The 69,880-nt window shown below is 51.8% G+C and overlaps 2 protein-coding genes across 7 annotated transcripts in view; one reads left to right on the top strand and one right to left on the bottom strand.

The window, feature by feature from the left end:
- Window positions 1–15,176, top strand: part of LOC112863515 (DNA dC->dU-editing enzyme APOBEC-3H) — a 21,318-nt gene extending 6,142 nt beyond the window's left edge. The window contains exons 1-8 of one of the 5 annotated variants that reach the window (XM_086712246.1): window positions 948–1,143; window positions 4,358–4,514; window positions 6,306–6,585; window positions 6,816–6,927; window positions 12,793–13,099; window positions 13,760–14,027; window positions 14,259–14,374; window positions 14,908–15,176. In XM_086712246.1, coding sequence (XP_086568372.1) covers window positions 1,118–1,143; window positions 4,358–4,514; window positions 6,306–6,585; window positions 6,816–6,927; window positions 12,793–13,099; window positions 13,760–14,027; window positions 14,259–14,374; window positions 14,908–14,955 — 1,314 coding nt within the window. In that variant the 5' untranslated portion in view covers window positions 948–1,117 and the 3' untranslated portion in view covers window positions 14,956–15,176. Of the gene's footprint in view, window positions 1–947; window positions 1,144–4,357; window positions 4,515–6,305; window positions 6,586–6,815; window positions 7,152–9,926; window positions 10,089–11,917; window positions 12,056–12,792; window positions 13,100–13,759; window positions 14,028–14,258; window positions 14,375–14,907 lie in introns of those variants that run through there. The other 4 variants (XM_086712243.1, XM_086712245.1, XM_086712244.1 and 1 more) reach the window with 4 other exon arrangements.
- Window positions 15,177–30,602: 15,426 nt separating this feature from the next.
- On the bottom strand, window positions 30,603–53,627 carry CBX7 (chromobox 7). 2 transcript variants are annotated; one of them, XM_086712240.1, is made up of 6 exons: window positions 53,322–53,627; window positions 51,106–51,149; window positions 43,937–44,002; window positions 39,863–39,929; window positions 36,896–37,247; window positions 30,603–36,545 (listed from the first exon to the last, which is right to left on the bottom strand). In XM_086712240.1, the coding sequence occupies exons 1-6, from the start codon at window positions 53,388–53,390 to the stop codon at window positions 36,391–36,393; spliced, it is 753 nt and encodes a 250-aa protein (XP_086568366.1). In that variant the 5' UTR covers window positions 53,391–53,627; the 3' UTR covers window positions 30,603–36,390. The 2 variants fall into 2 exon arrangements, with proteins under 2 accessions (XP_086568366.1, XP_086568368.1); XM_086712242.1 differs by having other exon boundaries at window positions 36,896–36,968; window positions 53,322–53,625.
- Between the last annotated feature and the right edge of the window lie 16,253 nt (window positions 53,628–69,880).

Below are 69,880 nucleotides of genomic sequence, written 5' to 3'. Positions count from 1 at the left end.
TCACTCTCTTGGAAGGGCCCGGTTCATTCTGGAATCTTCCATTGGCTGGAAACTCTGGACACTGAAAGAGATGGGAGTGGAGGGGACGCCATTCCCGGGAATCCTCCAACTCTTGCCCACGCTCTTGTTACCCTCCCCCCTTGGGGCCATCCCAGGGCCGGTGGGCAGAATGAGGTGGTGTGGGGGCACCAGCCGGAAGAAGCTCTTTGGGGATCGCATGCGCGTGCGGTCTGGCCTGGGGTGACAGGTGTCTGCTCCAAGGCCTCCTCTTCCTGTCTAGGAGTCAACTTTCCCGGTTGCTCTTTGTTTCTCCATCTGGGGTCCTGGTGGACACGTGGCGAGGCAAGCACACAGCTCACCGGATGCACGCTTCAAGCCCAGATCCCTGATCCCTGACCTGGGAGGCCTTTAGGGGCAGCAAGGGCCCTCCCCTTTGCCCCCCACCCACTCCTATCCATGGAATAATGAGGAAGCAGGAGGAGCCAGGCCAGGCCCCCTGGAAGGCATTCCAGCTCGGCCATTGCTTTGCTGAGTGGCTCCAGAGAGTACCTTAGCCTCTCCGTGCTGGGACCTCATCTAAGATGGGAAGGCAGTGATCGGCCCCTCCCAAAGCTCTTGGGGGCTGTGGTAGAGGATGTGCTCAACACACCTGCCTTCTCCTGGAATGCGGATGAAGATCTGCAGGGCTGAGCCCTGGCCCTCCCTTTGCAGACACCCAGCGTCCTGCTGGGGGACTGAATGGCTCCTAAGGGTCACACAGTGGTGGACAGGAGAGGGCTCATGCCACTCAGAGAGCCCGCCCCTCCCCAGCCACCGGCTTCTGTCCTGCTCTCTCCAGCCAGTGTGTGTCCCAACCCCCTGTGGCAAAGTACTTTCTCTTTCCCTTTTCATTAACCTGGGTCCTGCTGCCCAATGGGGCCCATCTCCTTCTGAGGGAGGCTGTGCCCAGGGCGGGGGAAGGCCTCGGGAGAGGTGGCTCTGAGCCTGAGGAAGTGCAACCATCTGAGGGCCCTCCCACCCCTGGGGCCAAGGCAGGAAGGAGGTGGGGCTTCTGAGGAGGCAGCCTGGGAGGTCACTGTCACACTGGGGCTTTCCCAAACCAAGGCTGGAGAGAGGAATGGAGCCCTGGCGCCCCAGCCCAAGGTACCCCTGCTCTCTGCTTGCTCTGTCCTGCTGGGCCCCCTTTTGCAGCCCCTCCTTCTGACGGCCCTGCAGCGTGTGTCTCTGTCCTTGGCCTCCTCCTCCCCGCGGTCCCCCTTCCCTTCTCTCCCTCTCTGGGCTCCTTCTCTGCAGGACCCACTCCCAACTGGATCCTCACCCTGTTCCCGGGATGTTCCCGGGATGCTCCCGGGATTGCTTCTGAACGCACCCCTCCCGCCTCCCCCCCCCCCAGCCCTGTGCCTCCCCCCCAGGCCAGCCTCTGGGTCTGAAAGTCTGTTGGGCATGTCTGGCCCTGCCTGTGCTGGGTGATGCCCACTTTCAGAGGCTTCCGGAAGTTCCTGTGCTCTGTTAAATGCTTCGCATCTAACCACAGGGTGGTCGAAGCAGTTGCTGGATTTCCTTTCAAGCACTTGAATCGATTTTCTCTCATATTTATGATGTGGTTTGAAGTGTAGGGGTTCAGAGTCGATGGCCAAGAAAACTCTTGAGACGTCTTGGGTGCAAAAACAGTGGTTTTATTATTTTTTAAATTTGTTTTCAGTAAAAAAAATTTTTTTAATGTTTATTTATTTTTTGGGAGACAGAGACAGAATGTGAACGGGGGAGGAGCAGAGAGTGAGCCACAGAGTCTGAAGCAGGCTCCAGGCTCTGAGCTCTTAACACAGAGCCTTATGCAGGGCTCGAACCCATGAACTGCGAGATCATGACCTGAGCCGAAGTCGGATGCTTAACTGAGTGAGCGATCCAGGTGCCCCCAAAAAGGTGGTTTTATTAAAGCATGGGGACAGGACTCATGGGCAGGAAGAGCCACACTGGGGTTCTGAAGAGTGAATGATTATATACTTACAGGTTGGGAGGGGGTTAGGGACAGCATAAGTCCCTAAGTTATTTTGGAAACAAGGTTTCCAGGACTTTGAGGATCTAGCTGCTGTTAGGACAAGGTCATTTATTACTGTTCAGTAAAACTCAGTCATGAGACCCTTCACATGTATATCGGTCGGCCATATGTCTGGAGGATGATTGCCAACATACGTCTTGGGGGGTAGAGATAAAGGAGGTTCCCCAAGGAATTTGTATATGTTAAAGTAGACTTAGCAGGTCCTAGGGGTTGGGATAATGTTTAGCTAAGATTCCCTTTGGCCCTTAGCAAAGTGTCATCATTGAGGCAGCTGAGCTCCTAGAGGAAGGTCACTCTGCCTGTGCCAAGGACTTCTAAATGGGCCATCGGCAGTAGGAAATTGAAATTTTTTCTTCTGCCTTTGTTTCCCACATCATTTACAATACAATAAGCACAGTGTGAGGATAGCTCTCCGAGGCAAGAAGAGAAGTCATCTATTGCAAAGCTCTCTCCACCACAGACGAGTACAGTAAAACCTTGGTTTGTGAACATAATTTGTTCCGGGAACGTGCTTGTAATCCAAAGCACTTGTATGTCAAAGCGAATTTCCCCATAAGAAATGATGGAAACTCAGGGCGCCTAGGTGGCTCAGTCGGTTGAGCGTCCAACTTTGGCTCAGGTCATGATCTCGCAGTTTGTGGGTTCGGGCCCGGCGTCGGGCTCTGTGCTGATGGCTCAGAGCCTGGAGCCTGCTTCGGATTCTGTGTCTCCCTCTCTCTCTGCCCCCTCCCCCCTGCTCACGCTCTGTCTCTCTCTGTCTCAAAAATAAATACAACATTTTAAAAATTTTGTTTAAAAAAGAAATGATGGAAACTCAGATGATTCATTCCACAACCCCAAATATTCATATAAAAATGATTACAAAGCTGTAATAGAATACAAAATAATAAGGAGAATACAAAAGAGAAAGAAAAAGAAACAAATTAACCTGCACTTACCTTTGAAAACCTTCGTGGCTGGAGCGAGGGAGACAAGAAAGAGGAGGGTTATTGGTAGGACAACTTTCACTATTACTAATGGATGTTGACTATAGTACAGTATTAATAAACTCTTGTCATAGACTGTATTTAATGCAACTGGCGATAAGGCAGCAGAGGAAAGGGTCTATATCCGCAGGCAGCCTCACCTGGAATGAAGCAAAGCATTCCTAAGCTTACTCTTATCTGGAAAAGCAAAGGACTGTCCATAGGAACTTTGAAGAGACAAAAAACACATTAGTGCCAGTTGTGGGCACCTTCCAACGTTCTGAAAAATCACCGATTTCTGCCAAACACACCTGCCTGAGACCGAGCATCCGAGCATGGGAGATGAACACCCACCATCCTGCAGCCAGAGAGAGAGAGACAGAGAGACAGAGAGAGAGAAGAACCATTGGCTCAGTTGTGATCATGTGACCCTTGGCATCGCGAACTACTCATATTGAAAGACATCACTCCTTTATCAAGTTAAACTTTATGAAAAATGTTTGCTCGTCTTGCAGAACACTTGCAGAACAGGTTACTCGCCATCCAAGGTTTTAGTGTAAATGCAGACTGTTCTCAACCTTACCCACAACCTAGGGGAGAGAGCTTCATGCTTCACGTTTGTAACTACCACCGGCATGCATCCGGAAAGAAGATGCCTTGGCTGAAAGGAATGTGCCTATTTAAAAGGAAGTAGAAAAAAAGACACATTTAAGACTGCATATGCTGCTGCAGCAGCCATGTAAGGTCCCTGCTGGAAATAACCTGTCTGGACAGGTGCCCCAGCTCCATCACTTACTAGCCGTGGACTTGGCTAGGCTGCTTCACCTGCCAGAGCCCCTGCTCCTGTCCCTCTAAAGTGTGGGTGTGACTCCCCCAGGATCTGGGAAGGAGTCAGTGAGTTCAGATATTTGAGGCACTTGGAACAGTAGCCTGAGCCTCCGAACTTAAGCATTAACCTGATACTTAAAAAGAAAAAACAAACAGGTGAAAAATCAGGAATGAATTGAACTGAGGTCTTCAAAAAGCTGTTCTTTTGGGGTAGAGAAGTTTCTCTTTCTCTTTGCTGTTTTTCTAATGGGTTGGGGGTAGGGCGGGCAGGAAAACAGGAGTATGTGTGCTACTGGAAGGAGCAGGGCCCAGGGGGCCCTAGAGGTGGGGTCCCTGTCCCTACTGTCCCTGGAGGCACGTCCCCCTTCCAGCCTGGAAAGGCAGCAGCACTGCGTAGGGCTCAGGAGGGCTGGAGGGAGCCACCGTGCCCAGGGCAGGCCACCCACCAGGGACAACTCCAGAGGGCACTTTCTGCATTTTCTGTTTTCTCTTTTTTTGCCCCCAGAAACCCAATGGACAGGATAGATCCTAACACCTTCCGTTTCCACTTTCCAAACCTGCTCTATGCTTCTGGGCGGAAACTCTGTTATCTCTGCTTCCAAGTGGAGAGAGAAGACTACTTCTCGTGTAATGACAGCGACTGGGGAGTTTTTCGGAACAAGGTACGCACCCCCCCCCTCCTCCCCGGGGCCCTATCAGGCAGGAGAAGAGTCAGGGGGCAGTGAGAAGAAGAATGTTATAAGTAAGATGCCAGATGGGGGCTCTTAGTGGTGGATGCTCCTTCCCACAACATTGTCCTAAGTCATGGACCCAATGAGCTCCCTGCTTGACCCTCTGAGAACCTGATACGGGATGGCATTTGACCCATCCAATGAGCCTCGTTCAGAGAGTCTGCTGGCATTCCGGCCATCTTCAAATCTTGTCCTGGACCTTGGCCTCTGGCAGTCTTGGATGAAAGAGCATCTTTTGAAAGTCAGGGCCTGTTGGACACCATTGCCTTCTCTGCCCTGGTAATGGCTCCGTTGGTAGAGCCGTCCCCTGGCCACACGGCTGACTCCTCCGTTCCCAGGCCCTCTGATCTCTCAGAGGACAGCCCACACCCCTCGTCCTGCCTACCCCTGGCCTGCTCCCAGCCACAGCCTCGATGACCCTGGAAGGAGGTCACGGCACCAGTGACCAGCATCAGCAGTTGCTACAGCCAAGCCACCACCCTGCAGCCCTATCCCCTAACCACTGCCACTCCTGAGACAGGTCCCACCACACCCCTGCCCTCTCCCCTCCCCTGATACTGCAGACTTTGCAGAGCCTGTTTCCAGGAGAGAACCATGATGGGCTGGGTCAGGGGTATGCTTCAGCAGTACTAACAGGTGAAAGGTCGTTTCACCTGTTCTAGTACCCGGTTTTCAAAGAGCTGAAGGCAATTTATGATATTAGTATTGATAATGTATTAGGCAATATATCTAAGAGATTCTTTCAAATTGTAATGAATATAAAAGTTCTTCGTGAGGTCATTTACATTCTTTTTTACTACGTTGTTGAAATGAGATGTGTATTTACACTTGCCCCCCATCTCAGTTCACACGAGCCACAGGTCAAGTGGTCTGAAGATGTGTGCAGCTAGCGGTTCCCCTGTGGGGCAGCATGGCTGTGTGACCCTCCCCAGGTGCCATCACTCAGGGAACCAGCCTAGACCCAAAAGGGCCTGGCTGAGGGCAGAATGGATGGATGGATGGATGGTTGGATGGATGGATGGTTGGATGGATGGATGGATGGATGGATGGATGGATGCATGAGTGTGTGGATGGATGGATGGATGGATGGATGGATGGATGGATGGATTGGTGGTTGGATGGGTGGATGGACAGATGGATGGATGGATGGATGGATGGATGGATAGATTGGTGGTTGGGTGGGTGGATGGACAGATGGATTGGTGAATGGACAGATGGATGGATAGATTGGTGGGTGGGTAGGTGGATGGATGGATGGATGGATGGTTGGATGGATGGATGTTGGATGGTTGGATGGATGGATGGTTGGATGGATAGATGGATGGATGTTGGATGGTTGGATGGATGGATGGTTGGATGGATGGATGGATGGATGTTGGATGGTTGGATGGATGGATGGTTGCATGGATGGATGGATGGATGGTTGCATGGATGGATGGTTGGATGGATGGTTGGATGGACGGTTGGGTGGTTGGATGGATGGATAAATGGATGGAAGGAGAATAGATGTTAGAATTGATGCATGGTGGATAACTATGGGAAGGGATGGCTCAAAAAAAAAAAAAAGACAGGGCAGGGAGAGATGGAAAGCAGTGATAAATCAATGAACGACATACCCCTGAGGCTCCTGCCCCTTTACTCCTCCTCCCACGGCACCCAGTCCTGCCACTCTGTCTGCTCTGCCAGCCAAGAGTGTCCCCTTCTCTTCTCTACTTCTCCCAGGTCCATCCCTGGGCTCGATGCCATGCAGAACAGTGCTTCCTCTCTTGGTTCCGTGACCAGTATCCATACCGTGATGAGTATTACAATGTCACCTGGTTCTTATCCTGGAGCCCCTGCCCCACCTGTGCAGAGGAGGTGGTTGAGTTCCTGGAGGAGTACAGGAACTTGACGCTGAGCATCTTCACCTCCCGCCTCTACTACTTCTGGGACCCAAATTACCAGCAGGGGCTTCGCAAGCTATGGGAAGCAGGGGTCCAGCTGGACATCATGTCCTGTGATGGTGAGAGCAGAGGGGAGCTGGGGACCCAGACTGTGAGAGAGAGTAGTACCGAGCCAGGGGTGGGGGAGGATCTAGAATGTCCCCAGGGCGAGTGAGTGGGAGGAAACTGAGGCAAGACTGGTGGCACTTGGCAGGGAAGAGACTAGGCCCTGAGGAGGGGGGCACAGAAGGGTCAGGAGGAGAAGGCCTCCCAGGACCCACATGACTGCTCTCTTCCCTCTTTATCTCAGATTTTGAATACTGTTGGGACAACTTTGTGGACCACAAGAGAATGCGCTTCCAGAGACGGAATCTGTTAAAAGATTATGATTTCCTGGCTGCAGAGCTTCAAGAAATCCTTAGGTGAGGGCGTCCTCAGCCCCCCTGCAGCTGCTGTTCCTTGCATCTCACACCACCGCACCTCCCTCCCCAGCGCCTCAGGTCCCCGCCCCACCCCACCCCCACTTCCTCCTGCGCATCCTCCCTCCTCCCTCAAGGCCTCCTTCTCCCCCATGAGGGAGCCCCCAGCCTGGTTCCTCCCATCTCACCACATTCACCTTCTTGTTAATAAACTGAATGTAAATGGGCTTGAGTATGTCTAGCTGTGAAAATTGGAAGATGTGAGTAACATCCTTACCGGGGATGTGACTTATCAGAGAACCAGGGTCCTTGAGGACAGTGACCGCATTCCTCTGCTAGGGCTTCCAGAACAAAACCCCACAGACTGAGGGACGTCACGGCAGGTGTTCGTTTCCTCACAGCGTGGACACTGGAAGCCCGAGATCAAGGTGTCCCTGGGTCAGGCTCCTCCTAGGGCCTCTCTCCTTGACCAGAAGAGGGCCACCTTCTTGCTCTGCCCTGGCATGGTCTGTCCTCTGTGCTCACTGTGGGGAGCCCCTGGTGCTCCTCTGTGTGTCCCAGTTTCCCTTCTCATAACAACATCCGGCAGATTGGATCAGGCCCATCCTAAGGGCCTCCTTTTAACAACCATCTCTTTAAAGCCTGTGCCTCAAATGTAGTCACATTCTGAGGCACCAGGGGTTGGGACTTTAGCAGTTGGATTTGGGGGACACACGATTCAGCTTCTTGGAGCTAAGAGGGTGGGAAAGAGCAGGATCCTTGTTCTGTGTACCTGTCTCCTGAGTTCTGCCTGACCTGCCACCCCCCCCGCCCCGTCTCACCTGTTTCCATTCCAGCCCTTGCTGCCCTGGACCCCCCACTGCCTGTCACCGGGTCACTGCCACACTCATCCCGGCTCCCTTGTCCCTTCTCCTCTTTCCCACATGGCTGCCAGAAGGAAAGTTCTGGACAGGTTGCAGCCTGGGGATGAGGACAGAGAGTGAGCAAGAAATTAGTTATTAAGTAAACATTTAAATAAGTGTGTTTTATTTTTTTTAAACATAGGATTGGGAATGGGAGGACTTTTCCATAAAGCAGAATAAAAAGTGGTAGGTGGCTGAGAGTCAAGTTGGGGACACAGGGAAACAAGCAGAAGCATTAGAGACAATAAAGCAGAAACAGAAACAGAAACAGAAACAGAGGGAACACCTGGTCCTTCGACCGCCGAGCTGACTACCGCGTGAACTTTGGAAAGTCAGTGGCGGTGCCCCACGGGGTGGCCTGGACCAGGGCACGGTGAAAAGGAGAAGAGATCAGCCTGAGATGCTGGGATTCTGGGCAGACAAAAGCCAGGAAGGAAAAGCAGCAGGGCAGGTGTGCGGTTGGTCACATCCAGAAAATCACTGTGGAGATCCTCTTGGGTCCCACACGGACCTGTTGTTTCTTCCTCTGACCTTGGCCCCATTACGTGTGCATAACGGTGGCCCCCGACACTTGTCTCTACACTCCCTTCCCTGTCTGCCCTGCTGCCTGGAGCGGAGGGCACGGTGCAGAAGAGTTCTGGCTGTCCAGTCAGTCTGTCCCGCTGGTCTCCCTGTCCACGCGTCCTCCAAGCTGGGAGGCACCGGGGGCCACACCCGTGGACCACACGCCTCTCCACTGTCCCGGTCATGCAAACGGGCCCCCGTGGCCAGCTCACAATATCTGCTCCTTCTGGAGAAAAGAACAAGGCAGGAGGCCCATCTTAGAGATCCACAGGGGCCTCCGGGAGGTCTCCTCCAAGAGGCACTGTCGCGCTCTGGCACACCCCCCTTCTCTGCCCATCTCCGAGGGCTAGCGGGAGTTCTCCAGGCCAGAGCTGCAGGAGTGCTGTCACGAGGGAAAGGCGAGAAGGGCTTTGAGCCTTGCTGCCCACCCTTAGTGCTTCTCGGGCCAGAGGCCGTGTAGCTGTCAACTTGAGCCACAGCTGAGTGTGCAGATCCGATCACTCTCTTGGAAGGGCCCGGTTCATTCTGGAATCTTCCATTGGCTGGAAACTCTGGACACTGAAAGAGATGGGAGTGGAGGGGACGCCATTCCCGGGAATCCTCCAACTCTTGCCCACGCTCTTGTTACCCTCCCCCCTTGGGGCCATCCCAGGGCCGGTGGGCAGAATGAGGTGGTGTGGGGGCACCAGCCGGAAGAAGCTCTTTGGGGATCGCATGCGCGTGCGGTCTGGCCTGGGGTGACAGGTGTCTGCTCCAAGGCCTCCTCTTCCTGTCTAGGAGTCAACTTTCCCGGTTGCTCTTTGTTTCTCCATCTGGGGTCCTGGTGGACACGTGGCGAGGCAAGCACACAGCTCACCGGATGCACGCTTCAAGCCCAGATCCCTGATCCCTGACCTGGGAGGCCTTTAGGGGCAGCAAGGGCCCTCCCCTTTGCCCCCCACCCACTCCTATCCATGGAATAATGAGGAAGCAGGAGGAGCCAGGCCAGGCCCCCTGGAAGGCATTCCAGCTCGGCCATTGCTTTGCTGAGTGGCTCCAGAGAGTACCTTAGCCTCTCCGTGCTGGGACCTCATCTAAGATGGGAGGGCAGTGATCGGCCCCTCCCAAAGCTCTTGGGGGCTGTGGTAGAGGATGTGCTCAACACACCTGCCTTCTCCTGGAATGCGGATGAAGATCTGCAGGGCTGAGCCCTGGCCCTCCCTTTGCAGACACCCAGCGTCCTGCTGGGGGACTGAATGGCTCCTAAGGGTCACACAGTGGTGGACAGGAGAGGGCTCATGCCACTCAGAGAGCCCGCCCCTCCCCAGCCACCGGCTTCTGTCCTGCTCTCTCCAGCCAGTGTGTGTCCCAACCCCCTGTGGCAAAGTACTTTCTCTTTCCCTTTTCATTAACCTGGGTCCTGCTGCCCAATGGGGCCCATCTCCTTCTGAGGGAGGCTGTGCCCAGGGCGGGGGAAGGCCTCGGGAGAGGTGGCTCTGAGCCTGAGGAAGTGCAACCATCTGAGGGCCCTCCCACCCCTGGGGCCAAGGCAGGAAGGAGGTGGGGCTTCTGAGGAGGCAGCCTGGGAGGTCACTGTCACACTGGGGCTCTCCTAAAGCAAAGCCGGTGAGAGGAATGGAGCCCTGGTGCCCCAGATAAAGGCAGGGCTGCGACAAATCAGCTGAGGAGGGACAGCTGCACAGGGCCCGTCAGGGGCAGGTAAGTCAGGAGCAAAGAAGGTGGGTGGGAGCCCAGAGAAGCAACACCAACCTGGGGCCTTCCATCCCTGCTGTGTCAGGCAGGAAGGGGCTGGGTCCACCCTCAGACTAATCTGGGAGGACCCTCACAGGTAAGGGGCTTTCCCAAGGCCAAGGGCAGCCTTGTGAGAGAGAACTGATGCTGGAGAGCCCAAAGCCCAAGGCAGGATAGGACAAGCCTGCCCCCGAGTCTGGCACTCGGCTGCAGGAAGCAGGTCCCACTGCTGGCTTTCCTCTCTGCCCTCGTCCTGCCCCAGCCCTCGGTCCTCTCCTTCTCTGACACCTCATCCGCAGGGTCTGCTCCTGCCTCTGGTCTGTGGGCACCGCCAGGCCGATGTCCCACCACTACCACCCCCCTCCCCGCCTCCAGCGGCCCCTCTGCCTCCCATCCCATGGGGGTGGCCATGGGTCTTTCTAAAGTGCTTTGTTTAGGCTTCGTTACAGACTTTCCATTCAAGGATGATTGAGACAATTGTTGGAGTCAGCTATAAAAGCTTATTCATACATTTTATTCTAAAGACTTGCACAATTTGGCCAAGAATCCTCTCGTGTCTGTAACCACCCTGAGCAAGAGTTCATCTGCCGGATGCTCAGGAAACCAATGAGACACTGACACTGGGCTTCTGCAGGGAAGAGAGGCTCGCTAAGAGTGTGGCGCCACCCAGGACAACAGGGGGCGCATGTTCCAGAGTCCTGAACTCCCCTAGGGTCTGCAAGGGCTTACGGGCAAAAATTAAGGGTCAGGGGTCCAGGGCCGTGGGTTCTTCTGATTGATCAGGGGTTAGGGAAACGTCAAGACTGATTAGCTTGGCTTTCTGGCACCCACCAGTCTGGTTTCATCCAGATTGCGGTCCAGGTCTGAGGACCATCTCGGCAACGTGCATCAGCGATGCTGTCTTTGTTGGCAGAAGCAGCCCAACGCCTCCTGACCGTGACGACCTTGCAGGCTATTTCACTGTTGTTCCCTGGGTAGCATTCATCATCTTAAGCAAAGCACAGTCTTAAGTTTCCTCTCGGTGTTTGTCCCGTATCTCTAACCGTGGGCGTCGCGCCTTTCTGCAGACTTCATTCTGTGGATGGTTTCGTTTCTGTTCTGTGGACGCAACACTCATTTGCAAGACAAGAAGATAAACTGTTTCCCATGAACTCGCTACCAGCTGTGAAAAACTAAATTAGTCCTGAAATGTTTCTTACAAGTTGTTTCTATCGTCCCTGAATTTTAGCCGTTCAAGGTCAAGCTTCAACATTTATGCTGTTACCATAGTGCACTTGTCCAAAACTTGAAGTGTTTCTGCCTTGAGCGTCTGGGTTTGCCAGGGACTGGGGGAGTTTCCCAGAACGTGGGAACTTCAGTGCTAAAATCAGGAAGCGAAGCCCCGGGCCAGTCAGCTGTCCTAAGTGTGCTATGAATGGGGGTTTTCAACCCAATCCTCATGGTGAGGGCAGCTGGGGTCTCTACCTGAGAGTACCAAGCTTCCGGTGAGGTCGCTGAGGGGTGATCCAAAGCCACGAGGCAGACATGGCTTCTTCAATGACAGTCATCCAAATCCACCTGAAGCTTTACGAATGCCCATAAGAGACATCAGAGATGGGTTTCCATTGATGAAATTGGTGGCTCTGTTCATCAGCAGATCAGAGGACAGAAATGGCTTGGTTGGTGGAATCGGTGGTCTTTCAAAGAGTTGGCCGGAAATCTGGGGAAGGCATTTCTGGCCTTGCAAGGAACACGGAACGGACCCCATAGTCTGTGCCCTGAGCAAGGACACCCGCGGCTTGATTCCTGTGTCCAGTTCCAAGTGTCTGTGGTCACCTGAGCCAGACTCCGTGGTCACCCAGGTCGCGTTGCCTTTGGCTGGAGTGTCCGGAAGGAAAGCGGCTGGGGCTCCATCAAGCTCCCCCAGTTTCTTCAGACCGTTCGGTGTCTGCTTGGTCAGTAACGTCCACACGCAGTGGGGCTCTGCCAGATGGAGATTCGCGCGCCTGTCCCAGGCAGGCAGGCAGGCAGGCAGGCTCCCGGGTCTGTCCACCTGCCTCTGTCTGTGCAGAGCCAACAGCATTTATCAAAAAGAATCCGTGCACGTACGCCCACATGAGCCACGTCACTTTGCGCTGTGACATTAAATGAAAACGCAAAAAGCAAGATACGGGACGGAAACGTCTATAGAGTGTAATCACCGCTGGGGGGAGGAAAAGCTGTGTGAGTCCTGTGGCCAAAGTTGCCATCACAGCTCTCCCTCGGTGACAGCAGGTTTTCCTGTGCACCAGCCTCTCTGGGCTCTGTACTGACAAAGCTGTGATTCCCACGCCTAGGCAAAGAGCACGGAGTTAGAAGTGCCAGTGCACCCCCTCCCGCCCCAGAGAGAAGGGATCTGCACTGGACGTGTCAGGGTTGAGACGCCTGTGGGGCCTGAGCAGAGGGGTCTGGGGCACAGGACAAGATGGGTGAGCCAAAGAAGCACACGTGACGCTGGTTCTGGGGGCGGGGTCCCCAACCCAGCTCAAGGCGTCCTGCCTGCTAAGGCCTCCAGGGTGGGTGGGTGACGATGGGCGCTCCACCAGACTGGAGGTGGGGCCGTGTGTCGCCGGGGCGGGGGGGGGGGGGGGGGGGGGGGGGGGGCGGCGGGCACTCACTCACTCACTTCACCCTCTTCCTTTTCTCTCCCCAGTCCCGGCCAACAAAGAAAAAGAGACTGGCCCTTCCCTCCCCGCCCAGGGGCCCAAGTAGACCCAAGGAGTTGGGTTCAGGAGGTGACAGAGCCTGGGATAAACACCAGAAGACACTCTCTGCACCTTTTGGTTTCCTTCCTCTTGCCCAGACCCGCAATGAATCCACTACAGGAAGACATATTCTGCCGTCAGTTTGGCAACCAGCACCGGGTCCCAAAGCCCTACTACCGGAGGAAAACCTACTTGTGCTACCAGCTGAAGCTGCCCGAAGGCACCCTAATTGACAAAGACTGCCTTCGAAACAAGGTGCCGAGCGGGCTGTCTGGACACAGGGCAGGCTTAGCCGAGTCTCCGTTAGCCCCGCTCCCCAGGAACTCTCCACAGTTTTCCTGTCCCCGGGCCTCTGCAGAAGCCGTTCCCTCCAGCAGAATGCTCTCCCTGCCCCTCTTTGAGAATTTAATATTTACTTGCCTTCTGGATCTCAGCTCAGTCGCCGTTTCTGAGAAGCCAAGAGGTCCTCCAAGGACGGAGCGCTCGACCCCACCTGCGAGAACCCCCTCGTATCCCTGCCCTCTGCTTTGCTGCCCGCCTTCCCGCCTGCCCTGTCCCGCCTCCCTCCCATTCTGACCCGCTCCTCGCTCCTCTGGACTCCCCCCCACCCTGCATTCAAACATCTCCAGATGTCCAAAAGGCGAGGTCTGCAGAGCATTTGAGACCGTGTTGTAGGGGTGTCTGTGGCCGAGGGGGGGGTGCTGCTGGGTCTGATTCAGATCAAGCCGCGGGTGCTTTGGGGGTACTCAATTAATGGGTAAGAGAAGGAGGGAAGGAAGGAAGGAAGGAAGGTTCTTTCCCTGTCCCAGGTGAGTTCACAGAGCAGAGCCTGTCATCCCCAATGGCACCCACAGCGTGTGACCTCTGGCCTCTGCCTTGTAACCAACCCTTCTCTCTGTCTGGGACACTCCCTAGAAAAAGCGCCATGCAGAAATGTGCTTTATTGACAAGATCAAGTCACTGACGCGGGACACATCCCAGAGATTCGAAATCATCTGCTATATCACATGGAGCCCCTGCCCCTTCTGTGCCAAGGAACTGGTTGCGTTTGTCAAAGACAACCCCCACCTCAGCCTGCGGATCTTTGCCTCCCGCCTGTACGTCCACTGGCGCTGGAAGTATCAGCAGGGGCTGAGACACCTGCACGCATCCGGGATCCCAGTGGCTGTCATGAGCCTCCCAGGTGGGGAGAGGGCACAGCTGTCAGGGGATGGGAGGGTTTGCGGTTCCAAGAGGGAAAAGCCACTGCGGGGGGTGGGTGGGGAGGCTGGACCGAAGCGGGGTGCCCCAGCTGAGGCCCAAGATGTGATGCCGCCCGGAAGGGAAAAGGAAGGAGGAGCCCCTGGCTCTGCAGGCTGCAGGCAGGCTGCTCCCCTGTCCTGGGACCTCACTGCCTTCTCCTCCTCCATCTCAGAGTTTGAGGACTGCTGGAGGAATTTTGTGGACCACAAGGACAGGTCGTTCCAGCCCTGGCACAACCTGGACCAATACAGTAAAAGCATAAAACGTAGGCTCGGGAAGATCCTGATGGTGAGAAGCTGTCCCTGCTGCAGGCACCTGGCCTCCCTCCCCCTGGGACTCCCCTTCCCAGCTCACCGCCCCCTTCTCTCTGTCCTTGCTCTCTGTCCTCAGTGCCCCTCCACACCTTTCTCTTTTCTTGAGACACCCTTCCCCCCAGTAGGGGCTCCCAGGCTCCCACTTCCTTCCTTAGCTCCCTTTTCTTAGGATCTTGGGGCACCTGGGTGGCTCAGTTGGTTAAACGTCCGACTTTTGATTTGGGCTCAGGTCACGATCTCAGTTTGTGAGTTCCAGTCCCGCGTCCGGCTCTGCACTGGCAGCAAGGATCCTGCTTGAGATTCTCTCTCTCTGCCCCTTTCCCCCACCCGCCCCCAATATAAAGAAACATTAAAAATTTAAAAAAAAAGGATCTCATCAGCTTTCCGTTTCCCTCAAGGCCTCCTTGGCCTCTTTGACCAGGCTCCTCTGGTCCCCTCTCCCTCTCTTGCCCCCTGCACTGCTTGTTGCCAGTGACACTTTAAACTGTTCTCTTTCTCTCTCAACAGCCCCTGAATGATTTAAGGAATGACTTCAGAAATTTGAAACTTGAATGACCATCAACCCTCCCCCCGCCACCCACCCTGTTCCTGCAGCATCTCAATGCTTCATAAACTGCTGACTCTTAGGAGCAAGTTGTGAGCTCCACGTGCACACCGGACCCTCCTCCCCGAGTCCAGGAAACCTTTCTTTTCCCCTTCATTCTTCTGTTTTCTTGTATAAGTGGGTATATATTTTTGTAATTGAAAAAATAAAGATGATTTTCAAGTCTGTAAAACTTGGGTTACTTTCTGAAAGGGAAATCAGGGCTTTCCTTCGTAAAAAATGAGCTTAAAGGATTTTCATTTTATGGCACCAAGAAAAAAAAATGTGTTTGGGAATTTGCTCTTGTAGTCTAGAATAGCTGGATCATTTCGTCGCCCGAATATGCTCTGTTCTTTCTCAGTATCTACTATGTATCTAAACAAATAGGGTAAAACTGTTGAACGCACACAGTTGCTCATAGACTTGATTGGGGAGGGGGGAAGAAAACCACTTGGAATAGTGTTATTTGGTGTTCTTAGCTGAAGAAATAGGCACCGACTCTGGCTGATTAAAGTAGAAAAGAAAGATTTGTTAAAAAGATGTTGGGTGATTCCTTGAAACTCTAGGAAAGAGGGAGAGCTAGATTTGGAGGCTCCCAAGCCAGGAAGGAGCCCCCACACTGTGCTGCAGAGCTGGTCTAATGAAGGTGGCGTTGCCAATGGCTGCGTGCTCCGCTCACCCCAGCCGTGCCTGGAAGCCGGATGCTGACACAGAACGGCCTGCCTTAGCTGCCTCCACTAGGGACAGCCCTGCCCAGGATGGAGAGAAGGAAAGAAGAAACAAGTGACAATAAATAATGAACACAGCAGAAGATGAAAAAAGTAAAATCGAGTGTGTAACACTAAATACGAACAGAATAAATTCTTCCATGCTGCTCCCAAGAGGCACTCTTTAAAAAAAAAAAAAAAAAAAAAAGGAAACAGAGATGGAAAATAAAAGGAATGAACAAAGAGAGCAGGCAAATAAAAAAAAAAAGCAATATTGGCAATATCACACAAGGTATACATTAATGGATCGAACAGGTTAAAGGACTTAATTAACATAATGATATAAAGGAACAATGAAAGAATAAAATAATAATCAAGAGGCGGAGTTAAGATGGCAGAGAAGTAGGGGGACCGCGATTTCCCTCCTCCTTCAAACAGAGCTGTATTGAGGTCAGATCACTTGGAACACCCAGGAAATCAATCTGCAGTGGCAGAAGGATCTCCACGTTGGAAGGAGACAGCTTGGCGGGATCAAGGTGCGGTGCATGTATGTGAATTGGGGGAGATAAAACGGAGTAGGCACAGAGGGGAGGGAACCCGTTCCGTGGACAGACAAAAGGAAGAGAAAGGCAGAGAGGAACTGTGAAATTGAGGTACTGAGTTAGCAGAAGAGGAAAACCTCTCCGGACCATGGACGGGGAAAGAGAAATACAGAGGAACTGGTTTCTATTTTGCAAACAGCCTTAGGAGCTGAAACTTGGAGGTTCCAAAGTGTGGGACTTTCTTCAAAGTGATGCCGCCGCCGTGTGCACCCACTGTGGGGGAGCCGACCTCCAGCCGGTAGCGATCTGGGGGTGCACTGGGAGACAACAGTCCCCTCCCTCGAGCACTGTGGGAAGAGGGTCTATTGCCACCCCCCCCCCCCCCCGCCGTCCCACAAAAGCAAAAGACTCTGCAGACACCAGCCAAAGGCCTTTGTCGGCTGGGCAGAGTGGCACTACCCCAGAACTGGGTCCACACAGTGCAGGATCCTTTAAGACAGCGGGTTTTAGATCCCAGCTGAGCACCTAGGAGGCACAGGACACCTTACAGCAGGACAAATGGCCCCACCCGCTACTCTCTGAGGGCCGCTGGAACAGCATGGTTGGAGACACCCATCCTGGGGAGGGGAGATTGGGGTGTTTCCATTTTTCTCCCCATCACCAACACGATGGGTCTTCCAGGAGTAAATCAGCAGCCCCCAGTGGAGGCAGGACCCGTCTATACCAAACATCACCCCTCTGTGCCTGGTAACTGCTTATCTACACTGACCACACTCCAGACCAGCACAGCTACTGGTCCCCAGGCACCACCAGACAACTGTTTTTGCTTGTTTCTTTTCTTTTCTGTTCTTTTCTTTTTCTTTCTACCCTCTTCTTTTCTCCTTTTGCAATCAAGCTATAGTATCTGATTTGTTTTTAGTCAATTCTTATTATATATATATGACACACACATACACACACGTAATTGTTTGCTTGTTTGATCAGGCATTTTTGTTCTATTCTTTTTACACCTTTTCTATTTCTTCTTCTTCTTTATTTTCCTTTCTCTTTCTCTGGATTTAGTCTTATAGTTTTTTGATTCTCTGGTCTTCAGGGGAAAAGCTCTCCGTTTTTCCCCATTGAGGATGATATCATCTGTGGGCCTTTCATATATGGCTTTTATGATGTTAAGGTATGTTCTTTCTATCCCATCTTTCTTGAGGGTTTTTAACAAGAAAGGATGCTGTATTTTGTCCAATGCTGTTTCTACACCTATTGACAGGATCATATGGTTCTTATCTTTTCTTCTATTAATGTGGTATATCACGTTGATTGATTTGTGAATAGGGAACCAGCCTTGAATTCCAGGAATGAATCCCACTTGATTATTGTGAATAATTCTTTTAATGTACTGTTGAATTCAATATGCTCGTATCTTTTTGAGAATTTTTGCATCCATGTTCATCAGGAATATTGGCCTGTAATTCTTTTAGTGGGGTCTTTGTCTGGTTTTGGAATCAAGGTAATGCTGGCTTCACTGAATGAGTTTGGAAGCTTTCCTTCCGTTTCTACTTTTTGTAACAGTTTGAGAAGAATAGGTATTAACTCTGCTTTAAATGTCTGATAGAATCCCTGCTAGGAAGCCATCTGGCCCAGAACTCATTTTTTGGGAGATTTTTGATAACCGATTCAACTTCTTTGCTGGTTATGAATCTGCTTAAATTTTCTATTTCTTCCCATTTGAGTTTTGGGAGTGTGTGAGTGTCCAGGAATTTGTCCATCTCTCCCAGATTGTCCAGTTTGTTGGTATATAGTTTTTCTTAATATTGTCTTACAATTGTTTGTATTTCTGTGATGTTGGTTGTGATCTCTCTTCTTTCATTCATGATTTTATCTATTTGGGCCCTCTCTCTTTTCTTTTTGAGAAGTTTGGTTAGGGGTTATCAATTTTGTTTATTCTTTCAAAAAAACACAGTACTTTCATTGATTTGTTCTACTGGGCTTTTTTGATTCTATATCATTTATTTCTGCTCTAATCTTTATTATTTCCCTTCTTCTACTGGCGTTGGGCTTTATTTGCTGCCCAAACCTAGCTCCTTTAAGAGTAAGGTTCAGTTGTGTACTTGGGACTTTTCTTGCTTCTTGAGATAGGCCTGAATTAAAATGCATTTTCCCCTTGGGACTGCCTTTGCTGCATCCCAAAGGGTTCGGACTGTCGTGTTTTCATTTTCATTTGCTTTCATGTATTTGCTAATTTCTTATTTAATTTTCTGGTCGACCCATTCATTCTTTAGTAGGATGTTCTTTAACCTCCATGTATTTGGGGGCTTTCCAAATTTTTTCTTGTGGTTGATTTCAAGTTTCATAGCGCTGTGATCCGAAAATATGCACGGTATGATCTCAATCCCTTTATGTTTGTTGAGGGCTGTTTTGTGACCCAGTATGTGATCTATTTTGGGGAATGTCCCATGTGCACTCAAGAAGAATGTGTATTCTGCTGCTTTAGGATGGAATGTTTTAAATATATCTGGTAAGTCCACCTCATCCAATGTGTCATTCAGAGGCATTGTTTCCTAATTGGTTTTCTGCCTAGATGATCTGTCCCCTACAATTATGGTATTATTATCCAAAAGTATTAATTGATTTATATATTTGGGTTCTTTCATGTTGGGGGCATAAATATTTACAATTGTTAGCTCTTCTTGGTGGATAGACCCCTTAATTATGATATAATGCCCTTGTTCATCTCTTGTTACAGTCTTTGTTTTAAAGTCTAGTTTGTCTGATATAAGTATGGCTACTCCGGCTTTCTTTTGATGTCTATTAGCATAATAGATGGTTCTCCATCCCCTCACTTTCCATCTGCAGGTATCCTGTGATCTATTTTTTTTTTAATTTTTATTTATTTATTTTTATTATTAACTTGTTTTATTTTTTATTTTTTAAAATTTACATCCAAATTAGTTAGCATCTAGTGCAACAATCATTTCGGGAGTAGATTCCTTAGTGCCCCTTACCCATTTAGCCCATCCCCCCTCCCACAACCCCTCCAGTAACCCTCAGTTTGTTCTCCATATTTATGAGTCTCTTCTGTTTTGTCCCCCTCCCTGTTTTTGTATTATTTTTGCTTCCCTTGCCTTATGTTCATCTGTTTTGTCTCTTAAAGTCCTCATAGGAGTGAAGTCATATGATTTTTGTCTTTCTCTGACTGACTAATTTCACTTAGCATAGTACCCTCCAGTTCCATCCATGTAGTTGCAAATGGCAAGATTTCATTTTGATTGCCAAGTAATACTCCATTGTATATATACATACACCACATTGTCTTTATCCATTCATCCATCGATGGACATTTGGGCTCTTTCCATACTTTGGCTATTGTTGATAGTGCTGCTATAAACATGGGGGTGCATGTGTCCCTTCGAAACAGCACACCTATATCCCTTGGATAAATGCCTAGTATTGAAATTTCTGGGTCATAGGGTAGTTCTATTTTTAGTTTTTTGAGGAACCTCCATACTGTTTCCCAGAGGGGCTGCACCAGTTTGCATTCCCACCAACAATGCAAAAGGGATCCTCTTTCTCCACATCCTCACCAACATCTTTTGTTGCCTGAGTTGTTAATGTTAGCCATTCTGAGAGGTGTAAGGTGATATCATTGTGGTTTTGATTTGTATTTCCCCGATGATGGGTGATGTGGAGCATTTTTTCATGTGTCGGTTGGCCATCTGGATGTCTTCTTTGGAGAAGTGTCTATTCATGTGTTTTGCCCATTTCTTCAATGGATTATTTGTTTTTTGGGTGTTGGGTTTGATAAGTTCTTTATAGATTTTGGATACTAATCCTTTATCTGATATGTCATTTGCAAATATTTTCTCCCATTCCATCGGTTGCCTTTTAGTTTTGCTGATTGTTTCCTTCACTGTGCAGAAGCTTTTTATTTCGATGAGGTACCAGTAGTTCATTTTTGCTTTTGTTTCCGTTGCCTCTGGAGATGTGTTGAGTAAGAAGTGGCTGCGGCTAAGATCAAAGAGGTTTTTTTCCTGTGCAGGTATCCTGTGGTTTTAAAATGAGTCTCTTACAGGCAGCATATAGATGAATCTTGTTTTTTTTTTTTGTTTTGTTTTGTTTTTTTAATCCATTCTGATGCCCTATGTCTTTTGACTGGGGCTTTTAGTCCATTTACATTCAGAGTGATTACTGAAAGATATGAATTTAGCGCCATTGTGTTATCTGTAGACTTCGTGTTTGTTGTGATGTCTCTGGTCCTTTGTAGTCTTTGCTGCTTTCCACTTACAGAGTCCCCCTTAGGATCTCCTGCAGGTTTGGTTTTGTGGTCATAAACTCCTTTAGTTTCTGTCCTGTGCCTCCTAAGTGTTTGCATCATGACTGGCCTGTATCTGTCATGTAACCCTATTGCCCTTTGCCACATGTTAGCCTCTCTTGAAGCTAGGAGTGCCTTGTGTCCCACTTATGACCAAACATAAGAAAATGTCTACTAGGAGAGCTTTTTGGTTTTGTTTTTGCTTTAGAAAGACATTTCAGGCAAGTAGGGTTTCACTGCACTGTCCCTCCCTTGTTTTTCCTATGAGTGGGAGAGAACACGTGATGACTGGAACTGTGGCAATTATTTTGCAACCATAAGATGATAATGCCCATGAGGAAACAGAGCCAACATATTGAGGATGGTGAAGCAAAAAGCTAGAAAAAATATGAGTTTTTGATAACATTGTTAAGCCACTGGAGGTAGAAACATCTACCTCCAATCTCCCTTTAAGTAAGATAATAAATGTCTGCATTATTCAAGTGATTGTGAGTCAGATATTTTGTTACTTGTAGCTGAATGTGCCCTAACTGATGTAACTTCAAACCCAAATCTAGAGAACACAGCAAAAGTTATACTCAGAGGGGCACCTGGCTGGCTCAGTCCATAGGTAGAGCATGAGTTTTGATCTTAGGGTCATGAGTTTGAGACCCACATTGGGGGATAGAGTTTACCTAAAAAAAAAAAAAAATGATTTAGGGGCTTGGCTTAGGGGCTGTTTATAAAACATGGCTTAAAAAAAAAGTTAGGGGCACCTGTAGGCTCAGTTGGTTGAGCATCCGACTTTGGCTCAGGTCATGATCTTGCAGCTTGTGGGTTCAAGCCCTGCATTGGGCTCTGTGCTGGCAGCTCAGAGCCTGGAGCCTCCTTCAGACTCTGCGTGCTCTCTCTGCCCCTTCCTTGCTCATGCTCTGTCTCTCTCGCCCTCTCAAAAATAAACATTAAAAAATTTTTTTTAATTAAGAAAAAATTTTCGAAAAGAAATTAGAAAAATGAAAGGAACCAAAAATTGGAAATTAATAAAGATCAAAGTTGAAATTAATTAGAAAATTTTAGATGGTAGGAAAAACAAATAAATTAAAAAATCTATTCCTTGAAAAGATTAGTGAAGTAAATAAATCCAGCAAGAACCTGACGGAAGAAAAAAGACAGCAAAATATACAAAAATAAAGTATGAGAAAGAAAATATAACCTTGATACAGAAAAGACTAGAAGAATTACAAAAGAATATTTCATGTGAATTGATAGAAATGAATTTGAAAACCTTGAGGAAATGAATAATTTCCTGGCAAAACATAAATTAATAAAACTGACCCAAGAAGAAATCGAAGACTTGGATAAACCTATTCTCATGGAGGAAATTGGAAACATAATTAAAGGTCTACCACTAAGAAAGAAAGAAAGAAAGAAAGAAAGAAAGAAAGAAAGAAAGAAGAAAGAAGAAAGAAAAAGAAAGAAAGAGCAAAAAAACCCCACCAGGACCAATTGTATTCACAAATCTTTTTTTAATTTTTTTAATGTTGTTATTTATTTTTGAGACAGAGAGAGACAGAGCATGAGCAGGGGAGGGGGAGAGAGAGAGGGAGACACAGAATCAGAAGCAAGCTCCAGGCTCTGAGCTGTCAGCACAGACCCTGACGCGGGGCTTGAACTCATGGAGTGTGAGATCATGACCTGAGCTGAAGTCAGACACTCAACTGACTGAGCCACTCAGGCGCCCCAGAAATCTTTGTATCATACATCTAAAGAATATATAATTTCAGTGTTACTAAGAGATTAAAAGTTATAGAAAAATATGGAAAATTTCTCCCAACTCCTGTTGTAAAGAAATAGCCTTAATACATAAACTGATAAAGATAGCACCCAAAACAGAGAACATTAAGTTCTATAAGTCAATATCACTTATGAATATAGATGCAAAAATTATAAATAAAATATTTACAAATAGAATCAACAATGTATGAGGAGAACAATATATTACGACCAAGTAAGATTTACTCCAAAAATGCAAGTATAGTTACACACAGGAAATAGATCAACGTGATCCATTATATGACTGATTAAAGAAGAAAAACCATGTGGTGTCACGTCAATAAATGCTGAACAGAATTTCATAAGATGTGGCCAGCGTTGAAAGATTAAGCAAAAAGAAAAATAAAAAATGCTGAAGTGTAGGAAAAGATTTTCCTGGAAAATGCAGCAATGAATATTATAAATGGTAAAACATTAAAATCATTTCAATTAAATCGGGAATATGACAGGGAGGGCACCTATCACCATTTATTCCACGTTTTCTTGGAGTTCTAATGCATGAAATACGACAAAGAAACTCCATAATTAGTGTAAACACTGGAAAAAAGATATTAACTGTCTTTTGTTGTTGACAATTTGACACCCTCCAAACCCAAGAGACTCCAGTTTGTGGGGAAAAAAGAAAGAGTAAATAAGACAGCTGAACACAACATAAATATATAAAACCTTTTCTCTATATCAACAACAATCATCTAAAAATGGAAAAGGGGAAAGTATTATACTTAGAATAGCAATAAAAAGTATTAAATCCAATTCATACAAAAATCGATTGTACATCTATCCACTAACGAACAATCTGAGAAGGAAATTAAGAAAACAATCCCGTTTAAGGAAAAAGACTAAAATACTTAAGAGTACGTTTCATCTTTTTATCATACATCTAAAGAATATATAATTTCAGTGTTACTAAGAGATTATAAGCAGGCATAAGGCCTGGACATGGCCAGTTTTAAAACACTGCTAAAAGACATTTAAAAAGACACAAATACATTCAAAGATGCCTCATGTTCATGGATTAGAAAACTTAATATGTTAAAATGCCAAAACTACCCAAGGCGACTGACAAATTCAGTGCAGTAACTATCAAAATCTTAAGCTCATTTTTTGCTGGAACAGGAAAAAGTATCCTAAAATTCCAGTGAAATCTTAAGAGACCCCAAATTGCCAAGCAAACTTAGAAAATGCAGAAGTTCTAAGAAAGACGCCAAGTTTCAAAAATAAAGTCTTGATGACAAAGGGAAACGTAACAGTCCCTGATGATGCCACAAATATCACAAATTCATTGTTAAAAAGACCAAGCCTAACAATCGAAGATTTCAGTCTAAATTTCCTTCGTGTGTGCATCTCAGTAAAGAATCAGTCTAGATTCCTCAGTCCTGAAATCTCAATCAGCCTGAAATAATGTTTGACCTGTTATTTAAGACACCAAAGGGTTGGGCGTGTGGGTGGCTCGGTTGGCTAAGTGTCCGACTTTGGCTCAGGTCATGATCTCACGGTTCGTGAGTTTGAGCCCCGTGTCGGGCTCTGTGGTGACAGCTCCGAGCCCGCGGCCAGCTTCCAGTTCTGTGTCTCTGCCTCTCTCTGCCCCTCCCCTGCTTGTGCTGTGTCTCTCAAAAATAAATAAACATCAAAATCTTTTTCAAATGTCTAAAGGATCTAAAAAAATCAATCACACTAGATTTATAATTGCCATTTAAGTTTTAAGGACGTGTAATTAATCACATTAATAATAATGTTTAAATGTTCAAGGAAAATTGATTTCCAGAGTTCTATTTCATAAATTGTCCAATACACTAAGTACCAATACAATTGAGTGCTCCCCTCCGGGCACAAAAACCTACTGGATATTAAAGAACTGTCAAAAATGTACTCGTGAAATCAAGACTGCCTGAAAGTAACTGAAAGCCCCCAACTAGAGGCTGAAACCAGCTGGGAGCAGGGGCCTCTGAGGATGGTCTGTTCACCTCAAAGCTCCAAGGTCTCCTTTCTGTCTTCTACCGTGTGAATGCACCCCCTAGGTTTGTGCAGTATGGGACAGTATATGCAGTATGGGACGCCCTGGGCGGAGGTTTATCTCAAACAGAAAAGTCCAGATATAAGCTGCAGAGGTAGGACGATCTGTCAGCCTGGCTGGGGAAGCGGAGGAGAAAGGGGCAAAGGACCAAGCTGGCTGTCTCTTAGGAAGGGTCCCAGAAGCTGCCATTTGGCCTTTATTGTCACATCCCATTGACCAAGACTTAGTCATTCGGCTACATCCGGCAGCAAGGGAGTCTGGGAAATGTAGCCTTTATTATGTATGGAGGGCCATGTAACTTGCAAAAACTCAGGGGTTATACAGTGACAAAAAGGAGAATAAACGGAGTGGAACAGTTAGTAGTCTGTGCCACAAACATGAGAAAGTATCTAATAAATGTGAAATGTGTATGTGTTGAGTTGGATCGTATTCCCTCCAAGATGCATATCCTTTCCAGAACCTCCGAATGGGACCTTATTTGGAAACGGGGTCTTTGCAGACATAATCATTTAAGATAAGGTCACACTGAAGCAGCATGGGCCTTTAATATGACCAGTGTCCTTATAAGAATTGGAGAGGGGCCTCCTGGGTGGCTTGCTTGGTTAAGCGCCCAACTTCAGCTCAGGTCATGATCTCATGGTTCAGTTCATGAGTTCAAGCTCCCCCATGAGTTCAAGCTCCCCATGAGTTCAAGCTCCTCACTGAGAGCAAAGAGCTCATTTTGGATCCTCTGTCCCCCCCCTCTCTGTCCCTCCCCCACTCGTGCTTTTTCTCTCTCTCTCTCTCAAAAGTAAATAAACATAAAGAAGAAAAAGAAGAAGAAGAAGAAGAAGAAGAAGAAGAAGAAGAAGGAGAAGGAGGAGGAGGAGGAGAATTGGAGAGACTCAGGGGCACCTGGGTGACTCAGTCCTTAAGTTTCTGACCTCGGTTCAGGTCATGATCTCACCACTTGTGAGTTCAAGTCCCATGTCAGGTGAGCTCGAGCTCCACTTCCGGGTGAGCCCCGGTTCTCTCTCTCTTTCTCCCTCCCTCTTTCTCTCTCTCTCCCCTCCCCCCTCTGCCCCTCACTCACTTGCACCCTCTATCTCTAAAAAACAAAACAAGAGACGCAGACAGACTTTCAGGGAGAAGGCCATCAGAAGGGCAAAGGCCCCATGTATAGAAGATGCGAGAAAGATCCTCCCCTAGAGCCTTCAGAGAAAGCACAGCCTGCCTTGATGACAGAATTCCAGCCTCCAGACCGTGAGAGAATTGATTTCCGCTGCTTAAAGCCGCCCAGTTTGTGATCATTTGTCACGGCGCCCTGGAAATGAGTGCAATGTATATATGAATAGGGATCCTATGAACTAACAATCTCCAACTTAAAAATATTCATGTGTGGTTAGTGGGGGGACACTATTCACAACTGTCACGAAAATTGTGACATGCAGAGGAAAAGCCCTAAGACGAAATAGGTACACTTTATGAACATAATTTAAAAACTTGAATAAAGGGCGTAAAAATAGAAGCTACGCGAAGGGAGGAAAAATGCAGTGTCCTTACAGAAAATATTTTACTTTTTTTTTTCTTTTTCTTCTCTAAAGTCACAGGAATCTTAACCAAAGTTTCCCTTTGAATTTTTTTCCCCCATAATTGGCCATATCGGTTTTCATCTCAGCATGAGAAGAGAAAATCTTCAAGAATAGCCAAGAGAATTCTGGAAAAGAATAACAATGTGGGGGGGGGGGGGAAGGAGAGGAATTGCCCTGCAAAGTATTTTTAAAACCTTAAAAATATTGAAGATTAAACATACCCTAAAGCTAGAGTAGCTAAACGAGTTACAAGGGCTCCCACCAGCCAAATCTGAGAAATTTTGAGCATTCAGGTAAATAACAGTACAGCGAACGACAGCCCGTTGAATGAAATAGGAAGCCATGAATCCATACTCATAAATACATAACTACTTTGCAAATGTGGGGAGGGATCTTAACCGAATGATCCAAGCGGATGCCGGGAGCGGTGGGACAAACGGACACCGGGTGCTCTGTGCCAGGGTACCCTGAGAAGAACACAGCATCACTTTGGTCATGTCCCTGTGGAAGATGCATGAGGACCGGAACCTAATCATGAGGACGCATCCGATGAGCCCCAGTCCGGGGCCGCAGACTCTACAGAGCGCTCACCCGTTATCATCGGTGGGTCGTATAGCACCCCTAGCGGTGGGGAGCTGGGGAGGGAGGTTGGGTAAGTCGTGGCTTCCACTCCTCGCGATTGAATGAAGCTTCTGTCAGCAGCAAGATGAGTAGGGTGTTGGTGGGCAGGCGCGATGGGCTGGAATGTGTCCCCTGCAAAATTCCTGTGCTCAAGTCTGAACCGCCCGGACCTCAGGACGTGACTGCATTTGGAGACAGAGCCTTTAAAGAGATTAGGTTAGGGGCACCTGGGTGGCCCAGTCGGTTACGCTTCTGCCTCTTGATCTGGGCTCAGGTCGTGATCTCACGGTTCGTGAGATTGAACCCACGTCAGGCTCCACGTTGACAGCGAGGTGTCTGTTTGGGACTCTCTCTCTCTCTCTCTCTCTCTCTTTCTCCCTCTTTCCCTGCCCCTCCCCTGCCTGCACCCTCTTCTTCTCTCTCTCTCTCTCAAAATAAATAAATAAACTTTAAAAAAAATAAAATAAAGAGATTCAGTGATGTCATATGGGTGAACCCTAATCCAGTATGACTGGTGTCCTTATAAGAGGAGGAGATCAGGGCACAGACACGCACAGAAGGAAGGAGAGGGCAGGAGAGATCAGACTTCCAGGAAAGCGCTTCAGAGCTCAGGGCTGTTAGGATCACACCAGGCTCAGACACCGTCCTATGCCACCTAAGCAGGAAGGCCCTGTCGTGCGGTGTGGGGAGGGGGCTGGGAGGTGGGGCTTGCAGCCCCCAGTCCGGGGACCTGGCTGTCTCTTCCCCTTTCCAAAGTTGGGAGCCTTTGCAAAGCCAGGGCGGCCTCCCTCTCCTTTCCCCCACCACCAGCCCGCCTCTCCTTGACCGTAGCTGGCCCTCCCCGAAGCCTCCCCTGGGCCGGACCCTCCCTTCCTCCAGACCAGCGTCCAACCTCTGCCCCTTTCTACCCCCCAGCTCCACTGCCCCCCCCCCTTTCCTCCCCCTGGCCTTAAATCCTCCCTCTCTTGCCTCGCTTTTCTCTCCCACCTCTTTCTTCCTCCTCCCTCCCTTCAAACTTCTTCCTCAGCCTTCAGCGAAGCAGGTGGCGGTGGCGGGGACTTGACAGATGGCAGGGAGCTCTCTCAAGGCCACACCCGGGAGAAGCCGGCAAGGGCCTTCTAGGAGGGCGGAGGGCATCAGACCCAGAGCCCCGCCAGCCTCCGTCCCAGAGTCACAAGGGGAAAAGCGGAGGCTCTCAAGTGTGGCCCGGGGATCCTCTCAGGGATCTGCAAGGTCCAGAGGTTTTCCTAATATTGCTTGAGATCAAGTCTGGCTGAGGCGGCCCGTGGGCGCTTTTTACACTGTGGCCTCTGCTTTGGGATAGGTTGGAGCTTTTTCACCTTAAAAGTTTTAAACCTGAGGCGCCTGGGTGGCTCAGTTGGTTAAGCGTCTGACTCTTGATTTCGGCTCAGGTCATGATCTCACCTGAGTTTGTGAGTTCGAGCCCCGCATCGGGCTCTGTGCCGACAGCAAGGAGCCTGCTTGGGATTTGCTCTCTCTCTCTCTCTATCTTTCTCTCTCTCTCTCTCAATAAATACGTAATCATTTTTTTAAAAGTTTTAAAACTAAGAGACTCCTTCAAACATGTTCATCTCCCCAAGCTTCAGCGCGGCATGTGGACTGCTTTTGGGACCTCTCTACACACAGACACCTTCAACTCAGAATGAAAAACGTGCCTCTCTCTTCTACTGCACACGTTTCTGGGCTCAACTCAGTCCTCTCGCCCGCATTTCTGATTTTACCTCCGGCTGGGTGGACGCCCCCTGCCTGGGGGGCTCCTCTGACCCTGGGTGGAAACTCCCTTGCCCTCTGCACAGCTCGGAAGTACAAAGGAGTCGACGCCCCTTGACATTGAGGGATAGAGGCCTGTGAGTGAGCAGGCCTGTGTGGGTCCTTCCGTAGGAGAACTGGAGGGAGAATCTGGAGGCTTCTCAGAAAGCTCAGGCGGAATCAAGCCCCCGTTTCCTACAGCATCAACCTCAATGACCCCCCGTCCTCACTCTTGCTTCCTAGGACCACCTCCCAAATACGGTGCCTGCACGCTAGCCTCATCTCAGACTCCATTCTCACGGACGCGGTAGTGGTTCCCTGGGGCCTCCGTAACAAAGGGAGACCAGGCGGCTCAAACACCAGAAATTTATTTGCTCAACGTTCTGGAGGCTGAAGTCTGAGGCCAAGGTGTTTGGCAAGGTTGGTTCCCTGAGGCTGTGAGGGAAGGGTCTGTGCCAGGTCTCTGTCATTGGCTTGTAGACGGCCTTCCCCTCAGCGTGTCCTTCACATCGTCTTCCCTCTATCTCTGTCTCTGGGCCCCACATTTCCCCTTTGCCTAAGGGCATCAGTCACATCAGACTAGGGCCCATCCTGTGGCCTCATTTTCACTTAACTATCTCTGTAAAGAACCTGTTTCCAAATTAAGTCGTATCCTGAAGTACCTGAGGTTAGGGCTCTAATACATGAATTTAGGGAGGCAGGGGGAGGCGGGGACACAAGTGAACCCGTAACAGGTGAGGGTGCTGGGATAGCGAGGGCTCTAGTCTTTGAATGGTGGCATTGGAGAAAGAAAATGGCGGCCTCAGACCAGCCACTGTCAACTCTGGTTATGCTGTGAAAGCTCTTGTAAGTTTTTTGTTTGGGAAAATAGTTATTTTTCATTTATATATATATATATATACATGTCATATAAAAATATGATATATATATAGACATATATATAGACATATATATATAGCATATATATATAGACGGTCTATATGTCTATATATATATGTCTATATATATATGTCTATATATGTGTCTATATATATGTCTATATATATTTTTTTTCATGTTTTATGACATATATTCATATTTATGACAGCGTTTAAAGAGCCCCTGATCTCCCAAAGCCCTGGGGTACGTCTTGCTGACCATCAGGCCCGATATTTAGCTACAGGAGGTGCAGACAAGGCTGGGCACATTGCCTTGGCAGGCCTCTTACTGGGGACCCTGACAGGGAAGGAACAGAACCCTAAGCCCCGGGATGGAAACATTTGGGATAAGGTGTCTGAGAAACTTGACCGCCAGAGTCTCCTGACCCCTCAGGCTGGCATCGGAAGCCCGTCACCCTGACTGGGGAAGGGCAGACCCCTCGCTTGGTGACCGCGTGAAGGCCTCACCTGAGGCAGATACCCCTCCAGATTACACTCTTCCTTCTCAAGGTTCCCCTCTGCCTCCTTTCCTTATCCCGGCGTGGACCAAGCAGGGAAACACGCTCCCTCCCCAGGAGGAAATTGTCAACTCGCTCCCAGGAGCCGGGGCAGCCGCGGACACAGCGGAGCAGGAATGCGCAACGCGGGGCTGGACTGGAGGGTTTGAGACTTAGTGGTGCGTATAAACCGTACAGGAGAAGATGTCGGCGTGAGAGCGTCCCCAGGCCGCAGGATCTCCCCAGCCGACAAGGACACCTGGTGACAGCGCCGGGGCACGGCCAAGGTGGCCCCGCGAAGCCTGGCCCTGACGGCCTACTGTGGGATGGAGATGCTGTCGGGAGGGACCTGAATCCCCATCTTGGTGTTTAACTGCTGCCAGCTTTTAAGCCTACATCTGGGCAAAAGATTCAAACCCGGCCGGTACCGGGAAGCTTGGCCCCGGCCCGCCCTCCCAACAGCGAGAAAACCCGGGCCACTCTCCTCTCAGGTCATTCTGGGCCCGCCTGAGAGACACCCCGCCCCCACTCTCCCCAGAGATCTCAATTATGCATGTAATCGGTAGTTCCACACCCTTCTGGTGTGTGTGTGTGTGTGTGTGTGTGTGTGTGTGTGTGGCATGAATCTCAACATCTGAACCAAATTTGGGAGGGGGGGTGGGTGGGGCTCATTTGCCTCTACAGGTGACCGCAACAGGTGCTAAAACCCGCCTGGGCATAGTTGCCAGGGAGGGGTCGGAAGGCTCGGGTTGGTGGAAATTTGGGGGTGGATTTCTGACATCTGACCCTGCTCTCCCCTGAAGGGGGCACATGGTGACGGCCCGTCACCACAACGTGATGACTGGAGAAAAACACCACGCAGAGCTATGCCAGAAATAATAGAGCCTTGAGAAAATGTATATTGGAAGGTCTCTCTGGAGAGGCGGCCGATGTACGTCGCGAAGCCGAGCAGCTGGGAGACCCGCTCAAGGTGGACCCGCCGCCTGCCTCTTTGGTCTGTACTTCTCCGCTTCCTCAGAGACCACGACCACCTGCCACGGATCCGATCGGGGTCTTTGTGCTCGCTGGACCCTAGATGACTCCCGCCACGTGCTTAAGCGAGTTCTGTCCTTCTCCGGAGAAGGCTCTTTGAACGCTGTAGTGAATCTTGATGTCTTTTTGTTGATGGTTCGCACTTTCCCGATAAATATGGGAATGAGGAGCCGTGCGGGGCGACTGTCCTTCCAACTGCCGACCCCTGCTCCCTTTCCCTTGCCCCTGACTTGTTCGTGCCTCGTTCTTCTCTCGTGCGCCGCTGGATTTGTGCCCATTGGAGAGCACTCGCCAGAGAGGATCTCACAAGGAGGACAGGGTGAGCCATCTATCCATCTGACAGGGGACGACAGCCAGCCTCTGCCCTTGACAGCCAGTGCCTGCACAGTAAACCCACCAGTGGAATGACCATGGTGGGTGTGACACGGAGGGTGTGCGTGGCCTGGCCGCCCGGGCTTCCTTTCATAAAGTTGTCCCGAGGCTAGTTCCCATCACTGATGAATGGCCAACCTGTCAGAGGCAGGTGCTGAGGGTTCGCCCTCGATATGGCATCATCCTTCAAGGAGATTGGCCGGACCCTTCGTGGCAAGGGTCGATGACCCTTCGATTACACTGGCTTCCTTCCCTGCTGGAGAAGTCGGCAGTTCGCGCTTACCAGATCGGACACCAACATGCGATGAGGGTTTGTCTTCTCTGCCCACACCACCCATCCATCCCATCACCGCCACCATCGCCCTGCAGAGCTGGGCCATTGCCCGCCAGGACGTAGTGTAGACACCAACAGTGCTGCGTCCAGGGAGAGCCGAGGGGCAGACGCTACACTGGTCCTCCCCACCGCGGCAGTGTAGACCCTGGTCAATCAGAGGTCGACCTGGTTTCCGGCACAGGGTAAGGGATTCCTCGGAAGCTACAAGTACCAACCGGTCACTTTGGCGAAAAGCGTGGTTACTTAACTGATGTGGCGAACTGACCTTGCTTACCCGAGATGCCAGGGTCACTGCCACATGCTGCGGGTAGAGAGGTCACTGAGGCATCTCTCGGTGCCCGGTGGCGACTTTAAACGGGCGCTTGCGGCAAACTCAGCTGATCTGACAGACGAGTCGACAAGGACTCAGACTCTTCGTGGACAAGAGGCTGGGTCACCCCACCGGGCAGACAGCCTGGACCAATGGGAACTCGGGCTGAGTGAGGGAGATGGTGAGGGTCAGACACAGGCTTGGGGTTGGCTATGGCACCGAGGACTCTCGCTGCTAAGTCTTTGTTTAGAGAGTGGAACTGGCCACCGCCTGGAAGACTCCACGAGAGTGAATTTGTGTGGCGAACGCACAGAGGAGCGGTGTGAGGCGTGGGCCGTGTCAGACGCCTTTAGTGGCCCCCCGGGCACACTTGGCCTCGGCTCTGGGTCAGCTGTGGAAGGGGACGGTTCCGTGTGTAATTAGACTGGCAGCGCGTCTCCACTTTCTGCCCCAGGCTCTTCCAATAAGACAGATGGGGTAATGGACGGTGGCCGCCGACATGTGCAAATCTTGGAAGTTGGGGGCTGGGTTCGCAAACCCTGGGGCAACCCTTGACCAGCGCTCAGGGAATAATGCTCCCGGCCCTCATCCTTCGGGAATGGGCGACTCTGGGCGACACGTGTGTCCTTCTGGGGTGACCTCAGGTGGAATGACACGGTAGTACCATAATGGTGACCTCAATAGCCCACCTCATTGCGGCTTCTCCTCCTTCCCTGACCCATTCTAACCCCTCACCCCTACTCTTTGGATCACTTCCCAAATAAAGCCCCTGTCTTGGGCTCTGCTTCTGGGGGTGACCAAGGCACCTCCAAACCTGCTTCTCCTCCTCTAGCCTCCACCCACACGAAGAACCACCATCTACCCAGTTGTCCAAACCAGAAACCGGGGCATCATCGTGACGCCTCCCTCGCCCTCACGCCAAATCGTTTCCCAAGTCTTGGTAATTCTACCACCTAAGTCTATCGCCAGCCGATCCGTTCTCCCTCTTTCCCTGACACATCCATGGCTGTGGGCACCACCACTCCCCACCTGGGCGGCCACTGGGAGGGTTGGGACACAAGTTGACTCTTACCTGTTCTCTGTTACCAGTCCTGCACGCTCCTGTTCGGTCTCTACCCTGAGCGCAGCATGAGCCTAAAGGCAGAGGAGGGTAGCGGACTCTCCCAGCCCCCACTCATGTTTGCTCTGACCGCCACTTTCTGGGCCCAGACAGTGTGCCGAGCTTAGCTGAATGGTAGGTGAGCATCAGCCCATGAGAGTCCAGGGTTCCAGAACCTGCAACTGCAGAGACTCGGGATATGGACCACCCCTCGGTTCTAGAAAAGAACACTCTTGGCAGGAAGCAGAGAAAAGGTGAAGGGATCCCGGCCTCTGATGACACCCTGGAGGGACCCTAATGGTGGGCGCCTGCCCATCTATGCTCCAGCCTCCAGTCCCCAACCACTTTCCCACCCCCACCCAAAGTAATCCTGCTGTACATCTGGAGGGCTCAGAAAATGTCCAAGATCACGGTCAGCAAATGGCAGACCTGGGACCTAAATCCCTGGGGGCTGGAGCTCCTTCCACGGCCCAGCTGTGACTCCGCCGAAAACGAAGGCTCGAATGCAAGAGCTTTTTTCTTTTTTTTTTTTTTTCAAAATCATCTTTAATGTATTTTTAATAATTTTTTTGCCTCATTTACCAGATAAATCATCTAAATAAATAGATGCTATACAGTCTCTTACCAATATCAGTACAAAAATAAACCGCGCTCTGCGTCCGCTCTAGCCCTCCCAGCACACACTCACTCGGAAAAGGCATGTGCTTGGAATCAACTCACACCCCCAACCCTCCCAAATACATTCACGTTGTCCGAACAAAGCTCGACGCTCATTCCGCGCAAAGGCAGCGTTCCTGTGCTGAGACGTGGAGGCCGGGCTGGCCACTTACAAAGCAAAGCTAAGCCACCTGACACGGGCATAGCGGCCCCCGCAGGAGGGGAGTCAGCAAGGGGTTCATCACCCCGGAGGGATGACAGGGCTCGGCTGGGCATAACAAGTGGCCGTGTGGGGGTGGAGGAATCCTCTCCTCGCCCCATCCCACAGCAAGAGGAAAGTACCGACCGGGCGCTCTACATTCAAAATGGGTGGGGGCTGGAGGGGGGGAAGACAGGGGGTCCAACTCTTTCTAAGAACCCCCACCCCTGCAAGTACTGGCCTTCTGGGGAGGGGTGGGGTGGGAGCTCAGCGTCCCAGGCCCCACTGGGACGCTCAGGGCTGGGAAGAGGCCTGCCAGGCCGCACCCAGCCCCTCATAGAGGTCTCCATCCCAGGGAGCCGCGGGGAGCCCCGGCTCCCAGGGTTCTGCCCTCTCTGAGACGCGGGATGCTGAGGAAGGGGCAAGAAGCATTTTGCTGCAGCAGACAGAACATCAGCCGTCTCACTCCACAAAGAGCCCCCCAAATCTCCAGGCCTGCTAATTGCACAAACAGTTCTTTCAAAGTGCCCATGAGGCAGGAAGAGGTCCCATGTCCCCTGGGGGTGGGGGGGTTCCTTCTATTGCAAGCCGCCAGCCGGGTCCCAAAGCCACGGGCGACGGCATTCAATCAGACAGACCCCCACCCCCGGCCACCCTCCCCACCACCCTCACATCTGTTGGGAGCCCCTGTCCTGGGAGACACCCCCCCCCCAATTCCAAACTGCCCTTCCCCGACCCAGGGTCTCCCAGCTGGTCAGGGTGGAGGTGTCCAGCTGCCCCTCCTTCCCTGATCCACCCCCACATACTCCTCTAGAGTCAACTTCCCAGGCTGGGAGGAACCACCAGAGGGGACCACCCCCCAATGGAAGCACTGAATTGACCCTGGACAACGAAGGATTAAGGAGGGAGGGGAGAGAGAGACTCAGGGATTTAGGAATCTTGCCAGCAGGGCACCCCAAACAAAAATGGGGTACAGGCTGTCTTTGGTTTGGGAACTTGGGGAGAAGGGGTCTGGGGGAAGAACCACCCTATCCTTGCCTCAGCAGGGTTCTGCTGACTTCCTCAGGACAAAGCAGAGTGGGGAGAGAGCCCTGGGAGAAGGCGGGCAGGCCCCCCCCCCAAGCGCCCCCACTCTGATGATGGGGGAAAGGGAGAGGGAGCCAGCCTTTTACTTTTGCTCCCCTGGCGCCCCCCACCCCCCCCACCCCCCCGCCCCTGCCATCTGGCTTTTTCTCCCTTACAGGGCTGGGGCAGGGGAGAGGGGGAGAGGACGCTCCTCCTCGCCTGGGAAGCCACTTGCCCTCAGGGCACATTTGCGCAAACCAGGAACCGAGGGCCCCTCCTCCTGGCAGCCACAGCCCCTTGCCGGGTGGGCCCGGGGCTTACACACAGCCTGACCCACCGTCCACCGCAGCCAGACGGCAGAGAGACACGGCAGAGGTCCCCCCAAAAGCAAAACTAGGTCGCTCCCGGCTGTGGCATTTCGGACAAATGGGAAGGGGACACGGAATGGGAGGAGGGAGAGTTTCGGGAGTTGAAGGCTGCCCTGAGAAGGTGACGGGACGCTCCCTCCCTCTCTGGGAGGGCAGAAAAAGAGAGGAGTGGGTAGGGTTGAAAAGTCACCTGAGTCAGAGAAAACAAGAGCCCCTCGGGGAAGAAGGACAGGGCCCAGGTGCCTCAGAGCCAGTGCTGACCCACGGCGCACCTGCACAGACACGTGCACACCTGTGGCCGGCCAGGTGAAGCCACAAAACCCCACTGCGTGCTGGGAGCATCGGAGGCCATCCTGCCCTCTGCTGACAGCTGTGAGCAAACGGAGTTGGGACAGAGCCCGTCACACGATGTGCTGTACAAGGGTGGTTAAGGGTGGGGTGCCCCCGACAAGTTCTCAGGTGCTGCGAATCGCCCCGCATTCCCTGGGTCAGGGTTTCTGAACAGGAGATTTGCAAGGCCCACGGCCCACGCCTGCAGGCAGCGCACGCGGTCGCGAGGGCACAGGGCCGGGTGCGCCCACCTCACGGGTCAGGCGATGCGGGTGGGGGAGCTCCCCGGAGAAGGGGCTCGGCGGGCAGCCAACCCCAGGGGAAGGCCTCTCTGAAGGGTCTGGAACGCACCCCAGCGACCTCAAAGCCTTCCTCCTGCCCCCTCATTTTGACCCAGTCCTTTTTGGCCAAAGCCAGCCTCCGTATCCCGCCACAAAGCTGGGGTGGAAAGTGACACACAGCGACCCACCCCCACCCGCCGCCCCCAAAACAGAAAAGGGAAACCAACCGAAAAGGCAGGAGGGGGTGGCTCAGGGGGAGGGTCTGGGCCTTCCCATTCCCCTTTGGTTCCTGGGACCAGCTGCTGCGTCTCTAGAGAACACTGGTGGTGGAGGCATCCAGGGGTGGGGGGCCCAGAGATGGCACCCTGACCGACAGAGCGATGCCGGGCCTCCCCAGCCCCCCAGACAGACCACCGAGCCTTTCTGTAAACATCACACGCAGAGAAAGGGGCGAGGTGGCGGGAAAGTGTCAGGATCTTCCCCCCCTTCTCCTGTTCCATATATTTTTAAATAAAATAATTACCCCGCCCCCAACCCCTCCCCATCTCTGGAAGTCCCCACCCCAAGCCCAAAAGCAAACAGTTTACGAAGAGTAAAAACGGTGACTCAGAACTTCCCGCCGCGGTCCCGGAAGAAACCTTCAGCCGCCTGGGCCTCGCGGAAGGTGACGGTGACGGAATTGGCGGTGATATCGGTCACTGTCACTTCGCTCGGGGGGAGCACGGGAGTCCAAGGAGGGGGCCCCTCGGCCAGGTCTGCATCTGCGGCAGCCACGGGAGAGAAAGGCAGAGAGACGGGGGACAGCGTTGACGACAGCGTAGGCAAGGTGGGAGCGGGAGGCGGCATGCAGACCCCCGCCAGCCCAGCACTGGGTCCCCCTCCACGTCCGCGGCCAGGTCGGGGCCTAGCTCAAGGCTGGACACACGGGAGGACGCCACTACATTTATCTTCCCTGCCTGGACCAGTTCACCCACAGTGGGACCACGGGAGGAGGGGGACCAGGCTGAGCCGGGCCCTCTCTGGGCCTTACGGCAGCTGAACCTGATGACTCGCGGGGACTTTCCAGCTCTGAGGGGCTCTGGGACTGGGCCTCGGGGCCTGGCCACCTTACCCTCCTCCTCGGGGGGCTGCTCAGCAGGCTCCCACTCGCTGGCCGCCTGCAGGACGTCCGGGGCTGCTGGCTCCTGCAGGAAGAGCTCCCGTGGATGGCTGTGACTCTCCAGGTCGGGCCCGCGGGGCGGGAACTTCTTGCGTGAGAGCCGCAGGTACTTGTGGGCCTTGCGCGGCTTGCGGAGCGGGAAGGGCAGGGTGGGCACCAAGGGGCCCTTGTCCACCAGCTCGGGCGCCCCTGCCTTGACCACCCCCTCAGGGCTCCCGCTGCCGAGTGGGCGCGTCAGGGAGAAGCACAGCTTCTCCTTGCCCTTGGCCTTGTGGGAGCTCCGCAGGTCCATGCTGTACAGCCGCTGCGGGGGCAAGCCAGGGCACGGGGGGTCAGCCCTGCCCTCCCCGCCACTGCCGCGCCTTTGCTCATGCCGTTTCCCCCCCCCCCCCCACCCCGCCTGGAGTGCCCTTCCCTGCGTTCCGTGGCCAGGAGCCGGCCATCACTCCGACCCCCACCCCGGCCCAGAAAGCCAGCCCCGAGCAGCCCAGCCCCAGCCCTGGCCGGGTACAGCCACTCATCCTGGCCCCACGGGAAAGCCTCATCTCCCCAGGGGGTTGTAGGTGGCGCCGGGATGGGGGCTGCAGGGAAGATTACTCTGGTGCACAGCAGAGGAGCGTACAAGAGGTACAGACTGAACATCGACCAAGAAAAACCAAATCTTGGTTCGTGAAGCAGACAAACGAAGGAGTTCTTCTTCATCACAGGAAAGGCAATTCTGCTTACTAAAGGACCCCCAAAGCTGAAGCAGCCAGGCCGTCGAGGAGATGGTGTGAGATGGAGGCCCTAAGGCTCCCGGGGCAAGTAACCAGGGGCGCACGCGGCACTGGGCGCACGGTCACACGGCCACAGGGACAGTGCTCTGCCAGCAGTCTACAGGCGCTCCAGGTGCTCCTCCCCCTGAGCGGCGCGGGCCCAGCCCCCTGCCGATGCCCCGTCTCACTCTCGTGAAAATGGGGCCGGAGGGCACGTTCTCCCGCCACGCAAGGGCTGGATTTTTGTACTCCGGGGATTTGACTAATTGACTTTGGCAGAAATTTAGACAAATCCACGAGAGATCCCTGGTGCTAAGGCATCGGGAAGGCGTGGATCACGCTGGGACGGTACCTTATGCTGCCACCTGTCACCAGGGGCCAAGAGTCTCCACGGAGAGCGAGGCCCTCAGATGGGGCCTGCCGGTCAAACATCTCCCAGTTGGGAGCAAAGCCCACATGCGCAGGCTCCATTTGCCAGTGCTGCCCACTAATGCCCGTCACACGGCATGGGGCATGGGTGGTTATGGGACAGGAGGAGGGCCGACCAGGCGGAGATCAGGACAACACTGCCATGCCGGGAGGGCTTATCCGATGGCAGCTTTACCAAAACCTGCTCCTTCGGCCCGGCTCACAGACCATCACGAGCCCAGTAAGCTCCTCCCTCCTGCTGCCCACAGAGCGAGAACCTGCGGCTGCCCACAGCCATCCAGGAGCACCCAGGGCCAGACCTGGGTTTGAATCCAGCTCTGGGTAAACTACCGGCCTCCCTGAGCCTTGGTTTCTTCGTCAGTGAGACGACGAAGAAAAGAGTGGCCAGCCTCTGAGACCGCCCCAACGATGCCCGCCTCGGGGAATTCACAGCCATGGGCAGTCCCCTGGAACCCTGGGCACTGTGGGTTGGGACCTCCAAGGCTAAGTCAGTAAAGACCCCGTGCTCCCACCTTCCTCGTGCTCTCTCTCTCTCACATCATCCACTCTGGGGGAAGCTAGTGGCCACGCTGCAAGGCCACCCGGGAGCCCTTGGAAAGTACCAGGCCTCTTGTCAACATCCCGTGCTGACCTGCTGGCACGCGAGCAGCCGGCCGACGGTCCAGCCCCGGTCAAACCTCCAGATGAGTGCGCCCTGGCTGACATCGTGACCCTAACCTGAACTAGAAATCACTAAGGAACCAGCCACAGGACCCCTGACTTCCTGACCCACCGGGACTGGGTGAGGTACTAAGTGTCTATTGCTCTAAGCTGCTAAGTTCGGGGCTAGTTTGCTACTTTCCTTCCTGGGACCCAATTCACACCAAACCCTGTGAAAATACCCATCGCATGAAGGGAATCCCACCTTATCTGGCAAAAGTCCCAGGTGATCTCTAATCAAGGGTGGGCAGGAGACTGGACATGTCTCCTCACCCTGCGTGGGGACCAAGAAGCCTTATTTTTGGCTTCAAATACCCGGGTGAACCTTATTCACTTAAGGAGAGCAGGTACGCTGATCACCCCAATTTTACAGAGAACGCTCGAGCTCAGAGAGGCAGAGAGACCTGCCTCAAATCACACAGCCACATCACTTCAAACTTCACCCGCGTTCCAAGCAGACCAGTGATGTCAGCAAAGTGGCCCCAAGACCTGGGTAACTTGGGGTGTCCCAGAGTCTAGACACAACCCCCCTGCCTGTGGCAGAGGATTGGAAAAGGGGGCCCCATAGGTTTCTTCTCACTCAAAAACGACACATTTCTAGGGCATTTCAAGACTACGGTCTCAGAATTCTGAGTGTCCTTTTCTTGGATTCTAAAACCCCAGGCTCCCACGTTTCCTCAGTTCTAACGTGTATGTGTCTGAGGTTCTCCAATGTTACAATCTTGTGTTCTGGTGACTTTGAGCGTGATGAAGGCTAATTTACAAGATTCTAAGCTTTCAAAAGTCTAGGCTCCCACCAGCCATAGACCCATCTTCCCCTGTACCCACAGCACCTCCCGCCCAGGCTGTTTTCCTTCCTCACCTCCCCCCGTGGAGACGGACCCACTAAGTCCCCACCCGCGCCCGTGCCCTGGGCAGAGCAAAGAGGTTAAGTGGTTCGGCTCCACTGGCTGGTGCAAATGCATGGGGTGGGGGAGGCTGGTAGGAGGAGCAAGGGGGGGGGCCTGTGGGTGGGCACCAAGGCTGGTGGTGTTACCTGCAGCAGAAGCCGCTTGGGTTTCGGACCTCTCTTCCTATACCCCGACGCTCGGTCTCTCTCCTCCCTGGGGTGCAAAGCAGATGGCAGAAGAAAAGCAAACACTGGTGACATTTAAGGGAAAGGAAAGCATCCGCTCCGCCCAGCCCTCCGCTGTCTATGGGGAAAGGGGGCACCCACCACAGGCCACCCCCCGATCCCGGAGTAGGGACTCCTCCCCATTGCCCTCGTTAGACCGTAACAGTGGGGTCCCATGTTCATATCCCAGGGCCTCGGTCTTCCCCTCTGACAAAAGGGGAGGGCACAGCCACCGGTCCTAATGCTGAGGAGGGACGCGGGCGACATCTCCAAAAGCAGGCGTGTCTTTACCAGGCTCCAAGGTCACGCCAGAGCCCCGCTCTGCACGCCACTGGGAACACCCTCCAAAACAAAACAGTTTCCACCCTCAGGAGAGTTGTATAGAAACCTGCCAATCAAATTTGCCTCAGACGTCCCAGGGGGGCTGATGAGCACGGGCACGGTCCTTCTGTAAGCGAAGCCCTGCCCAGATGTCCCCCCATTTGGGATCTGCATGAACCTGGTGGAGAGGACAGGCCCTCACTGTATCATCTGGTTGGGGAAAGGGAGGAAAGCTCGCCTGTTCGGAGTCCCTGGTGGATGCCAGGTTCTCTGTTGGGTGCCCTCCCCACAACCCACCTGCACAAACACACACACAACCCAAGGATGTGTACAAAGTCACACGGGACACATGCGAGACATCGCAACAGAGACTCCAGCAACAGCTTCAAAGCCATTTTCATTCCACCTTTTCATTTCATTCCATCCCACTTTCTATAGCTAGCCCCCACTGCAGAGGCCATGTGGGCAGGAGAGAGAATGCGGGGGCCGGGAGCGTGCCCCCTTCCCGCTGCGGGCTGTGTGACCCGGGGCGGTCTCTCCATCTGAGCGCAGCAAAACCGGCGAGTCCCAGGCAGCTGTTCCACCGCCAGCCCTCCTCGGGGCGGCAGCTGTCTGCCGTCTCCAGGGGTGCTGGGGAGACGCACCTCGCGTGGGGCCCTCCCTCCCTGCCTGTGCGCTTGGCCGCAGCAGGTCTGCCCCGGGGCCCCGGAGCCGGTGTCTGAAAGCAGCAGCCAAGGCCCTGTGATAGCAGCCGCTCGGCTGCCAGGAGGGACCTGCCAGCCTTTAAGGGTGAGAATCTTCTCTCGGAAGCTGGTGCTGGGCACCAGGACACCCTGTTCCAGGCCCAGCTCTCCCCTGATCCGCGGGAGACCTTGGCCGGTCGCTTCCCCTCTGGACCTCAGTGTCCTCGTCTGGAGCGAGCAGTCGCTTCTCAGCCGGCCACCAGGGCTCCTGGGAGAAGCAAGAGGGGTCCCTGGGATTTATCGAAATAGGGGAGAGAAAAAGCTAAAATGATAAAGTGAGGTGGAGGAGGAAGGGAAAAAAAGAAGAGAGGAAGAGGAGGAGGAAGTAGACAGGGGGAAAGGGAAGGGCCTTAGGGGAAAAGAATAATGATGGGAGCGTGTTTGTGACATTAGGTGAGTGTGGCATATGATCATCACGTACCGGACGCTCTGCACAAGGCACTGCTCTACCTAAGGCCCCCCTGTGAGGGAGCCACTATTACTATCCTCATTTTATAGTTGTGGAAACTGAGGCACAAAGACGCTAAATGACTTGCCCCATGCCAAAATTCTGACAACTTCTGCCGCTGAGCTCCGGGCTCCAGGCCTAGTGAGGGTCAGGCCCAGGGTCCAATCAGGGCCCCCAGGGCAGGCCTGGAGCCCAGGCCACACGATCCGGGTTTCCAATCTGTAGCGTGCATGCGTGCGTGTGTGTGAGTGTGTGCACGTGCATGTGTGAAGGGGGAGAGGTCCATTCTATCCAGTCCTTACCACCCAGGGCCTGGTTTCTGCCAGCCTTGGCTCCTACCCATCAATGGCCAGTGCTGTAGGGCTGTGGCGACTTAGGAGTCGTACCCTCTCGGCCTCTCCCTGCGGGCGGGACTCCCCAAAAGAGCCCCCTTGCCAGACTCCCTCTGAGTCTCTTTAAAACCCTGCAGAGCAGGCGTTCAATGGACATCATCCCTCTTTCACCTCCTTTTCACCAAGACTGAGAGAGAAGTCGGCTGAAAGTCACACAGTGGGTCTGTACAAGCTCTTCGTTTGTTCCTTAACTATTGACTTTCCTGACTCACTTAAAATAACATCCGGATCTTGCACCAGGACCTACACGGCCCTCCCTGAGCTGCGCCCCCCATTCCCTCAGCTGCCCCATTCCTGCCTCATCTCCCACACCTTACCCGGCTCACATCACCCCAGCCAGCCACACTCACGGCCACGCTGGCCTCCGTGCTGTTCCTTAAACACTGGCTCTCACCCCGGGGTCTTTGTACTGGTTGTTCTCTTTACCTGGGATGTCCTCTAAAATACACACTGGGCTCAATCCCTCGCTTAATCTGGGTCTCTGGTCACACCCCCCACCTAACCACCCACTGACCCCTGCACCCCTACCTATCCCCTCTCTCTGCCCCCAACCCTGTCTTTGCAGCAGTTATGACCATCTGATACTGTATACGGGGTGTTTTTTTTTTTTTTGATGGTTTTTTATTGCCGGTCTCTGCACTGGAGCCCATGAAAATGGGGTTGTCTGTTGGTTTCGTTCCTTGCTGTGTCCCCAGACACCTGGAATAGTGTCTGGCACACAGCGGAACCTCAATACCTGTTGCACAAATGAACGAACGACCCTTAGTTGCCATCGGGAAGATAATTCACACACGTGTGCCCACACTTACTGGCCTACAAAGTGCTTTCAGAAACCTTGGTCCCCATGAGAGCCCCATGAGATCAGCACTCTTATCCCCACTTCACAGATGGGGAAGATGAGGCTCCAAGAGGAAAAGGCCTTGCTCACCGCCACACAGCTGGCGAGTAGCAGAGCTCGGATGCTAACCCGGGACTTTGGCACCTGCCCGGCACTCTCCTCGCTACAGTCCGGGACATCCCACAGGATTTTCCCAAGCACCCAGGGGCAAGAAAGAAGCTGAGGGACAGGGACACCCTGATTTTTAAAGGAAAGAACCATGGAAGGTTTTCCTTGGAATCGGCAAGAGGAAAGTTCCTGGGGGAGAAGCCATGGGAAGAGGGCAAGGAGGGCCAGAGGAAGGGCATCTGACTTGGGAGTCAGAAGCCCTGGGTTAAGTCCTAGGCGGGCTGCTTCCCAGCTGCGAGACACCCGGACAAGCTCCTCAGCTCCTCAGAGCCTCAGTTTCCTCATCCATCCAATGAGACCCTCATCCCTGTCTCAGGAGGCTACCGCGAAGGGCCAAATGAAAACAATTTTATGAAAAGATCCCACCCTGCAGGCTCTCCAGGGAAGAGGCAGGAGGGTTTGGGCTGCCTGCTGGCAGGGAGGTCGGTCAAGCTGGAGCTCATGCAGCAGACGGGGATGGCGAGACTCAAAAGGCTCCCACATCAGGAGAAACAGCATTTTGTCAAAGGCTCCCCGCTGAGATGCGCCCTCACTGCCCACCGGTGGAGCTGCCGATCGCTAACCAACCTTGGGAATCGGAGCAGAGCACTGGCAGGTAAGGGAGACTGAGGTAAGGGAGCTTTGCCCAGGGCCACTGAGCTGGGAGGCGGCCAAGTGGGATGGACCAGAACTCAAGATGTCCTTGCTCCAAAGCCATGGTCCCTGTCCCTTCTCCAGCTTCACCGGACCTCCCTTCACTTGGTGGGAGAATCTCTCTCTGATCTGTCCCCAACGCCATGACTGGGCATTACTGATACTGTGCCCCTCACACAGGACATCTGTGAAAAGCATTTTTACACTCTTCGCAGCAACTGAAACCCCAACTTTAGGGAAACCGGGGCCGGTGTTATTACAGACGGCCCATTTTACAGCAGAGAGACCGAGGCCTGGGGAGGTTAGAGAAGTGGCCAGCGTCACTCAGCGACAGGAATGGGACCCAGGACCCCCAGCTGCAGACTAGACCAGGCTGTCCCCACCAAGTCCCCGAGCCCCATGCCCATGACCCTCATCCGGAGCCAAGCCAGCGGCAGGCTGAGGCCCCCTTACTTCTCCTCATAGGCCATGACCAGGCGGGGGTCCAGGATGTGCTCTTCTGGCTCCCATGTGCTGTACCTGGGGAGAGAGATGAGAGGTCAGACGCGGCCCTGCTCCCCACTGGCGTTCACAGGAGCTACGGCAGTTCCACCTGGGCCCACTGGGGGCAGGGGCGGGGCAGGCTTTTGCCCCTTCGCAGGTCCAGCATAATTGTCACCAACCCCCGAGAGCTGTTCCTGGCTGCCCAGGCTGGGTCAGGAGGCTCCCACGACACTAGGACTGCCCTCATTCTGAGCACCGATCACATCAGCCTCTAAACAAGTGTGTCTAACTCCCAGTTAGACCTCGTGTTCACCTCAGAAGCACAGGGTCCTCCTCCCAGGATTCCCTTCCGATGAGAGGCATGAGCATGTGGTCAAGAGCGGAGGCTCTAGAGCCAGACCAGCTGGGTTCAAATCCCAGCCCTGCCCTTGCTCGCCACCCAACCTTGAAGGATTTCCTCAACATTTCTGTGCCTCCATTTCCCCGGCCATAAAGAACTCCCGTGCTGCTTAATGCATTCACCTAAGGGCTCCGTGCCTATTCCTTTTGCTGTCCCTGGCCGCCCTCAAGCCCTGGCCCCAGCATGGCCCTCTCTGCCTGGGCCGAGCTACTCCCTCCCTCCTCGGTACACATCTGCACCTTCACGGCCAGGTCTGAAGTTCCCTTGTCGGGCCCGGCACGCAGCAGGAATTTGGTAGATGTCTAGTGACTGGTACAGAGATGCCACGGCAGGCCCCTTGGTATTTCCACCACCCCCACACCAGAGACCGTCCCCTGTTGGGACATATCTGGAAGTCGGAGCTCAGCAGTTCCACAGCTCAAGCCACCTTTGTTCCACATGCACTATCATTTACTTAATATCTCTGCCTTTCAAATGGATCACTTTTTTTTTTAAGTGTACTTATTTATTCTTTTTGAGACAGAGTGTGAGACGGGGAGGAGCAGAGAAAGAGAGAAGGAAAAAGAGTCCCAAGCAAGCTCTGCGCCGTCAGCTCAGAGCCCCAAGCGGGGCTCGAACTCACGAACCACGAGATCATGACCTGAGCCGAAATCAAGAGTCGGACGACTGAGCCGCCCAGGTGGCCCTAAAGCAGATCAATTTTTTTAGTTTAATAATTTTACTTTAAAATCAAACTTTAGGGGTGCCTGGCTGGCTCGGTCAGAGGAACATGCGACTCTTGGTCTCAGGGTCGTGAGTTTGGGTCCCATGTTGGGTGTCGAGATTACTTAAAAACATAGATTAAAAAAAAACAACTTTATATCACTTCATGAATGGAAAAACTAGTATAGTTCACCATAAACAGATGCCAGTGCATAAAAAACTAAAAGTTTTAAAACACAAATCTAAATGCGTGTATGCATACACATACTCAAACATACAATACACATACAAACATATAAATACCGATGTGTGTTCATGTGTGCGCACGTATGCATACAAACAACACCAGAGCCACGGACTATGATTCTGACCCAGGTGGCCCCCAGCTGCGCTGGGTAAGAAGGGAGGTGAGAAGTGTCACGGAGGTGTTAGGAGGCAGAAAGAGGCTGGGGGCAGCCCCTCCTCGGCCTGCCTCCTAATCAGCCGAGCTAAAACCTTCACCTTCAACTGTCCTGGGACACTGATACCCACCGGCAGTCCAATCCGGATTCGAACAACAAGCTACCCAAGGACAGAATCCTTTCCTCCTTCCTTCCATGGATGCCTCTGCGCACCTACTGTGCGTTGGGCCCCGTGTCAGGCTCTGTGGACTCAGCGACAAAGGTCTGTGCCCTGAGGACCTTATAGCCCTTACCCAAGTGCCACAGGCCCAGCCTGATCGGGCACAATGACACCTTCCTTGTACGTGCTGTGCTCTCCTCCTGACGGCCAGTCCCTCGGTGACCACCTCCTCATCCTTTAGGAGCCAGGCCCTTGTAGCTTCCCCTGACATCCTCTCCAAGCTGTCCCACTCCCAGCCTCCTCCCTGCTGCTCGCCACAGGCTGGGCACTTGGTACTTCCAAAATTATTGATGAACCCAGCTGGTATCTTGGTTGGCAGGCTGTAAGCCCTCCCCAGGGTGCCCAGCCCAGCCCCAGTCCCTCGGTGCTCTGGGAAAGGTGACAGAAACCACTGCAGAGTTTTGCTCACCCTGAAGAAATGCTAAAAGTGAAACTTTTTTTTTTTTTTTAGTAGTTGGAGTAATGCCCAAAGTGTAAGCAACCAGAGACTGGCAAAGACTCCAAACCTTCCTCTCCCAAAACAAAGGTTGACTTTCCCCAACTGTAACTAGAAACAAGAAAAGAGGAATTTTGTGTTCCTCCTGTGTCCTCTGTCCTCTGCCTCGCCCTCTCTGCTCTGTTAGAATATCCCTACAGTGTTCTAGTCCTCTCTGTCCTGCCCACTTCTCCACTGCCCTGCCCATCTCTTTGTTGATGGAGGTGCTGTGTGGTTCCTGGCAAGTCCCCAACCTCCTCTGGACCTCAGTTTCCTCATCTTAAGAATCACCACCATCATGGTAACAGCACGACTGCCAGGGACTCCTCAATTCCTCACAAAACCCCTATGAGGTAGGTTACCCCACTTAAAGACGAAGAAACGGAGGCACAGAGGGTAAGCATCTTGCCAAGGTCACTGAGACAGCACGTGACCAGTCTGTGGTTGGAACTGTTGAATCTTGGCCACCCTCTACCTTTGGGTCTCTCACATGTCACTGCATCTGGCTCCCCGCCAGACTGTAATGTCTTCGGAAGAGGGGCAGTGCCTGACTGACCATGCCCTGTGTCTGACGGGGGCCTCGTACACAGTACGTGCACAGAAAGGGTCAGTGGATTCAGGGGACATTGTTACTGGGCTGGGGCTGCTGGGGGTCTGAAACAATGGGAGAGGGTCAGACCAGGCAGCAGGCCAGGTCCTGCTCCGTGCTGCGCGAAAGAAAAAGGAGGGGGACTGCGCTACGTCTCACTTCCCCCGACATCCCTGTCCCATGAAGTGGAGGCCATTAGCCCCGCTCCGCAATGTGGAGAGACCACGTCGAGGGCAAACCCGCTTTGCGAAGAACTGGGCGCGGGCAGATGAGCACCCAGCCGGCGGGGCCCACAGCCTAGATACCACGGAGCTGAGAATGCGGGTCGCAGGGCGGGATGGGGCGGGGCGTGCAGGGGGGCGGGCGCGGGCTGGGCGGGAACGGAGCGCTCCGCGGGGCGGGGCGGAGAGCCCCACTTGGCTCCGCCCCGCCCCCTGCAGCGGGGCCGCCGTGAACGCGCACGCACGAGGGGCGCGCCCCGGACCAGGCCAGCCAATGAGGGGCGGGGGCGGGGACGGCGCGCGCCGGCTCCGAGGTAAACACGGCCACGTGACCGACCGCCCCGCCCCCTCTCCCCCCCTCCCCCCCCCGAGTCCGGGTAAACAGGCTCGCGGCCGCCCCGCCTGGGCTCCGCTGCGCAGGCTCCCGCCGTGCAGGGGGCGGGGCCCCCCAGAGCCAGGCCCGCCCTAGTACCCCCACCCTCCCATTTAAAGCCCTCCAAAATACGAAGCAGCGAGGCGGACTCGGGTGCGCCAGTAAGTCCGCCGCTGGAGCCTCCAGTTACTCATCCGTGAAGTGGGACTAATGTGAGAATTAGTTGTGCGAAGCCACGTGAAGCACTTAGTTCAGCGTGACACATAATAAAAGCAAATAGTCGTTAAGAAATCAGTTCCAAGCAAGTGCAAAAACGTCCCAGGCCCCAATCCTGGACTCTGCTGCTGCCGCCCAAACCCTGCGCTGGAAGGAGATGACGCCCTTCCTCTGCCCCTGGCATTGCTGTGAAACTTTTCTGGTCTCAGGCAGCCTTGCCAGGGTCCTGTGAGGCTAGGGCTCCATTTTACAGGTGGAGAAATGGAGGTGCAGAGGTTGAGGGCTTTGCCCTGGGTCACACAGCTTGTAAATCTACAGAACGAGGGTTCAAAGGCAGCCTGGTCTGCCTAGGCACTCCAAAGCCTAGGCACTTCTTACTGAATAGTCAAAAGACCAAAGGACAAAAGATCCTCAGTCACCTTTGGCAGAGCTGACTGTGTATCACAGGGGCTAGGTTCCCAAATTCTGGGGTCAGGCAAACCATAGTTCAAATGATCCCAGCTGTAGATGACCCTGGGCATGGCCTCCTCTGCTGTGGATTTGTTTCCCCATCTGTAAAATAGGTTGCCATGAGGCAATTAAAAATGGGCCAATACCTGACTCAGACAAGGTGCTTACTGACCAGCAGCCTGATTATTGCTGTTCCCACTGACAATGTCATTACCAAAGCTCCATGGAGGCAGTCCTCCCTAAAAGATGGGGTAGTATTCACAAGTGGTAAAAGAAGGAAGGAAGGGAGGAATGCATTCCCAGAAGGGGAACAGCAGTCCTGGGCAGGCTGAAATAAGTGGGGTATCTGACAGTCTCTGTGGGGCAGAGAGCCTGTACCTGGTGACTTAACATCCATCACCCTGTTCCCCTGGCCCCTCCCTGGGCAATTTGCAGTACCTTCCAGAACAAACAAGATAGCTCCTCTGCCCCATCTGCTGGGGATGAAGGGCAGTCATTTGTCTGCAGTTGGGGAGAGAAAATGGGCAAAGCATGTAATGGCCTAAAAGGGGCCTGGCACAGAGTGTTTGTTTAAATCATGGTTTCTGTTATTAACATAAGCCTCCTTGGCCACGGCGAGGAAGGTGCTGCTGAGCAGGAGAATCAGACTCTCCCCCCAGCCAAGGCTCCCAGGCCTGCCCAACTACCCACTCCCCAGCCTCTTTCTCAGCCTCTTCTCCAAGCAAGGCCCCCTGAGAAGAGGAGCCTAAGCCCCAGTGGATTATAAAAGGGCCTGGGCTCTCCTGCTCTCCCCCTGACTGAACCTGTCTTCCCCCAAGTCAAGTGGGGTGATACAGCAGGTGGCATGGGGTTGGAAGTTATACTCTTGTAACGATCCCCCCTTTGGGCCTCAGTCTCCCCATCTGAGGACTGACCCAAATCATTTCTAAGGCTATGTTGAGTTTTTGTGGCGAATGGGATTTTCCAGATCCCTTTCCTGGCTGCAGGGAAACCTAGAAGCTGAGCTGTCTGACTTTGTGTTAACGACAAACATTTCCTAAGTGCCTGGTCACCTGAGAAAGCACCAGTACTTTATCTCCATCATCTCATCCTCACAACAATGCTGTGACACAGGCCTCATTATTCCAACCTGGAGATGAGGGACCACAGGCCCCACCATGTTGGGGACCTGGACGGCTGTGAACCAGGCCAGGAACCCAGGACCAATGTGCAGGAGAGTCAGGGGTGCCCCAGGTCATCTGGTCAAACAGGACTCCCAGAACCTTTGGGGAGTCACCAAAGGCAGGCATTAGGGCCCCCCTGGTGGTCTCGGCCTGTTAAGAAACAAGTGGCATCGGGGTGAGGGGCTCAGGCCAGCAGAAGCACGAGGGACTGCCTTTGGAGTGCCAGGCCCTTCTCTCCTGGCTGAAGCTCTGGTAGGCAGACATATCCGTTTGGGATTTAAAAAGTGGAAGAAGGAAAATAATAATAATAATAATAATAATAATAATAATAATAATAATAAAATAAAATAAAAAAGTGGAAGAAGGAACTTTTCATTGAGAGGTACCTCTGTTTAGAGAAGGAAATCTTTCAAAAGATGGGAGTCTACAGAGGAGGAAAAATAGCCAACGGTGCTGTGAAGGCCAACAGGCTGGTGACCACACCCCAGTGCAGTGCCTTCTGGCGCACAAGCTGAGTGGGGAGCGTGCACCCAGGGAGTCAGCGCTCCTGCGGCCGACCCTAGTAATCTTCCTTTTCTAGCTTCCCCTCAACTCGTAACTGCTTCTTCACCCCGATGAGTCCACCTCTCATCTGCCGTGAGGAGCAGGGGATCCCCCTCCAGTTCTGGGGTGTTGGGGAAGGGGCAGCAGGGGCAGCGGGAGCCAACCAGCGCATTATCTGGTGGGCCAGCCACCGACCCCAATCCTCAGGACGCCTGCAGGGTGCCCTGAACACACGGGCCCAGGACTTTCACCCGCAAGGTGAAGGAGCCTGGGAGAGGGGAGCAGAGCCTGGCCTAATGAGCCTGTTTTGTCGAAAGGGAAGCTCAGGTGACACAGGCTGTATTCCCCTCTGCTCTGTTTCCCCACCAGGCTCCCATGATGCTCCTAGAATCCAATACCAGCTCAGCCCTCAACATAAACACAGCAGAAAGCCCCCTGCACAGAGAGCAGAGGCTCTGGGCCAAGGGGGTTTCCAGGAGGGCAAGGAGGCAGGGCACCCACAGACCAATGAAGAGGCCACACGACTTGCTCAGTCCCTCCCACTCCCACCGCCCTGTTGGGAGGTGATTGGCTACTAGGAAGGTTCCTGATTGGACCTTAGCAGGAGAGGTGGAGCCACTGACAGAAGTCCTGGATCCAGCACCCGGTCCCCCAACTCCAAGATGGAAGAGGCACAGAGGAGACATCCGCAAGCGGGGAGGCCCAGTTCAAGTCCCACCTCTGCCTCCACTTGCTGTGGGACCTAAGGCAAGGTGCTTACCTTCTCTGAGCAAGCTTTCTCATCTTTAGAGATCACCACCATACCTGCTTCACAAGGCTGTATGGAAACCTGCTTGATAGACTGGAGAATGCTGTCCAAAGGCATAGGGGGCTCAGGCTCTGCCCCTACCTAGCTCTATGGCACTGAGGACTCATGCTGCACTGGCTAGACGTGCCTAATCCAGCCCCACAAACCCGCACTCGGCCTGTATTTGTTCTGCCTCCACCTGGTGAGCAGCCGTCTCTGAAGCCAAGACGCTGGGCCTTCACCTCCCAGGTGCCCGGAAAGGCCAGAAGGAGGGGAGGGGAGGCTGCAATCAGTAGATGAAGCTCAACCCAGAGAAGAGCAGGAGAGAAGAGGAGCTGGGGCCCACCTTGGCCCTCATGTCCTTCTAGACCCTCAGCTGGCAGAGGGGACACTGAGACCCAGAGAAGAAGATGATTTAACCAAGGTCCAATGGCCAATTACTAAAGCAGCTAGCTAAAAGCTAGGCAGGAGAGAGGCAAGAGGCATAGAGAAGGGTGAACAGGTAGGCAGACACACAGACACACGGACAGACACACACACAGACACACACACACACACAGACACACACACACACACACACACACACACAGGAGCCTTACTTTGGAGGCCATCCTTTCCATTTCACCAGATATTCGACTTTACCCTGGGAAGAAAGAAGAGCAGAAACAGTGAGACACACGGCTGCCCCAAAAACCACTCCCGGGACAGTAAGGCCCAACCCCTACTGTGCACTGATGTTCCCCCAACACATACACAGCCCAGGGACACGCCCCCTCCCACAAGATCCCCCACCAACCCAGAGACACCCAAACTTTGGCTGCTGCGTGATCACCCCTGGACTGTCCTTCCTGCGAAAGCACAGGCGCACATCTGGCCCCAAACATTTCTGGGGCTCCTGCGGCAGAAGCTCAGAGCTCGTGTCACACATGGGGAAACTAAGACCAAATGGGGCAGGGGTCGCCAAAGATCCAGTGTCCAGAGTCCCAGTGCTAAGACCGTAAGTCTTAACTTTTTAGAACAGAAGACTCTCCAGGTCCTAGAAAAATTCCTCACTGGTGTGTTTCCCGTGGTGCTGGCCCCACCAGCCAGCCCCCTCTCTGGGAGAGGATGCCTCCGGCCCAGAGGTGACCCCCAGAGACTTTAGGACTCTCAACTCAAAAGACCCCAGAGAAGACTAACAAAGTCTCCACCTTCAGAAGTGGTGGTCACATCTCTAGTAGTTACAAAATAGAGCCTGACCCCTCCCTTCCTCACTGACCGGGCCTGGCTTTCCAGTCCAAACCCATCCACACCGAAACGTTAAGACCAAGACGTGTCACCTCCTCAAAGAGGCCTGCCCTGACCAACCTTGCTAAGGCCATCTCTCCCACCTTCCACCTCTCTTTCTGCATAGCACAGGGCCCCACTTGAGGACATCTGCATGTATTTCCTCGTTCGTTATGTGTCTCCTCTGCCAGAATGCCAGCTCCATGAAGGAAGGGATGCAGTCTTCCCTGGGGCTGAGCATGCTGCCTGGTACATAACAGGCCCTCGAAAAATATGTTTTGAATGAAGGCTGAAGGAACGATGTTCCTCACCCTCCACGAAGAAGGAAGGTAACCGCTGTATCTGCTTAGGCTGCAGTGCATGGAAAACACTGGGCTTTGTGGAATAAATTAAAATCGAGGAAACCTTGGAAGAAGGGAGAAGGAGGCGGAAGGGCAGCCCCAAGAGTTCAACCCCATCAGAGCTGGGGGAAAGAAAATCCCCACCTCAAACTTCACCCTTGGCCCAAGATGCCGGACTGAGTTTTCTCTCTCCAAAGAAGATGAGCTAGCAATGAGCCAACTTGAGCTCCCGCTCTACCCCCCATCTCTAGCTTGCTGTGTGACCTTGACCAGGTCATTTCCTCCGCCTGGGTCTGAGTCTCTGCCTCTGTCAAACGGGAGGGAGAAGGCGATCTCTAAGACCCCTCCCAGCCCTGCCACTGAAGCCTCCCAAGGGGCTGCAGAGAGGAGACGAAGGGACAGGATGGTGGTGACTGCCAGAGGATGAACTTTCCCCAAGGGCTTCCATCCCCAACCTCCAGCGCGAGGCGACCACTCTGCAAACAGGTGCACAGGACGTACGGACCGCCAAAGCCAAGCCCTGAGGTGCAGGTACCCGAACCCACTGGAATAGATGCCTCCTTAAATTGCAGGGCGTCTGTTTGGGAGGCGAAGGGAAGGGGGAGGAGCTTAGAGGATGCCCCGGCGCCGTAGGCGGCTTCACTGAGCCTGGCCGGGCGGGGCTGAGAGTTGGGGTGGGGAAGACAGAGAGGTGTGCGCTGGAAGACCGGGAAAAAGACCGAGGTGGGGGTAGAAGGGATCCGAAAAGGTCGAAGTCCAGAGTTAGTCTTCGGAGGCGGGAGGCTGAAGCTCCGCCTCCAACTTCAAAGGTCTCGGTACCGAATCGAGAGTCTTGAGTTCGAGACCCAGCTCCGACGCTAACACACCAGGCAAGCCTTTTCCTCAACTTGGGCCTCAATCTCCCCTTATTTAGAATGAGGGGAGGTTAAGGAAGGATGGCGTTCAGGATCCCTACAGTCTGATCCTACTCTCCAGCTCTGGCGGGCTCAGCTGCCCCCAGGATGCTGGGGCGACAACTTTTATTCTACTCCGTCCTACAAGGCGGCGGGGGAAACTGAGGCACGGACTGGGGAGACGAGCCCAGCAGCGCGGAGCTGCCTGGGCCCCCCGCCCCACTTTTCCCCCTCGCCGCCAGCGTGGAGGGGACGGTGCTGGGGACAACAGGGGACCCCACAGGGGTCCTGGGAGCCGCCCCCAGGCAGCCTCACCTTCCGCACGCGCTTCTTCCGGATGCTCTCCACCGCGAACACCTGCTCGCCGATGGCTGACAGCTCCATGCGGGGCGGCGGGCGAGCGGGCCCGGGGCCGGGCCGGGCCGGGCCGGGGGCGGAGCTGCGGGGCCGCGGCTGAGGCGCGCGATGCTCGGGCCGGCGGGGACCCCGTCACCCTCGCCCGGGCGCGCACGCGCACGCGCACGCGCGCACACCCCCTCGCGCTCCCTCACGCCGCCGACGTTCCATTTTTGAACCTGCGCAACGTTTTCCTCTGCGCGAGCGAGCTAGCGAGCGAGCGCGCGAGGAGGGGGCGGGGCGGGGGCTCGGCTCGCGCCCGGCAGGTCACGCCCCTCCCTCCCGGGCCTCCCTCGCCCCGCCGGCCCCGCCCCCTGGCCCCGCCCCACGATGGGGCCCCGCCCCACCCGCCGCCGCAGCGCCGCGGGCCGCGAGCTCCTGTTCTGCGGAGCCGGCCCGCGGGACTTATTTGGCGCCGGTATTGCTTGGCACTGGGGCGGAGCGAGATCTTAATACCGAGACGCGTTTCTTTAAATGCTCCCGGCGACCCTGAGAGGCCGGAAACGACACGCCCCGGTTGGGCAGATGAGAAGCGGGCCGACCTCGGAGGCCAAGCGGCCCACCTCCTACCGGGGACGGGCGGGGCCGGGGCGCGGACCCCAGAGCGGCGGGAGGGCGGGGCCAGCCGAAATTTCCTTCTGAAGACAGAGGCCTCTAGATCCGGGCTCCGCGGCGGCGTGGGTTGGCCAGTCCTAAGCCGGCGCCTGCTTGTTCGTCAGTCTGTCTGTCCGTCCGTCGGGGGCCCCGGCTAGGCGATAATTCGCGGCAGGTGTGGCCGGGGCGGATGGAACGTGCACACCGGGACCGGTTTTGCTGCCACGCGCTTGGCGCTGGGCATCCAGTAGCCGCTCCACTGTTTGTGGAATGAATGGATCTCGAGGTCCCAGCCTCACCCACCCCAACCCGCTTCCGTTTTCGCTCCCGCGCCACCATTCATCCCCGCCCGGAAGCGCGCCCCTCCGGCTCCCACCGCCTACCTGCATCGATCCCAAGTCCTGCCTCTCTGCCCTCTCCCCTCCACACCCCTCGTCCTTTCCTTTGGGCTGCAGCCCTTTCCGAGCCCGCGTCCACACAGTGCCAGAGAGCGCTTTCTAAAATGCAGATGTGACTGGGTCACCTTAGTGCGTAAAAACCTCCCATAGCTCCTTATTCCGCTCAGAATAAAATCCAAAAGCCTCAGTCTGGAGCACAGAAGAAATGATAGATTTACACTTGATTTCTTTTTTTTTTTTTTTTTAAATCAGAAGCCAGCCAGAAGGCGCTGGAATGATTTATCTAATGTCCCGGGAAAAAATAACCATCATCTTAGAATTATATACCCAGTGAAAATTTATTCCAAGAATTATGTGCCCAGTGAAAATATCTTTCCAGGAGGAGGTGGAATAAGATTTACAAATGCTAAGACTAAGTCTTTGCCACTAGCAGACCCTCCCTAAAGGAAATTCCAACGGAAGAACTTGAGACAGGAAGAAGATGATCACAGACAGGTCTGATGCAATAGGGAATAAAGAACAATGAAGAACATTGATAATATAAAACAATACAATGCCTTCCGGATAAAAATAGAATTAAAATACACAAGAACAATAGCATATAACTTGGATGAGTGGAGTTAAAGGGTTCTAAAATCCTTTTTTTTTAATTCAGGAGGACAATGGAGATATGAAATAACACAGACTTGTTAAGAATGTCATTACCAAGGTACACTAAAAGAATGGAACTGCAGTTTATAATATTTATTCAAATTCTTACAGGAGGAAAATAGAATGAGAAAATCAACCCTCTCAATCCTAAACCCAGTGAGAATGGAGAGAAAAATAAATACAAGACAGGTGGGACAAATGACAGATATAAATTCAAATGTGCTGTAATTCCATAAATGCAGGCGGACTAGATGTTAAAATACAAAGACGGAGCACCTGGGTGGCTCAGTCGGTTGAGGGTCCGGCTTCAGCTCAAGTCATAATCTCTGGGTTCGTGAGTTCGACCTCTGCATCGGGCTCTGTGCTGACAGCTCGGAGCCTGGAGCCTGCTTCAGATTCTGGGTCTCCTTCTCTTTCTGCTCCTCCCCTGCTTGTGCGCTCGCTCGCTCTCTCTCTCTCTCTCTCTCTCTCTCTCAAAAATAAATAAATAAACATTAAAATAAATTTAAAAAAAATAAAATACAAAGACTATCAGACTGGGTAAAAATCCTACTACATGCAATTTGGAGAAGACATCCGCAGGAGACACTTCCCAAAACAAGGGTAGAGAGACGATCAAAGTGAATGCATGGAAAAGGACATCATACAAAGGCTAACGAAAAGAAGGCTGATTTATTCCCTTTAATTCCGGTTGGGGGGGGACCCTCACTAGAGATCAAGAGAGTTGCTTCATAATGAAAATGATCCAATTTGCCAGAAAGAGAGAACAATTTCATATCTGTGTGCAAATTCCATAATCTTAACATATAAGAAACATGAAGAAAGCTACACAGAAAAATAAACCCACAATTATGGTGGGAGATCTAAAAACACACCCCTCTAATTGGTAGAACAAACAAATATATTCAATAAGAATATGATGAAAACATTTGACTAATGGACTTTCATAGAACACTGTGGCTACAACAGCAGAATACTTTCCAAGACTTGTGGGATATTTACAAAAACAGTAAATCTCAAGAAATTGCTAAAGTTTGAAATCATACAGAGTACATCCTCTGACCACAATGCAAATAAGCCAGAGATCAATAATGAAAAGATTTACGATTTCTTCTTTGGTCCATCAGTTATTTAGAAATTAAGATGTGTGTTTCTAAGTAACTGATAGACCAAAGAAGAACTCATAATAGAAATTATAAAATACTTTTAACTGAATGGAATGGAAATATTACATATTAAAAACTGCATGGGTGCCTGGCTGGCTCGGTCAGTAGAGTGTATGACTCCTGATCTTGGGGTTGTGAGTTTGAGCCCCATGTTGGATGTAGAGATTACTTAAAAATAAACTCTTTTTTAAAAAGTTTTTTAATGTTTATTTTTGAGAGAGAGACACACACACTCAGAGTGCAAGTGGGGGAGGGGCAGAGAGAGAGGGAGACACAGAATCCGAAGCAGGATCCAGGCGCCGGGCTGTCAGCACAGAGCCCAGCACGGGGTTCCAACTCACCAACCGCGAGATCATGACCTGGGCTGAAGTCGGACGCTTAACTAACTGAGTCACCCAGGCGCCCTTAAAAATAAAGTCTTAAAAAAAAAAATTTAGCAGGATACAGCTAAAGCATGACTCAGAGGGAAGTTTATGGCTTTTAATGCTTATATTAGAAAAGAGAAAAGGCTGAAAGTAGTAAGTGCCCATCTCAAGAAGCTGGAAAAAGGACAGTAAAGTAAAAGAAAACAAAAGGAAGGACAGAGTAACAGCAAAAGCAGAAGGTGATGGAAAGGATCAGCAAAAAACCAAAATTACTCCTAGAAAAACACTAATTATATCTGACAACCACTGGTGACATTGATCAAGAAAAAAGAGCGAGGGCACAATTAACCAATATCGGGAATGAAGAGCGAGAGAGTCTGCTGAGGTTGAGAAAAAGAAGATAAAAGATAATTATGAATAACTATTACAGTAACTTCAAAATTTTAATGAACTGGGAACATTTTTAAATTTTTTTTTCAACGTTTATTTATTTTTGGGACAGAGAGAGACAGAGCATGAACGGGGGAGGGGCAGAGAGAGAAGGAGACACAGAATCGGAAACAGGCTCCAGGCTCCGAGCCATCAGCCCAGAGCCTGACGCGGGGCTCGAACTCACGGACCGCGAGATCGTGACCTGGCTGAAGTCGGACGCTTAACCGACTGCGCCACCCAGGCGCCCCGAACTGGGAACGTTTTTAGAAGACTGTAACCTACCAAAACTTATTTGAGAGAAACCATGAATGAGCACCCCTGGTCACAGTACCAAAGTATCTAACAATGGGGCACCGGAGCATTCATAACAGGTGCCTGCCTTAGCACTGAGCAGAGTCCAAGAGACCCCTGGCTATGCCAGGCATTAACTCTTTTATCTATGTGTCATCAGAAGGTCTGGGGGATCTGGGGCAGCCATGGGGTGGCTGTGGCACTTGGCGGGTTGGGAGTGGTGGCTCTGTACCAACGGATATGAAATTATCTTGGTGCTATAGCAACCTGATGTCCCATGGAACCAACTGAACATCGGATCTCCCCATAAGCGTTGAAAGAATTGACTTGACCATCAGTAATGTTCCCACAAGGAAAACTCAGGCCCAGAGGGCTTCACCTAGGAGTTATTTAAAGAAGAAATCATTCTAGTCTCACCCCCACTATTCTGCATGCCACCAGTACAGCGCCAAAAAAAAAAAAAAAAAAAAAAAAAAAAAAATTATAGACCAGTGTCACTCAAGAATATAGATACAAAATTCTTAATCAAAACATCAGCAAACCAAATGTGGCAGTGTAGAAAAATGATACTACCTCGTGACAAAACTGGGTCTCATCCGGAAATGCAAGGTTGGCTTACCATTTGAAAATCAGTCGATGTAATTCACCACATTAAAAGTTTAAGGAGAGGGGCGCCTGGGTGGCGCAGTCGGTTAAGCGTCCGACTTCAGCCAGGTCACGATCTCGCGGTCCGTGAGTTCGAGCCCCGCGTCAGGCTCTGGGCTGATGGCTCGGAGCCTGGAGCCTGTTTCCGATTCTGTGTCTCCCTCTCTCTCTGCCCCTCCCCCGTTCATGCTCTGTCTCTCTCTGTCCCAAAAATAAATAAAAAACGTTGAAAAAATTAAAAAAAAAAAAAAAGTTCAAGGAGAAAGACGTAGGGCCATCTCCACAGATGCAGGGAAAGCTCAACATTCATTTAGGTCTTAAAATGTGTAGCAAACTAGAAATCCAAAGAGAATGTCTTTATCCTGGTAAAGGTATTTCCAAAAAGCCTACAGCAAATATCCTGATTAATGGAGAAATATTGAAAGCATTCCCCTTGAGATTAGTAACAAAGGCAAGGGTGGTTGCAATCTCCGTTTCCATGAGACATGACACCAGATACCCTAGACCTGTGTTGCCCAATATGGTAGCCACTGGCCACCTGTGATTATGAGAACATCACCTGTGACTAGACCCAATTGAGTTGTAAGGGTAAAGCTTAATACTTATTGGACTTTTAACGACTTAGTACAGAAAAAAAAAAACTTCACACCATAAAATGTTTCATTAGTAGTTCTATACTGGGGCACCTGGGTGGCTCAGTCGGTTGGGCGTCAGACTTTGGCTCAGGTCATGATCTAATGGTTCATGAGTTCAAGCCCCGCGTTGGGCTCTGGGCTGACAGCGCGGAGCCTGGAGCCTGCTTCGGATTCTGTGTCTCCCTCTCTCTCTGCCTCTTCCCTGTCCATGCTATCTCTCTCTCTCTCTCTTTCTCAAAAAGAAATAAAGGTTAAAAAAAATCGTTCTATATGGGTTACCTGTTGAAACAATATTTTTTATATACTGGGTTATATGAAATATAAAAATGAATTTCACCTACTTCTTTTGACTTTTTTTAATGTGCTAGCAAAAGATTTCACATTATGCATGTGGCCTGCATAAATGACCCACATTAGGTTTCTCTTGGACAGTGCTGTCCCAGACAGCAAGACAACAAAATGAAAACAAAGGTAAGAGGATTGTTTTACCTTTGTAGAAGTGTCATTGTTTTCAGATTCCATGTAGAAAATCCAAAAAAATTCTTCAGATTATTTTTTCAGGTTAATAAAAGCATTTAGCAAAATGGTTGGATTTAAGAAAAACAATATACAAAAATCTGTTGTTCTGTGCTTCTCTAAGCCGGTAATAAATGATTAGAAAATGAAGTATAATAATCTATCATTTATAGCATAATACAAATGTGTAAAGTGCCTAGGAATAAATCGAGTGAAAATATGCAAAGTCATTATGGAATAAAATTTTATACTGAGAGGGGTGCCTACGTGACTCAATCAGTTGAGCATCTGACTCTTGAATTTTGCTCGGGTCATGATCTCACGGTTCATGAGATCCAGCCCAGGGTTGGGCTCTGCGCTGACAGCCCAGAGCCTACTTGGGATTCTCTCTCTCTCTCTCTCTCTCTGCCCCTCCCCCACATGCACACATGCTCTCTCTCTCTCTCCAAATATAAAAAAGAAACGTTTAAAAAAATTCTATACTGAGAAACATTAAAGACTAGATCAAAATGGCTGGCTGGCTCAGTCCGCGAAGCACGCGGTTCTTGGGGTCGTGAGTTTGAGCCCCATGTTGGGTGCAGAGATTACTTAAGAATAAAACCTTTCATAAACAAACAAACAGGTGGCTACCAGAGGGGAGGTGCATGGGTCGGGGGTGGAGGAAATAGGTGAAGGCTTACAAAGAGTACACTTAACCACGATGAGCACTGAATAATACATACACAGAATTGTTGAATCACTGTATTGTATACCCCAAACTACTCTAACACTGTGTGTTAACTACATGGGAATTAAAATGCTTTAAAAGGGAGAGTTAAGCCGTGTTCATAGATTGAAAGACTCCGGACTAGAACCATGTCAATTCTCTCCAAATGGATCTGTAGAGTCAAAGCAATCCTAATCAAGATCATCCAATTTGGGGGAACTGGAGAGGCTGTATGGAACATTTATTGGGAAGTGCAAAGGACCGGGACTAGCCAGGGCACCCTTAAAGGAGGAAATGGTGGAGAAGAAATTGTCCCTAGCCGCTAGCAAGACATTACCAAAACACTCAACAAACACATACAGAGATTTGGAGGGAGGGAGAGAGACGGAGATCGCTCAGTTGAGCATGTACTTTGTTATAAATGGTGCTGAATAATTAGTGATTCATATGGGGGAAAATGCCATCATTTCTCCTACATCACGAAAATTTACTCCATATGATTTTCAAGCCTAAATGTGAAAAGCAAAACGCTGAAACTTTTAGAAGATGATATTTGGAAATATCTTTATTCACGTGAGGTAGAGAATAACGTCTTGCATGAGACACAAAGAACATGTCACACAGGAAACAAACCAATCACTCCGACAACATCCACATTATGAACGCTATCAGAGACTAGATAGTTACAAGAGGAAGAAAACAGGGTGTCTGGGTGGCTCGGTGGTTAAGCACCTGACTTCGGCTCAGGTCATGATCTCACGGTTCGTGAGCTCGAGCCCTGCTTCGGGTGAGCCCCGCTTCTCTCTGTCTCTCTCTCCGTCTCCCTCCTCCCATCGTGGGACGGACTCTCTCTACCCCTCTCTCACTTGCGCCCCCTCCTTTCAAAAAACAAGAGAGAGAAAAGAAAGAGGAAGAAAACATTTAAAATACTCATTAATTGACAAAGGAGACTATGTAAGGAATTCCTATGAATTGATAAGGAGGATAAAAAAAACTGGGGCACCTGGGTGGCCCAGGGCTTGATCTCAGGATCTGAGTTCAAGTCCTGAGCCGGGCTCCACACTGAGCGAGGAGCCTATTAGAGAAAAAAAAAAAAAGGCCAGGCAAGATCGTCTCCTAGGGACACACCTCAGAGCCACGCTTGTACATATGCACCCGAATCCCTGTTTTGTTTTGTTAAATGTTTATTTATTCTTGTGAGGCGGGGGGGGGGGGGGGGGGGGGGGGGGGGGGGGGGGGGGGGAGGGAGTAGGGAGAGACAGAGAGAGAGGGAGACAGAGGACCCCAAGCAAGCTCTGCCCTGACAGCAGAAAGCCCCGATGTAGGGGCTCGAACTCACAAACCCTGAGATCATGACCTGAGCTGAACTGGGGAACTGGGACGTTTAACCTGCCTGAACCACCCAGGCGCCCCCAAAAAAACCTGTTTTTAAATGTCGGCACCAACAATACTTGTGAAAACCGGGAACTGGAACCAGCTTCGAAATCCAGTAGGCTGAGCAAGGAAAGCCTGGACTATTCACACACTGGGTTATTATCCGGCATTGAGATTTATTATTGCAGAGATCAAAATAGTGATTCCTCCTTGGGGAGCGACGTGTGTATGAACACAGAGGAACACGCAGTCCTGGTGATGTGCCCTTTCTTAATTTGGAAGTTGTTTATGTGTTATTATTATTCTTTGAATTTCTGTATGCTTTCTACACTCTTACATATATTATGTGTCGCAACCCAAACATTAAATTATATTAATTTTTTTTTTAATTTTTTTTTCAACGTTTATTTATTTTTGGGACAGGGAGAGACAGAGCATGAACGGGGGAGGGGCAGAGAGAGAGGGAGACACAGAATCGGAAACAGGCTCCAGGCTCTGAGCCATCAGCCCAGAGCCCGACGCGGGGCTCGAACTCACGGACCGCGAGATCGTGACCTGGCTGAAGTCGGACGCTTAACCGACTGCGCCACCCAGGCGCCCCCATATTAAATTTTTTTAATGTTTATTTATATTTGAAAGAATGGAGACAGAGTGTGAGCAGGGTAGGGGCAGAGAGAGAGAGGGGGACACAGAATCCCAAGCAGACTCCAGGCTCTGAGCCGTCAGCACAGAGCCCGGCTCGGGGCTCGAACTTACGAACTGTGAGATCGTGATCTGAGCCGGAGTTGGATGCTTCACCGACTGAACCACCCCGGCGCCCCCCCCCCGCCAAATTAAATTTAATTTAAAAGAAATGTTTCTGAAACTGTAGTCAGGGGGCCACACTCTACAGGGTAGTATTTCAGGCTATGTTGAGGATTTTTGTCTTTATCCTAAAAGTAGCAGACAGTTCAGGGGCAAATTGCAGCTGCAGGAGAAATATAAAGAGTGATAGAAAAAAATCACTCAAAAGAAAATAAAAATAAGTCAGGATATTTGGGATGAAAGCTCCTCAGAGATATTTTAGGAGACACCCCATGAGCAAAACAAGAACGGGCTGCTTTGAGAAAGGAGCAGTCAGAAAATGAGAACGATGGGGCGCCTGGGTGGCGCAGTCGGTTAAGCGTCCGACTTCAGCCAGGTCACGATCTCTCGGTCCGGGAGTTCGAGCCCCGCGTCGGGCTCTGGGCTGATGGCTCAGAGCCTGGAGCCTGTTTCCAATTCTGTGTCTCCCTCTCTCTCTGCCCCTCGCCCGTTCACGCTCTGTCTCTCTCTGTCCCAAAAATAAATAAACGTTGAAAAAAAAATTAAAAAAAAAAAAAAGAAAATGAGAACGAATTCTTGGGTGTGAAAACATCGCTGCAATTTTCAAACTGGATGAAGAGTTAGTGGATCCCAGCACACGGCACGAAGATGTAGAACACGAAAGAAAAAAACAAGAGCTATAAAGGATCCGTCGGGTCCAACATTTGCTATCAGGAGTTTCAGTAAGGGAAGGTAGGGAGGCCACAGGGAACGAACTAGAAAAGAATTTCCCAGCGCCGAGCAGATACCACCCTGATCTGAAAAGCTTGTCAGCTGACGGGCAGGATGGATTTTGAAAAGGCTAACGCTTCTCCACGCTAAGAAATGTCTGAACACCAAGGATTTAAAAAATTAAAAGCTTTCCATTTAAAACAAAATCACAAAGCAAGGAGTACGAATCAGTCTGGCATCACCGGTAACAGAGGCCAGAAGGCAGCAGAGAAAGAAATCCAAATTCTAAGGGGAGATTACTTTGAACCAAAAAGTATATACCTTCTGGGCCAGTTGCAAATGGTCTGCAGAGGGGCGCCTGAGTGGCTCAGTTGGTTCAGCGTCTGACTCTTGGTTTCGGCTCAGGTCACGATTTCACGGTTTGTGAGATGGAGCCCCACGTCAGGCTCTGCGTTGACGGCATGGAGCCCGCTTGGGATTCTCTCTCTCCCTGTCTATCTGCCTCTCTCTCTTCCTCTTTCTCAAAATAAAAATAAACTTAAAATAAAAATGTTAAAAAAAATGGTCTATGTAACAAAAAATAGTGGCTGACTGCACCACAAACTACTAGGAGGCCACTTTTCTCATCTAATAAGACACATGCAGGAAGTCTCGCTTTCTTGTTCCACGGATCAGCGACATTAGGAATATTCAGCTGAGGGGCGCCTGGGTGGCTCAGTCAGTTAAGCGTCCAACTTTGGCTCAGGTCATGATCTCACAGTCCGTGAGTTCGAGCCCCGCGTCGGGCTCTGTGCTGACAGCTCAGAGCCTGGAGCCTGTTTCCGATTCTGTGTCTCCCTCTCTCTCTGCCCCTCCCCTGTTCATGCTCTGTCTCTCTCTGTCTCAAAAATAAATAAACGTTAAAAAAAATTTTTTTTAAAAAAAAGGAATATTCAGCTGATAGAGAAAGCAAAGAAGGCATGTCACTTCCTCTCTCTCTCTCTCAAAAATAAATAAACATTAAAATTTTTTCTAAATAATAAGAAACTAACGGATTTATCCAGAAGTCCACTGGAAATGTGCCTGCGGCAGCATGCCTAGGAAGTTATTTTCACGTCTCTTGGGTAGCAACCTAGGAGCAGAGTCACCGGGTTGTAAACTTTCTGAGAAACCGTCCAGCTGTTTTCTACACCGGCTGGACTATTTTCCGTTCCCCTCAGCACTGTTGGAGAGTTCCAGTTGCTCCACACCTTTGCCAACACTTGATATTGTAAGTTTTTTCCACTTCAACTACTTATTGTACGTGTGCTGATAGAGTGGAAACAACTTGCGTTTCTCTAATGACTCGCGACACTGAGCATCTTTTCATTTGCTTACTTGCCGTTCTGTATCTTCTTTGGTAAAATGTGCTTTCAAACCTTTTGCCCGTTTAAAAAGTCAGGTTGTTTGGGATGCCTGGATGGCTCAGTTGGTTAAGTGTTCAACTTCGGCTCAGGTCATGATCTCACAGTTCGTGGGTTCAAGCCCCACGTGGGCTCTGTGCTGTCAGCCCAGAGCCTGGAGCCTGCTCTCGATTCTGTATCTCCCTCTCGTTCTGCCCCTCCCTCACCTCTCTCTCTCTCTCTCTCAAAAATAAACCTTAAAGAAATATTTTTAAGTCTGGCTTGTCTTATTTCTGAGTTATAAGAATTTATAAATTTATTCATACATTTCAAGTCCTTTACCAGGTAAAAGTTTGCAAATGTTTTCTCCCAGACTGTGGTTGTCTTTTAATTTTTTAAGGTGTCTTTCAAAGAATGAAAGCTCTTACATTTAGGTATATGATCCATTATGAGTTAATTTTTGTATATGATGTGAGACGAGAATCAAGTTTCATTTTTTTCCATGTAGTTACCCAGCTGGCCAATTTCTACACCCCACCCCCCGTCCCCCCAGAAAAGGCCTGATCAAATTTCTATTGAGATTATGCTGAATTTGTAGCTCTTTTTTGAAATCACTGACACCTCGATAATATTCAATTTTCCAATCCATGAAATGTTATAACTCTCCCTTTAACAACATTTAATATTCAGTTCTTTCAACAATGTTGAAATTTTTAGCAATGTTCTGTGGTTTGGGGGATACTGTTGCTACACATTTTTTATCAGAGTTATCCCTAAGTGTTTTGTGGCTGTTGTGACATTTTTCAATGTCAGTTTTCAATTGTTCACCACTAGCATACAGAACTAAACTTGATTTTTTTAATATTGACCTTGTATCCTACAACATTGCCAAACTCGCTTATTAGCTCTATTAGCTTTTATGTAAATTTCACCCACTTTTCTACATAGATGACCATGTCTGAGATTAAAGACAGTTTTCTTTCATTTCGAGTCTGTATGCCTTTCTTTTTCTTGCCTTATTGCACTGGCTAAGACCTTTAGTATGATATTGACTAGAAATATTGAGATTGGACATCTCTGCCTTTTTCCTGATCTTAGGGAGAAAGCACTCAAAGTTTTACCAGTATTGATAATATCAGCTACAGATTTTTTTAAAAGCACCCTTTATTAGATTCAGAGAATTTCCTTCTTTTCCTAGTTTGCTTAGAGTTTTCATTATAACAGAGTGTTGAGTTTTGTCGAACGCTTTTCTGCACCTGTTGAGATGAACATATGGTTTTTCTTGTCTGGTTAATTAATATGGCAAATTAGCATGTGATTTTTTAAATCAAAATAAAGCTAAATATAGTGTTTAAAGTTTGAGTTTAAATATAAAAAGTGCAGATTCTCAGGCCCTGAAGGGTGTCCCAGACCCTCCTTCTGGCTCAGCTCCAACCCAGCTCTCAATTCCATCCTCTTCTCCCAACCGGGATGGTCACTACCACACCATCACTCTACTCTCCCTCCCAGATCAAGCCACCAGCGCCCCTCCCCTTGGTCCCTGCCACCTCTTCCATCCAGCACTTGTAGCCAGAGTGACTGCATCATTTCCTACTAACCATTGATGATATTGTGATACTAATAAGAAATATGTATTTGGTCTTCTGCCCATTTCTGGTACTGCACTTGGAATTCCTTAAATGTTAAGAGCCATAAAGATGTCTCGATATCTATGACAAACCCCTTTCAAAGCACATCTGAGTTGATGTTAATGAAGTGACTTTTGGAACGCAACTAAGGATGGGGGCTGGTTGCCAAGGGAACCAAGCGGGTGATTCCAGGACTGGAGGTTGAGTCAATAGCCAACGGCCAATGATTGCATCAGTCGTGCCTGTGTAATAAAGCCTCCATAAAAACCCAAAAGGATAGAGTTCAGAGAACTTCCGGATTGGCTTTCACCTGGAGGTCTCCGGAGAGTGGTGTGCTGAGAAAGCATGGAAGCTTCCCACCCCTTTCCTCAAACCTTGCTCTGCGCCCCTCTTCCATGTGGCTGTTGCTGAGCCATATCCTTTTATCATAAACCGGTGGTAATCTAGCAAGTAAACTGTTTTCCTGAGTTCTGAGAGCTGCCTTAGCATTTGAACCCAAGGAAGATATCATGGGAACCTCTGAGTTATAGCTGATCATTTGGTCACAAGCACGGGTGACAAGGTGGCGTTGTGATTGGCATCTGAAGTGGGAGCTGGTGGCGGGGGCGGCGGTGGGGGGGGAGACTTATGGGACTGAGGAGCCCTTGGCCTGTGGGATCCAACACTATTTCCAGATAGATAGGATCAGAACTGAGTTCATTGCTTGGTAGTGTTGGGAAGAACACATACTGGACCATCCTTCAATGGCTCCCAGCTCAGGACCTCCATACCTCCTGCCTTTGCGGTTCCTTTCACCGGCCTTCCTCCCCACCCGTCCCGTGATTACTGAGGACCTCTGCCAGTCACTGTCGTGTCCATCTTTCAAAATGAAGCTCAACCATCTCCTGCTCCGTGAAACATCCCAGGCTACCCTTCTGCCTGATCCCCGGCAAACCCTCCAGGCTTCCCCTAGTCACAGCCCGGATCCTGCCGTCTGTTTGTGTGTGTCTCCCCATCAGACCGGGAGCTCCTGCAGGACAAGGAGCACATCCGGTTCATCTCAGCATCCTGTGTCCTGCCTAGAGCCAGGCACTGCATAGGAGTTTAGTGTTTGTTGAGTGAATTAATAATGCTCAGTAGGAAGCCGGCCTTCAGAAATGCATGGGGAAGAGGACAGAAGAATGGGGGATGGGGGGCAGGTGGAAGGGGCGGTATGAGAGGAAGCAGGGGTGGGGGGAGCTGTTAAAGGGCCAGCTCCAGCTGAAAAAGTAATTGCAGAGAGATGGCTACAGGATGTCAGGTGCCTCTTCCGAGTTGAGAGCTCAGGAGGACAGTGGGACTCACTGTGACCACCAGGTGGCACCAGGCTCCCAGGCGTCTGACTGCCCAGCTCCTGCTGCCCCGCTTCCCTCAAGGTACGGAGCCCCAAAGAGGGCAGAGCCAGAACCCGCAGGACCCACAGCAGCAACGAAAAAGGTGTCCCCTGGTGTCACTTCAGATCCTCAGGGGGGTCTCACCCCACTTGCTTCTCTGTGCCTGAGATTCCACCACGGGAGATGGGATGCCCGCTCTTCTCTGCAAAACCCCTCGGGGAGGGGGAGGGGGAGGGGCGTGTCACAAGGAAAACGGAAGGGAACAAACTCAAGTCCCCACTCTGACACTTACTGGCTGTGTGACTTGGGGGCTCTGAGGCTGGGTTCTGCTACACGCAGGCACATTCTGAGTGCTTTACATTTATTCCTCAGTTCCTTCCCTGCCCCTCCCCCCCCCGCCCCCATCACCCTCGGACGTAGAAACTATTAGCCCTGGTTTCCAGAGGAGGGAACTGAGGCACAGAGAAGTTAAGTAGCTAACTAAAGGTTGCACAGCTCGGTTGTGGTTGTGGGTCGCGGCCCACTGAGCCCCTGCTGGGGAGGGGTTCCACATGGATGTGGTGCCTGGGCTGGGAGGAGAAAAGAGGGCAGGGTCGAGGCCCCAGGAAGGCCCCAGAAGGTCCAGGCTGGCAGCCAAAGTCAAGCAGACTGAGGAAGAGCCGGTAGGGGCGGCTCTTGGAGCCAAGCAGCTGGGAGACACGGAAGGTGCTGAAGGCCCAGGAAAGAATGTGGCCGGTTCCAGAGTGCTGGCCACGGCATCTGGTGAAGGTGGAGAGACAGAATGGACAAGAGGGAAGGGGGAGAGGGCTGGGTCAAGGGCTTTGTCCGTTTGTTCTAGGGCACACTCTGAGGATGAGTCTAGACTGCCGGGGGAAACCCAGCAGAGAGGTGGAAGCTGGTGGGAGGGCAGCTGATGATTCTGGAAGGGGAAGGCAGGCGAGGAGAACGCCAGGAGCCTCTAGAGTGTGATGTCCTTGGGTCCTCGTTCCACTCTCCTTCTCCAGAGGAGCACACTGGAGTCTGGAGGGGTTAGGCGACTCACTCAGAGCCCAGGCCATGACCTCTCCCCCCAGGACGTAGGCCTCCCCGCGAGCTCCGGCTGCGTGCCGAGCCCCACCCAGCGCAGGGAGGGAGACAGAAAAGCAGGACCCAACGGCCAAGCCCCAGGACCAAGATCACTGCCAGGAGACCGAGGCCAAGGGAGGCGGTCCCAACCTCTGGGTCGGAGAGTTTCCCACTTTCTCTCCGTCTTCCTCCGCCTCTTCCCATCTCTGTCCTGAGGGCCAGGAGGGACCAAGGTCCAGAAGTAAAACCGTCCCTGGGGATGCCTAGTTAGAAGGCATCTGGGGATGGTTCTCTGGACACTTACAATCTATACTGTTCTGCCAGTGTGGGCATATTTACTCTCTGGGTCCTCCAGCCCCCGCAGAAGGTCGGTCTGACCCCCAGACAGGCCAGACTCTTAAGCACAAGACCAGCTTGCTGCCCGTTCTGACAGCACCATGCCTTTCACAGATGAGGAAACTGAGGCCCAGAGGGGGAAATATCTCAAGAGAGCCCCCATCCCTGGTGTAGAGCAGAACCAAAATGGGACTCTGGCCTGGTGGCTTCAAGGCCACTGCCCCTTCCTCAGCCATGTGTGATGCCCCTCTGTCCCCTCCTGTCCTAGAAGACAAGCCTTGCTCCCATCTGGCCTCCCGTGGCCCCCACTCCCCCTCCCCCCACCCCCCACCAAGCTACAGTTCCCTCACCTGCCCCAGACACAAACCACCCACAGGGCTCTATCCCTTTCCTGCATCCCGTTTCAACAGCCCCCGTGAGGATTTCCACCAGGGATTGGAAGAGATCCTGGCCCTGCCCCAGTCCCGAGGCAGGTGCATGAGGGGCGCCGGACGAGGGGGCAAGAGGACCAGTATGGGCGGGTCCTCTCCGGGGCACACCTGAGCCCTCGGGTGGGGCCCGACCCCCCAGCCACAGTGTTGGGAGCCTGGCTTCCAGCTAAAGGGCCAGGGCCTGGGACTGGTGTCCATTTCCTCCTGGACCCTCACCACCCCTGCTCCTGCCCCTCGCCCAGCCCAGGTCTCTGCTCCTTTTCTCAAAGGACACCCCGCAGTTACCTGATCTCTGCTCACGTGCCCCTCCTTCCCCCCTCCACATCAGCTTGTCTTTCCCCCAGCCGGGGCCCAGGACAGCCTCCCTGCCCTCCACGGTGGCTCCCCACCGCCACAGCTCCTCACTGAGGCTGGTTGTGTGGCAGCTCGGAGGGACCTAGAGCTCCCTCTGCCACCCCTCAGTCTGTGACTGGGCAAGCTGAGGGCACGAACCCAACGGGCTCCTCAGAGGCACGGCTGGGGCTGGACCCTCTGTGTGTCCCCAAGGCCTGGCATGGAGCCAGCACAGGGTAAGTCCTACAGGGTGGCACGCCTGAGACGGCAGGTGGAATCAGCTGGGGCTGGAATCCAGCAGACAGGCTGTGCAGCCTGGGGCAAGTCCCTCAACCTCTCTGAGCCCCGGCTTTTCATTTGTCAACACTGGGAGGAGCGAGGCCTCCCTCACCGGGTTGTAGGGAGAATTAGTTAAGACAACGCATGTAAACTGTGCATCTCAGCATCAGGTGGTTGTTATTCATTCAGTAAACACTCATTGAACACGCAGTATGGGTCATTGATTCTGAGTTCCAAAGGAAAGAAACCAAGTCAGCAGACCCCAGCTTCCCCGATCTCCCACCCTGTTGGTTTTTCCTGGTGCACCTGCACCCTGTCTTCCTACTCTGCCCAGAGACGGCCCCCTAAATGGTCCAACTGCACATATCACTGCCCTGCTCAGAAGCAAGCTGTGGGCACTGGTGC

Source organism: Puma concolor, chromosome B4, assembly GCF_028749965.1.
Source record: "Puma concolor isolate L17-30 chromosome B4, mPumCon1.1.hap2, whole genome shotgun sequence".
NCBI lineage: Eukaryota > Metazoa > Chordata > Mammalia > Carnivora > Felidae > Puma > Puma concolor.
Note: the sequence above shows the minus strand (reverse complement) of the source record. Positions and strands in the feature narration are given on the sequence as shown.

Excerpts from the sequence above, each read along its gene's own strand:
- CBX7 (XM_086712240.1), bottom strand. The coding sequence starts at position 53,390 with ATGGAGCTGTCAGCCATCGGCGAGCAGGTGTTCGCGGTGGAGAGCATC. Across the intron at positions 51,150-53,321 it reads GGAAGAAGCGCGTGCGGAAG|GGTAAAGTCGAATATCTGGT; the intron begins GTGAGGCTGCCT and ends CTTTCTTCCCAG. Across the intron at positions 37,248-39,862 it reads CCAAGCGGCTTCTGCTGCAG|CGGCTGTACAGCATGGACCT; the intron begins GTAACACCACCA and ends TTGCCCCCGCAG.